Source organism: Capra hircus, chromosome 27 (assembly GCF_001704415.2).
Source record: "Capra hircus breed San Clemente chromosome 27, ASM170441v1, whole genome shotgun sequence".
Lineage (NCBI taxonomy): Eukaryota > Metazoa > Chordata > Mammalia > Artiodactyla > Bovidae > Capra > Capra hircus.
Window position 1 is genome coordinate 1,785,893 of NC_030834.1, and position 72,089 is coordinate 1,857,981.

Sequence of the window (72,089 nt, forward strand, 5' to 3'; positions counted from 1 at the left end):
TCCTCTGGATCAGAGAGATTTACATTATAACTAATAGAAGTCAGCCTCCCAGCTGGAGTGCTACAGGAAAGAAAAAATACTTCTTCAAATGGGAGAAAAAATGTGTGTTCATAAAAGTTCAAATACTTCAATCAAAGTAGTACAGCATATACTAATTTTTTTTCACAGATGAAAGACCCAAAATAAAGTAAGCTTTAAAAAATCAAAGTGCAATAAAGGTCTGTGATCCAGAACATCTTCAATCACAGCCTCTGATTCTGCCCTGCCATCTAATTTCACCGTTCTCCACTCCAGTGCCTTTGACCTTCAGAGAACAATAATGCCGATGACTTCTGCAGTGATTTGTCCCATTGTGCCATGGTAATTGAGTTCACCTAAGGACCTATTTGACATTGTATTAATAATTGTTTATGTAGGGGAATTTTAGCCACACTAATAAGTCTTTATAAAATCTAATCAACAAACTTAAAAGATGTTTTGTGTTATTGATGATGGAGCATCGTCAACTATATTGAATTTCTCATAATTGTTTGAATTTCCAAGATGCATTTATCTTTACATTTATGTTGAGAAATAAAAACACAAAAGACATTATTATTATTATTATTACACTCTTTTTGTTGGAATTAAAGGGAAAATTCTCCCCGAAAGTGTTCTCACAGGTTAATGCCAACAGGAAAGCAATTAGTGTTTTCCTTCTGATGGATGAAATATTCATCAGTAATTTTCATTTTTTATACATATTCTAAGTTCTTATCATCCCAGCATTCTCCTAAAATAAATTCAATATAGACTATGTTTTCAGCTCAAAGCAGTCTCTAACATAAGCATTTTTAAATTGCTTAAGTCTCAAGCAAAAAGTAGAAAATGATATGATCAAAAGAAATCTCTTTTCTTTGCAACAAGTGTCCAAATGTTTCTGTATGCCAGACTCTTAATCTACAAAAATATTAACACAGTGCCAAAACTCCAAATAAAAATGGTCAAAGTTTTAAAATTTGCTTCAAGGAATACTCAGCATAACAAAATCCCAATGCACAGAATATTATAGACAGCTTCATTTTTTAGTGTAATTTTACTTATATAATGAATGCTTTTTAATGCACTCATTTAAGTTGAAGAACAGACGGAAGCGCTGATGAAGGTGCCTGGGGGCAGTTCGGTCAGTTATCAGCAGCAGGGGAAAGCAGGTACAAGCCTGAAAGAAGGTGCCTGAGGGCCCCTGGACCCTGAGGAGAGCAGAGACCCAGGAGGCACAGCAGCGGGACGCGTTCCCAGTCAGCCCGGGCCTGCGCGCCCGGGAACCGGCCCTGTGTCAGGCAGCGCTGCACCGCCGCCGCCCCAGGTGATGAGTGAGTTCCAACCCTCTCTCTGCTACCTCGCCACGCGCCTCTGTCACCCTGCAAGCGCGTCTGCGGTTCGGTCATGTCCTTCCCCTCTCACTGTGCCAGACCCCCGCCACGTCAGTCACGGCTGATACCCCTCACCCGTAACACACACCGAACTCATCCATTGCTGACCGTGCCTCCCCTCCTCGATCGACGCCCATCCCAGCACCCCGCCGTGAAATGTCCTCCTCCCCTGGACGCAGCGCACCGTCCCTCCTTCCCCCTGCGGAGAGCAAGGTCACTTCTTTTACGACTCATTATCCAAAGTCAGCCCTTCTCAACTATTTTCATTCTATTCTGAAGCATCATTTTGAAGTTGATACGTGTGTGTGCTATTTTTAATTATTTCAAACTCATCGGGTCCTCATCTAACTGGACAGGGAGGTCTCCGAGGTCAGGCCCGTGTTTTGAGCTTTCTGGTGTCTGTATAGCAGAGCTGACCGACACACTGAAGGGACAGAGCTGGCACTGCACTGGTTTTCCAGGCTCACAGCCGAGCAAGACGTGGAAATCGACTCAGGAAGCCGAGGAGAGGAGCAGCCATGTTGTGCTCTCATCCCCAGGGTGCACCAGTGGGGAAATCCGTGTATTTACCAACCGGGACACTAACGAATAACACCACCACGGGCACTATGCCTATCTCTGAATTCTGGGTGAGGAAAGAGAGTTTTAGAGCAAGGAACTTGTTAAAGACATTTGGCAGGTAAGAATAATGAAGGCTTTAATCTTCAACAAGGGAGCCAGGAATGGAGAAAAGAGAGTCTCTTCAGCAAGTGGTGCTGGGAAACCTGGACAGCCTCATGTAAACCATGAAGCTGGACCGCGCACGAAAATAAACTCAACACGGATTACAGGCTTAGGCATGGCATGGCACCATAAAACTCCCAGAAGACAATGAACATCCTCCGACATAATCATCCCCCGACATAATCATTGCAACCTTTACTTAGGCCCATCTCCCAAGGTAGAAACAAGTCAAAGCCCAAACTAAACTAATGGGATCTAATCACATCACAAGTTTTGACACAGCAAGGGAAATCGTAAACAAAATGTGATGATTCCGAAAAGCTTCTATTTAGCTGAATACTGCAAAAACAGTACCAACTTTATAAGAACTTACTTCAAATAGAGACCCATCACAAAAGACCCATCCAAGCACTTTTAGATAATCAATATTTTTTCAATGGCTGAAAGACAAAGGATATGATGTCTAAAGGGCTTGAAACAAACAACTGACAATAATCAATGAGAAAACAAGACCAAACTGCCTTCAAAAGGGTAATTTCAGCCAGTGGAAAATTGACATATTTCCTTTTAAGGAAAATACTACTTTTTGCTATTTTAACAACAGACTATTAAATAAAAAGACCTGAGTATTGTCTCTGTTGTTTGGTGATTAAAAGAGAAGCTTCAGGAAACACAATATCGGGTCCTCAAGGTCTGGTTTTCTTAGCTACGTGAGCTTGCTAATATGGCCTACATATTACCATCTCGATTAACCAATTTTGTGGAAAGTCCATTTTTATGAAAAGAGCAGTATACTCTATGGCAAAAAGGTGATGCCCTTGGACATAAAGTAGAATTACACACAAAGCTAAATCAAGAGTCAGGATAATAAAGTTTCCTGCCTGACTAGAACAAGGGAAGAAGAGGATGGTCTACATGCATAGAGCGGTTAGGCTGCTCACGCCCTGTAGTCTTTTGCACCTTTAATGCTATTGTTTTTAATTTATTTATCATGGCCCACTTCATTCTACAATTAATTTGAGGCAACTAAATCTATAAGCTCTGTGATAGGTAAGAAATATGAAATAAAAAATACATATCATGCTTCTTTCTCTTTTGTAGACTCAAGTACTTTTACTAAGTAACATAATTAGATACCATCAGGTTATATATAATTACGCTCTTTGATTTGGGGAAATTCTACTGGACTAAGTTTTGTCTTTCATTAATTAAGCAAATGTGTACAACATACACGTATATATGTACCAATATTGATACACTAATGAAACGTCATTTTCAGAGAATTCATACCCACTTGGCACTCTAGCAGCCTGTATCTGAAATAAAGTAACTCTGTGAGTAGTCAAATGAGAATAAGCAAATAATAGTTGTTTCAGTTTCCTTTCCTAAAAGCATGTGCCAGTAAAGGGCACTTAAAGATTCTGCTCCACTTTCTAATTTCTAGTGAGTCATGCTCCTGTGCTATAAAATATGATCCCAGCAGAATGCAGGGACTTGTCTGCCAGCGAGTGCATTGTTTAGGGACTTACTAACTTCGGATCAGAGCACACGGCCGTGAGAACACAGGAGGCTCTGAGCACTGCAGAAGCAACCACGTCATTTGCTTCTTGACTTATTACCTCTTTGGCAGGCAGTGCTCCGAGCTTCCATGCATATATGGGCAATTGGGGCGTCTGTGATGAAGTGCTGTTGACAGAAGTATGGCCCGTGGTAACATGATTGCTATAATAAGGAACCACAGTAAGTCAGACAGCTGTATCAATGGTTATTCTCTGCTTTGATATTTCAAAATGTCAACGCACCATCAAAAACTGTCAGGGGAAAAAAATCTAAGGATGCAGAGAGAGAAAAGAACATTTCTATCTGCGGTTCTTTAATCAAGTCCTTATTTGAGATGCTTCTAATCATGGGTGTATAATACATGCAATTCTGCCGCTTCTATAAAACATGAGGATTCCCCCCAAAGCTGAATGTCAAGTTCATCTGTCTTATGTTAAAGTCATCATTTATTTCTCCTCATGAGACATTACAACTTAACCCTTCGAAGTTCATATCGGACTCTTCTCAATATGTAACACTCACATATCTGTCACAATATTTCACATAAAAAATATATTTCTAATAATAAAGATTGTATCAGAGAAGCCAGAAAAGAGTCTTAACTTTAGGCTGAATTTAGTGTTTTATTTCTCAAGACCTAAAAATCAGAAAAGAATTCGTTTAGTCCACCCATTTCACATTTTGGTTCTGTCTATTCTATCTTGAAATAAGTAACGCTTATTTATGTGATTCATTCTTTTTTCTTATCTCTTTCTCTGTGCTCCAAATTATCAAATGCTAAACTTTAAAGTGTTAATAACTTGGACAATAATAACTACAAGTATATAAATGATATATATACTATTTATAACATATATGTTGTATCTCATCAATCCTTTAATTCAGAAATTAATCCACATGATAAAAAGACAAATTCTAAAAGACACATGAAGAGCAACATGCAACCCAACAAATCATATTGCCATTGAAATTACATGTTACCTGCATGTTACCTGCATGAAGCAGGAAAGCACCTTCCTCATATATATACATATGCAAATACATTCACAGTTTAGTATACTGGGCTGTGCCCAAGATAAATGTACATATTTTTCTTAACTAGAGTCAGAGATTTCACCAACCAGATATTCTTTTTCTAGAAAGAAGGAAAGAAGGACACTACGCAAACAGTAATTGAGCTCTGGCGGTTGAGTGCGATAGCCAAAGTGAGCCTGGAAACGCCGATGCTTTTCTCACATATGGATACAGAGAGAACATTAGATGCTGTCACATTCCAAGGCAAGAACTATGGCTGTGCCGAAACTGAAATCAGGCTTCCTTGCCAGCTCAGTAACGATAATTTTCACATGTTTATACCGAAAACCCCGTGAACCATGATATTGCATTCCACAAACAGAACCAAGTCAGACACCAAGCCTATGATTTAGAAAACACAAAAGTATATTTACTATTTCTTTATGTCTTCAGCTGTTTCTTACTTAAGTAAAAGGACTTTGTTTTTAATGGAAAAAAAAATGTAAACATAGCACTCTGCTTTTTTTATAGTCTTATGCATTAACTTACCCAACAGCATTGCACTTGCTGTTAATGAAAAGAGAGCAGGCTGTACAAATCTTCTTAAGTCTCCTGTGGCAAGAAAACTATTACAGAAATGAATAGGAGGAATCTCTGGAGCTTTTCCCCTGTCTTCCTGTTTTACCAAAGGCTGTTAGGATCACACTGAGAACTGTCAAAGCTGAATAAACCACTGGCAATCGAGTTGATTCCCTTTGGGCAGGCAGGCTTTCATGGGGGTTGATTCGAGTTTGTCCAGCACCAATATATTAGAGACAACGTGAAGACTCCCAGGAACCGGAGCCTGGTTTCTAGCAGTGGACAAAGCGGCACTTTGCTGTTAGCGGTTTGCAAGGGAGGGCTTGTCAGAGAGAGTTAATTCAAGCAGCCTGAAATCGCATCAACTTCGGACATCTAAGTACTGTTAATCTGGAGCTTTGCACATTGCATTTTCAAAGCTGCTCAGCTGCAGAGTGGTAGAACAACTGGGTTTAAAAAGTCGTTTAGAAATGTGAGATTTCTCAGCTCCCATCATTGATGAGAAAATGCTCATTAAGCTTTATGGGGTGAGGTGGGGGCAATGTCGCCAAGGTACCCCGAGGAAATTATTTGAAAGTCACATTCAGATGATTATCTTATAATATCTTCTGAACACATTTATTTTCAGAGTAAATGAGTAAACTCACTGATAACTAGAATTCTAGAAATTTAGATACATATGGAAAGTACATTGAAGGGCAAAATCCTCGTCTTCATTTCACAGCTAAGTAGAGTTGATTAGTTCACAATGAGTTTGGGAAAGCTCTTCTATACAGAAAATATTAACAAGTGTATTATACATAGGAATTGTTTGAAATTCTTATTTATTTTTAACTTATACATAGGTAAACTCTTGGAAAATATACATAATCGTGTTAAGATTCTCAATTTCTGAATGCATATATTCACTGACTCTGTATACAAATGTACACATATATACAGACTAAGGTAAACAGAGAAAGAGAGAGATTTTCCTGCTAGCTAAGCACTGGCTGGGACAGAAAAATGGTATCTGACTCGATAGAGTTTATGACTATACTTCTATCCTTCAGTGTTGTCTGGACTTCAAAAGAATTTTTATAATCTGGCTGTTCTATGAATGTGGCCATTCATGCGTGTCAAAGCATGTTTGTGGTAAGATTTGTGTTTGTTTTAGGGATTCTGCATAGAAGGGTAGAAATTTAAAGTCTGGTTCTTCTATTTATTAACTGTGAACTGTCAACTCACTTAAAAGCTTAATTTCAACTTCTATAAAATAGACATCTAATCAGAAGGCTGTCAAGATTAAATTATTTTGCTTCTGTCAAAGATAGGACCTAAAGTAGGTTGCACAAATGGTGGTTTTCCTGAACGAACAGTGTTACCCGACAGCAAACACACATCTTCAAACACATATTTATGCCTGGAATAACATGTGTGTTTGCTCAACGGTCCCAGGCCTAATGGATGCACCACCTCAATCATACCCTTAACTAGAATTCTCATAGTAGCCTATGGCGTCTCTTTGCTAAGCTCGGCGAGACATCTTAGGAGAAAAGATACTCAAGTATGTATACTGATCCCATTTATGAGCAGGTACTTCATGCTTATTCCCGAATGGCTAGGAACAATGCTTCATTTCTTCTTTAAGGAACTCAAGTTACTAAGGATGAATTCCACAATCTTCATTATGCTGCAAAATTTCATAGCTCTTCAAGAATTAAGAAATCAGTTTACAGTCATATGAATTTAAGATGAACCCAGTAATCACCTCTTAATTTTACTTAACGCAGTGCACATATTCACATGGCAAATTAGCTCACTGAGCCGACCCCTGGTCAGTTTATGGATCAGTTCACCAAACATATTTATAGATTTCTCCAAAGTCATACACTGCTGCTGCTAAGTCGCTTCAGTCGTGTCCGACTCTGCACGACCCCAGAGATGGCAGCCCACCAGGCTCCCCCGTCCCTGGGATTCTCTAGGCAAGAACGCTGGAGTGGGTTGCCATTTCCTTCTCCAATGCATGAAAGCAAAAAGTGAAAGTGAAGTCACTCAGTCGTGTCCAACTCCTAGCGACCCCATGGACTGCAGCCTACCAGGCTCCTCTGTCCATGGGATTTTCCAGGCAAGAGTACTGGAGTAGGGTGCCGTTGCCTTCTCCGAAGTCATACCCTGGTGAACCACAAAAATAATATCACTTCTTCTGAGGATGTACTGGCCAGTTCCTTGATTTTCCAACTTTTCTCTTTTAAATTCACCATTTCCATTCTTTACTTAAGATGAGACAATTAGAGAAACTGAATCATGTATAGTTCATTCATTTTTTAACATATTTGTATACATAAATGTTTTTATACCTATAAATATTTTTTATCAGGTACCAAGAAAACCAATAGAGAATTCAGCCTACTCACTCACCTATTACATTCCAGGCATCTCAAAGTTGAAACTGCATTTATCTGTATCTGAAGATATCTGCTTTGAATTTTTCTGTATTTTCTCTCACATATATTTTAAATAGAATTTCCTAAAAGTTGATTTTGTTGAACTATATTGAGAATAATATTTTAACTTTGTAAAGAGTCTTCTATGAAAGTAATTTTTGAAGAGGCCATATAATATTGCAATGGGTAGATTTACTATAATTCTGTAAATAACTGTCTGTCTTGGTGTGTGATTTGAGGCCCATTTGACCCTCCTGACAAAACATGTTTGAGTATCCCTTCTCAGTATTCCCTGAGAAGTCCTTTCGTAAATCTCTATGATTCAATCCTTAGCACATTTTTTTAAATCAAATTTTGGGGTGAAACATGATGTGACTATTTCAATATGCCCTCATGAAACTTTGTAACAGCTCATATCCCACTTGTTTTAAAAGGTGCTGTATACTCAGTCGCTTCAATCATGTCCAACTCTTTCTGACTGTAGCCCACAAAGTATTTTACATATAACTTCACACAGGTCAAGTAGACAGATACAAAATAATAGGGTTATCATATTATTAAATTATTACAAAATAATAGGTTTAGCATATAGGTTAAACATATTTTCGAATTCAGTTCAGTCCAGTCACTCAGTCATGTCTGACTCTTTGCGACCCCATGGACTGCAGCACCCAAGGCCTCCCTGTCCATCACCAACATCCAGAGTTTACTCAAACTCATGTCCATCGAGTTGGTGATGCCATCCAACCATCTCATCCTCTGTTGCCCCCTTCTCCTCCTGCCTTCAATCTTTCCCAGCATCAGGGTCTTTTCAAATGAGTCAGTTCATATCAGGTGGCCAAAGTATTGGAACTTCAGCTTCAGCAACGTCCTTCCAATGAATATTCAGGACTGATTTCCTTTAGGATGAACTGGTTGGACCTCCTTACAGTCCAAGGGACTCTCAAGAGTCTTCTCCAACACCACAGTTCAAAAGCATCAGTTCTTTGATGCTCAGCTTTCTTTATAGTCCAACCCCTACATCCAAACATGACTACTGGAAAAACCATAGCTTTAACTAGATGGACCCTTGTTGGCAAAGTAATGTCTCTACTTTTTAATAAGCTGTCTAGTTTGGTCATAGCTTTTCCTCTAAGGAACAAGTGTCTTTTAATTTCATGGCTGCAGTCACCATCTGCAGTGATTTTGGAGTCCATGAAAATAAAGTCTCTCACTGTTTCCACTATTTCCCCATCTCTTCGCCATGAAGTGATGGGACCACATGCCATGATCTCAGTTTTCTGAAAGTTGAGTTTTAAGCCGGCTTTTTCATTCTCCTCTTTCACTTTCATCAAGAGGCTCTTTAGTTCTTCACTTTCTGCCATGAGGGTGGTGTCATCTGTGTATCTGAGGTTATTGATATTTCTCCCAGCAACCTTGATTCCAGTTTGTGCTTCTTCCAGCCCAGTGTTTCTCATGATGTCCTCTGCATATGAGTTAAATAAGCAGGGTGACAATATACAGCCTTGACGTACTCCTTTTCCTATTTGGAACCAGTCTGTTGTTACATGTCCAGTTCTAACTGTTGCTTCCTGACCTGCATACAGATTTCTCAGGAGGCAGGTCAGGTGGTCTACTATTCCCATTTCTTTCAGAATTTTGAATTGCTTGTTTATAAATGTTGGCAAATTTGCCTTATATTGAAAACTCTTTAATAAATTTACTTTTTTTTCCATCAGAGCTCTTTGATACATTTTTTTTAACCTGTAGAGCAGTGTTTATAATGGTGAAGAGATATATTTACACAATGTTGCAATTTAATTTTTCAAATAATATTCAAAGCAACTATAAATTGTTTCAAGTTCTTTTCAAATCACCATTTCCATGAATTTTGGGGCAGTTGTAATGACGTATCTCTGCAACCATCTACCTATTGATCTACCTACTTATCTATCATGTATCTATCTTCTGTTTCTACTACTGCTCGATTTAACCATCTTTTCCTTTGCCTCTTCAATCTTTGGCTTAAAAATGCCTTTCCAAAGCCATTAGAATCTTATTTTATCTGTTGCTTTTGAACAAGTGTTTCAGTCATGTTTCATATGAAGTGCATAGCCAATCACTATTTTTTTAATTATCAATATAATTAGGTTTTTGTTCTGATACCGTATGAAAAAAGCACTCTTTATCTACTGATTTAAAATGCTGCTGTCAAAGTTCTGCTCACTTTCCGTATGCGCTTGTGTCTGACTCTGAGCTTTCTGATGCGTCCCACTGGTTGACGTTGGACTTATGTTGTCTCGTCACACTATGATAGTCACCAGTGCTTTAAAGCCTGTGGCCAGTCAGCCCATCATGTTGCTCTTCTTTTTCCTCGTTGGGTTGACTCTTCTCACTTCTTAATTATATCCGTACATTTCACCAGGGTGGCCCTTTTCAGTATTACAATAACTGAAAGGTGTTCATCTCCAATGATGCTAAGTGACTGCCTTCTCTTCACTTCTGTAGCGCTTGCCTTAGAGATATTAAACCTGAAACCTAGGACTCGCGTTGTGGCCCAGTGGTTAAGAATCCACTGACAATGCGGGAGACACAGGTCTGAACCCTGGTCTGGGAAGCTCCTGCTTTCCGGGGAGCAGCTAAGCCCCTGACCTACAATCACCAAGCCCATGCACACGGCAGCCGAAGCCCAGGCACCTGGAGCTGGTGCCCTGGGCCAAGAGAAGCCACCACAATGAGAAGCCCGTGCGCCCCAAGCAAAGAGTAGCCCCTGCTGGTCACGGCTAGGGAAAGCCCAGGAGGGCCGTGCAGACACGGTGCCGCCAAAAAGGAAAGAAAGAAACAAAAGCTGAAGGCTACACTTCAAACCAGCTCTAACCAGCACAGGCTGCTGAAGAACCTTGAACTCTGAGGGGCCTCAGTAGGTTGGACCCTCTTTGGGCTAAACTTAAACTTTTCTTGAGCAAAGAAAGGGATTTGTGTTAACCAACCAGGTATATCATTGCTTCCTATCCCATAAAGTTGCTTTCAGTCCTCGGATAGGAAAAGAAGATAGTGGTGACTCCTCCCCTCCTAGGACTTAAAACCCAGGACTTGATCCCCTGAGCAAAGTGCTCAGTGGGTTTTCCTGTTTCCCTACTGATCTGTGTGATCCCTTACGTGGAAGCTTCCCGACCTCCAAGACCTCCTGCTCTTTGCTTTAGCCTCTAACATCGTATTTCTTTGGTCTAAGATACTGCATATTTTTAAGACACATCATGGCCTTATTGAAAGGCTTTATGGGGGGATGGCATTAAAAACATAGCATAAATATATCATAAAGCATAATCATTTATACTAACTTTAAGATACAATCTGATTTCCGAGATGTTGAAATGTGGGGGAAAATAAACTTGGCCTCAAATGGGTTGGGTTCAAGTCTCAATTCAATGACTTACTCTCCAGTGGTCTTGGGATCTCCCTGGACCTCAGTTTTATCATCCTTAAAATGGGGATGATAATAGAACCTAAATCAGAGGTGGCTGTGATGATCAAGCAAAATAAGTCAAATTAAACCTTGGGCTGAAGCACTCAATGGATGTTATGTATTGATTAATTACTGATATAATTAATACAAGTGTAAATTAATTCTTGAAGGCAGCTCAGTTCAGTTCAATCACTCATTTGTGTCCAACTTTTGAGACCCCATGGACTGCAGCACCACAGGCTTCCCTGTCCATCACCAACTCCCGGACCTTGCTCAAAGTCATGTCCATCGAGTCAGTGATGCCATCCAACCATCTCAGCCTCGTGGTCCTCTTCTCCTGCCTTCGATCTTTCCCAGCATCAGGGTCTTTTCAAATGAGTCAGTTCTTCGCATCAGGTGGCCAAAGTATTGGAGTTTCAGCTTTAGTGTCAGTCCTTCCAGTGAATATTCAGGACTGATTTCCTTTATGACTGACTGGTTTGAACACCCTGCAGTCCAAGGGACTCTCAAGAGTCTTCTCCAACACCACAGTTCAAAAGCACCAATTCTTCTGCACTCAGCTTTCCTTATGGTCCAATTCTCACATCCATACATGACCACTGGAAAAACCATAGCTTCGACTGGATGGATCTTTGTTGGCAAAGCAATGTTACTGGTTTTTAATATGCTGTCTAGGTTGGCGTGGCTTTTCTTCCAAGGAGCAAGTGTCTTTCAATTTCATGGCTGCAGTCACCATCTGCAGTGATTTTGGAGACCAGGAAAATAAAGTCTCCCTCTGTTTCCATTGCTGCCCCATCTATCTGCCATGAAGCCATAGGACCAGATGCCATGATCTTAGTTTTCTGAATGTTGAGTTTTAAGCCAACTTTTTCACTCTTCTCTTTCACTTTCCTCAAGAGGCTCTTCAGTTCTTCTTCACTTTCTGTTATAAGGATGGTGTCATCTGCATATCTGAGGTTATTGATATTTCTCCCAGAAATCTTGATTCTAGCTTGTGCTTCATCCAGGCTGGCATTTCTCATGATGTACTCTGCATATAAGTTAAATAAGGAGGGTGACAATATACAGCCCTGACGTACTGCTTTCCCAATTTGAAACCAGTCTGCTGTTCCATGGTCTGGTTTTAACTGTTGCTTCTTGACCTGCATACAGATTTCTCAGGAGGCAGGTAAGGTGGTCTGGTATTTTCATCTCTTTCAGAATTTTCCGTTTGTTGTGACCCACACAGTCAAGGAGTTTGGCATAGTCAATATGGCAGTAGATGTTTTTCTGGAACTCTCTTGCTTTTTCCATGATCCAACAGATGCTGGCAATTTGGTCTTTGGTTCTTCTGTCTTGTCTAAATCCAGCTTGAACATCTGGACGTTCTCGATTCACGTACTGTTGAAGCCTGGCTTGGAGAATTTTGAGTATTACTTTGCTAGCATGTGAGATGAGTGCAATTGTGTGTTGTTTGAATATTCTTTAGCGTTGCCTTTCTTTGGGATGGAATGAAAACTGAGATTTTCCAGTCCTGTGGCCCCTGCTGAGTTCTCCAAATTTGCTGGCATATTGAGTGCAGCACTTTCACAGCATCATCTTCCAGGATTTTAAGTAGCTCAACTGGAATTCCACCATCTCCACTAGGTTTTTTCACAGTGATACCTCCTAAGGTACACTTGACTTCACATTCCAGGATGTCTGGCTCTAGGTGAATGATCATACCGTCATGGTTATCTGAGTCATTAAGATCTTTTTTGTATAGTTCTGTGTATTCTTGCCACCTCTTCTTAATCCCTCCTGCTTCTGTTAGGTCCATACCATTTCTGTCCTTTTTTGTGCCCATCTTTGCATGAAATGTTCCCTTTGTATCTCAGGAATTAACATTTTTCAGTGTAATAGTATAATAAGATGGACCTAGTCTGTAAGCTGCTCTTTTGCCCTTTTTCTGTTTATCCATCTCCATTTCTCAGACTTCAATTATAAAAATAAGATTACTAGGTAACATTAGACCTATTTCCTGATGTATGCTCTACTGAATGTACATAATGCTTTACCTATCCTGTTGATTTCCTGCCCAGATTAAAAGGAGTAAAATGAAGAATTGAGTAGTTAATCAGTGACTAACTGTACCCCCAGCTTCTCCCTTCGCAAATTTGCAGACAGAGCATGCAGACAATAAAGCATCCAAAGAAAGACCAGGAGAGTCAGCAGGTCTCTGTGCAACGGGGGATGATGAAGGATGTGACCCACTACTTTAATGATTGACTGAGACAGCTTTCCTCTATCCCTATAAAGCCTTTCATGGCTACTCAGACTCTTTGGAGTTGGTTTTGGGACCTGCGTCCTTCTTCTCCCCAGATAGGCTGCTCCCAATTAAAGTAGCATTTCCTTTGCCAACTAACACTTGTGTCTTATGTATTGACTTTTTGAGACATAAGAAGGCAAACTTGAGTTCAGAAACAATTCTTATTATCTTCTATGATGCTTTCCAAAGAATTCTAAAAATAATCATATCCATTTATCTTGCATTTTCATAGATGAGCTTAAGTCGAGGAAAGACATTTAGATGCCAGAGGTAGGACTGCGAGGACACATGAAAAATGTAATGATTCGGGAGCTCATTTCTGAGGCCTCCAGAGACGCCCCATGGTGTGCTAGACACATCCTCTTCCTCTGCACCCACTGGACACTTTCAGCCCGCACGAAAATAAGATTACAAGCGGCCAACTTCTGTATTTTCTAACTTTATGTTCTTCACTGGCTTACAAACTACCACAATTAGCAAACCTGAGTGCCCTGCAATGTTATCTCTGCCGCTGTCTGAATTTCCCTCAAGTGTCTCCTTCCCCCCATCTCGGTCTAATGAAATGTAATAAAAGTCTGTAAAGGTCATGTGGGAAACGCACATTTCAAGCAGCAGCAGTTACCAACGAGAGGCTCAGAATTCGCATCATTTTCCTCTCAAAAGTCCCGTGAAGCTCAGTGGGCAACTGTTTAGTCTTCCAATGGCAGTAAAGCATCTGGAAAACACTGAAACCGAGTGGCTCCTTGAGTCCTGTTCTGATTTTTCCTGACATCATGATCCTGTAACTCACCTTTCATGACTATGCTCATAATGCTATACTTGGAGCCTCCAGAATAAATATAACTTCAGCAAGATTGAATAGTTACCTCCAAGTAAAACTTTTTTTAAGCCATTTCACCAAGTGGCTAAAATGCAATCTATGAAATAGCTTTGGTTATCAGTGAATCTTTACAAACCATATAGGTTCCAAGAAAATGACAGGGACTCATATTTTTGGTTTGCCACAATGCTGTATTTTCTAAATATCCAAGGGATACAGAGAATTTTTTGCAATTTCATTTAATTTTATCAAATAATATACCCAGTCATTCATACTTCTAAATTGTGACTTAAATGAGCGTGAGGACGGAAAGAGCAATTTGTTTAGGCTTTCACAAAGATATCTCTGCAGTATTTTGCTATTACGGGCAATTAGGACATGCGATTTCTATTAAAATAGTCAGTGTGCACAGACACACACTCACAATGAAGGCACATGTAGTCTGCAGCAAAAGACCCTGCCAGAGATTTGTCTTAAAAATGAAAACTTCTGGGCTTCACTGGTGGTCCATTGGTTAAGAATCCACCCTGCAGTGCAAGGGACACCGATTCAGTCCCCCGCCTGGAAAGACCACGCTGCCACGAAGCAACTAAGCCCGTGCACCACGGCCACCGTGCAAGCGTTCTGGAGCCCGCAAGCTGCGACCACTGAACCCACACACGGCAATACCGAAGCCCGCGCACCAAGAGCCCACGCTCCACAACAAGGGAAGCCGCTGCAGTCAGAGACCCGTGCGCCAAACCGCAGAGGCCCTGCCCACCGCAGCTGGAGAAAGCCAACGCGCAGCCACAAAGGCCCGGCACAGACAGCAGTGAGTCTTTGCAGACACCGAGGCGGCTACAGCTTGCTCCACTGAGCTGTGCTTGTAATAGGCGGGCGACTCTGAGCTGGAGCTGAATGGGAGACGAGCGCGGGAGGGCACTCTTAAGGCACCTCTGATTGTGTGAGGAGGCGCCAGCGTTCTTGCTGGGAAAATCCCACGGAGAGAGGAGCCTGGCTGCCTACAGTCAGAGGGTCACACAGAGTCAGACGTGACTGAGCATGGCACACGTCAGAGCGATTGAATTCCTTAAGGAAAAGGTCAGACTAGCGCTTAGCTTCCTTAATTACAAGACAAGAGCCGCTCTCCCTCCTCATTTAGGAAATAATGAAGCCACGCCTTGTATCACGTGTGTGCCCATTCATGTCCGAGTCTTCGTGACTCCGTGGACTATAGCCAGCCAGGCTCCTCTGTCCATGGGATTTCCCGGGAAAGAATACTAGATTGGGATGCTACTTCCCCTCCAGAGGATCTTCCTCGCCCAGGGGTCGAACCTGTATCTCCTGCGTGGGCAGGCAGGTTCTTTACCACCGAGCCACCTGGGATGCCCCGGTATCATCAAAACCCAGAATTCTGAGCCACAGTGGCTCTCGGGGCTTTGCTGTGTAAATAGAATTCTCTTCTCTTCAGTTTGTCTGCTATGACAACAGTCTTGAAATTATAATGAAAATTTCAAAGACTGAATATTCTATTTTAACATGGTTTATTGGGTGATGTTTTACCTTAAAGGAGCAAAGCTTTCCACTATAAAGGTCTTTTTTGTATGCTGATCATTTTGGGTAGAAAACATTCAAGACCCAAAAGTTCAGGAAGAAGCATTGACCTCCCCTACTAACTACCTAAGAGTGTTCACAGGTCCTACTCCAGGAAGGGAGCTATTGCCATGGGGAGCTGCAGGGTCAACCACATGCGTAGGGAGGAGGAACCTACCAAAGTCTCTTTGTCAAAATTCCTGTATCCCGCTGTCTCTGCTAATCCAGCAAACATTATCTACAAACATTTGCTTTTCCATCTCATGTCAATTCCTTCCTACCCTTTGAAGTCCCAAAATACTGTCCTTGACACCTTCTTTGTCTTAAGTAGAAGACAGTATTAAAAGTGAGGGTTTCAGGGATTTGGGTAAGTTATTCAGTTTTTCTGAGTCTTCCCATGGATATAAATTATTAAATTTTTATATGATTTTTTCCAGTTAATCTGTCTTATGTCACAGTAATTGTTAGACCAGGTAGAAAAATTTAGAAAAGTAAAGGAAATATTTATTCCTCCCAGAGAGATCCATGGCACTTGGAATTTGTCTTGAAGTAAAAATGTCTTTCTTTCTTTTCTTCTTCTTCTGGTTCTTTTGTTTTTTGCTTCAAATAACCACATAGGGATCAATTTGCTCAAAATTGCAGTTTTTGATACAGTCTCATAATTTTTCAGTTATTTCACTGACTCACAAAGATCTAAAGAGCAATTAGAGTAACTCCTCCACTCAGAGGTTTCCAAACTTTTTCATTTTGTGGTAATTTTACTGTCTTATTAATTTTTACATAATATTCTCAGGTCAAAAAAATATGTGAGTCCTATATACTAAGCAGTTGGGTCCAAAGAACTTAATAAATATCTATGTCCTAACAAGTTAATCCTTTTGAACTGTGGTGCTGGAGAAGACTCTTGAGAGTCCCTTGGACTGCAAGGAGATCCAACCAGTCCATTCTGAAGGAGATCAGCCCTGGTATTTCTTTGGAAGGACTGATGCTAAAGCTGAAGCTCCAGTACTTTGGCCACCTCATGCGAAGAGTTGACTCGATGGAAAAGACTCTGATGCTGGGAGGGATTGGGGGCAGGAGGAGTAGGGGACAACAGAAGATGAGATGGTTGGATGGCATCACTGACTCGATGGATGTGAGTCTGAGTGAACTCCTGGAGATGGTGGTGGACAGGGAGGCCTGGCGTGCTGCAATTCATGGGGTCGCAAAGAGTTGGACACAACTGAGTGACTGAAATGAACTGAACTGAACTGAACAAGTTAATAGCCAAATGGCTAAATAATAGATGCTAATGAAAATGAAGCATTATTTTTACCTCATTATTCAGGTCAGTTCAGTTCAGTCACTCAATCGAGTTCAACTCTTTGCAACCCCATGGACTGCAGCATGCCAGACCTCCCTGTCCATCACCAACTCCGAGGGCTTATTCAAACTCATGTCCATCAAGTCCGTGATGCTATGCAACCATCTCATCCTCTGTCATCCCTTCTCCTCCCATCTTCAATCTTTCCCAGCATCAGGGTCTTTTCAAATGAGTCAGTTCTTTGCATTAGGTGGCCAAAGTATTGGAGTTTCAGCTTCAACATCAGTCCTTCCAGTGAATATTCAGGCCTGATTTCTTTTAAGATGGACTGGTTGGATCTCCTTGCAGTCCAAGGGACTCTCAAGAGTCTTTTCCAACACCATAGTTCAAAAGCATCAATTCTTCGGCGCTCAGCTTTCTTCACAGTCCAGCTCTCACATCCATACATGACCACTGGAAAAACCATAGCCTTGACTATATGGGTCTTTGTTTGCAAAGAAATGTCTCTGTTTTTTAACATGCTGTCTAGGCTGGACATAACTTTCCTTCCAAGGAGGAAGCGTCTTTTAATTTCATGGCTGCAGTCACTAAATGCAGTGATTTTGGAGCTCCAAAAAATAAAATCTGCCACTGTTTCCACTTTTTCCTCATCTATTTGCTATGAAGTGATGTTTCCAACAACACAAGAGAAAACTCTACACATGGACATCACCAGATGGCCAACACTGAAATCAGATTAGTTATGTTCTTTGCAGCCAAAGGAGGAGAAGCTCTATACAGTCAGCAAAAACAAGACCGGGAGCTGACTGTGGCTCAGATCATGAACTTATTGCCAAATTCAAACTTAAATTGAAGAAAGTAGGGAAAACCACTACACCCTTCAGGTATGACCTAAGTCAAATCCCTTACGACTATATAGTGGAAGTGAAAAATAGATTCAGGGACTAAATCTGATAGACAGAGTGCCAGATGAACTATGGACAGAGGTTTGTGACATTGTACAGGAGATAGGAATCAAGACCATCCAAAAGAAAAACAAATTCAAAAAATCAAAATGGCTGTCTGAGGAGGCCTTACAAATAGCTTTGAAAAGGAGAGAAGTGAAAAGCAAAGAAAAAAAGGAAAGATATACCCATTTGAATGCTGAGTTCCAAAGAATAGCAAGGAGAGATAAGAAAACCTTCCTCAGTGATCAGTGCAAAGAAAATAAAGGAAAACAATAGAATGGGAAAGACTAGAGATCTCTTCAAGAAACTTAGAGATACCAAGAGAACATTTCATGCAAAGATGGGCTCGATAAAGGACAGAAATGGTCTGGACCTAACAGAAGCAGAAGATATTAAGAAGAGGTGGCAAGAATACACAGAAGAACTATACAAAAAAGATCTTCATGACCCAGATAATCACGATGGTGTAATCACTCACCTAGACCCAAACATCCTGGAATGTGAAGTCAAGTGGGCCTTAGGAAGCATCACTATGAACAAAGCTAGTTGATGTGATGGAATTCCAGTTGAGCTATCTCAAATCCTGAAAGATGATGCTGTGAAAGTCCCGCACTCAGTATGCCAGCAAATTGGCCACAGGACTGGAAAAGGTCAGTTTTCATTCCAATTCCAAAGAAAGGCAATGCCAAAGAATGCTCAAACTACCACACAATTGCACTTATCTCACACACTAGTAAAGTAATGCTCAAAATTCTCCAAGCCAGGCTTCAACAGGACATGAACCATGAACTTCCAGATGTTCAAGCTGGTTTTAGAAGAGGCAGAGGAACCAGAGATCAAATTGCCAACATACGCTGGATCATCAAAAAAGCAAGAGAGTTCCAGAAAAACATCTATTTCTGTTTTATTGACTATGCCAAAACCTTTGACTGTGTGGATCACCACAAAATGTGGAAAATTCTGAAAGAGATGGGAATACCAGACCATCTGACCTGCCTCTTGAGAAATTTGTATACAGGTTCGGAAGGAACAATTATAACTGGACATGGAACAACAGACTGGATCCAAATCAGGAAAGGAGTACGTCAAGGCTGCATATTGTCACCCTGCTTATTTAATTTATATGCAGAGTACATCATGAGAAACGCTGGGCTGGATGAAGCACAACCTGGAATCAAGATTGCCGGGAGAGAAAACCAATAACCTCAGATATGCAGATGGCATCACCCTTATGGCAGAAAGTGAAGAAGAACTAAAGAGCTTCTTGATGAAAGCGAAAGAGGAGAGTGAAAAAGTTGGCTTAAAGCACAACATTCAGAAAACTAAGATCATGGCATCCAGTCCCGTCTCTTCACTATTAAATTCCTATAATTACTGAATAATGGGATCAAATGCCTATTTGTCTGAAACATTTTCACAAACTTTTGGAAAAAAGATCAACAGAGCATCTCCAGATCACTTCCTGTCTGTCCCTGACTTTTGCATTGTACTTACCTTTAATCACAGCAAGTACCAAAAAGCTAAATTTTGCAAAACTATAACATCAGAAAAGAGATTATGTGATCTAGGGTTGTGACTGTGGGCAGCCTCTATCAGGTGTTGCATACAGTGTCTGACAGGCTGTGTGGATTTTTAAAAAGTTAGAATATCTGGTGACAGTCGTGTGAACTTACTGAAGTGCTTTGAACCACCTGGGCATATGATTTGGGAACTATGACCTTAAAAACATTTTTATCATGAAAACTCAAGCTCTTTTATTGTCATAAATGGGGATTTTGTGTCCTGTCACCATCATGGAGCAGGGCCCTATGGGGCCCTCCCGGGACAGACACCCTCATGTCCTCTGTCCGCTTCTTATCAGATGAAAACTTTAGCCAAAGAATAAAGTTAATAAAAGAAGTAAGAACATGAAAATCTAAAGGGAAACAGTCAAAATAATAATGGTTTAGTCATTAAACAAAGTAGGGCCTTCATTTCCACCTGAGACACTATAGGTGATACCGAGTCATATCCTTAGAGCTGTTTCACAGATACTGAAACCCCCAGTAAGTGGAAGAAGTAATGACCAGACGTACGTGGCTCCATCTTATGCACTTCCGAGAACGGCCTCAAGGAAACGGAAACAAATGGAACCTGGGATTAAAGATGAACTGCACAAAAAGAACCAGGATGGCGCGGATCAGATAACCACGGCCGAGTCTGAGATGACTGTCAGAGCTGCCTGTGCCGCGCGGCACGTAGCCCCAGCCCCGCATTCGCCCTGAAGCTCCTCTAAAAGCCCCTGCCCCCAAACGGCAAGGGAGAGTTGGTTCTTTGGAGCATGAGTCCACCCTCTCCCCAGGGTCGCTGGCTTCCTCAAGAAAGCTGCCTTTCCTCCTACTCATATCTCCTACTTATATCTCAGCAGTGAATTATTGAGCTAAGAGCCAAGCCTGAGTTCCATGGCAGTATGAGCAGAGTGTCGCAGCGGAGAGCTAGGCCAAGCTTTTTACTCAAACAAAGGAAAGTGACTACGTGAAATCCTTTCTTCTCCAAATAACACACATTTGGATGGTTGACTTCTTAACCTGTCTCTGCTCTCAAAATAGCCATAGGGAAAGGGTGGTAAAGGAGGCTCTCCACCAAGAGCAGATTAACAGTTCTATTCTGCTGTGGATGCGGGACAGGACGTGAAGGGGAGAACGGGGCCAGATGGAAACTCCAAGTGTTAGAAAAAGGGAGAGGGAGACGGAGAGAGAGAGTCTCACCTCCATGCTGCTCCCGCACCCATCTTCCCAAATCTAGCCAGCATGCAGTGACTAAACAGGTGATTCCTTATGGCTCTGATGGTGTTCACTTGATCTATAATCATCTCTATCAATACTTACATCAGGGCAAGCAGGCATCACAAATTGGTGCCAACCAAATAAGTACTTAGATTCGTCTAAAATTTTCCATCTATTCAAAAATTCAGCCAGCTTCTCAGGCTCATAGTAGTGATTTCATTACGTCACATTTTACAGAATTGAATATTCTGGATCCACTCTTCCAGATTTGCTAGTTGGAGGGTTCACTTTATCATTAATAGAAATCTACTAGAAGTCAGTTCTGTGTTAGCACACACTAGGTGTCCCGGGAATTATACAGACAATTAACTCTTCCATAATTCATAGAAGAGAATATCCTCAAAGGATTTTCACAAGTAGACAAGCACCTAACTTTATTCAGCCCAAGTCTTAGCCACAAGCCAGATGCTGGTCTCCAACTCCAATGTGATCCAGAGACGAGGCATCCACGATTTGGCCTCGAGGGCTGGACACTGGCAAACTAAGAAAGCCTGGTGGAATCACTCAGTCATGCCAGAAGGAAGGTCTCCACGAAGAATAGGAAGCATACTCTCTTTCTATAAAATACAATTGAACCTGTTTGGGGTACTTATAGAGAGTGCTGTGGATTTTTTGAAATTTATTCTATAACCAATCATTTACTGAATTTATAACAGTCCTAGTAGTCCTCTGATAATCATATTATTGTTCAATGTGTGTTCCTGTTTGTAGCACTTATACTTCTTTTCTCTTTTTTCTAGTTGAATTGGCTAGAACATTCAGAATAATTTTAGATGATATTACTGATAGTAAACAAATCCAGAGGACTCCTGACTTTCAAAGGAATTCCTTCTAGCATTGTATTATTAAATATATTTCTGGGGAGAGGGAAAGATGGCGGAGGAATAGGACGGGAAGACCACTTTCTCCCTCACAAATTCCTCAAAAGAACATTTCAACGCCGAGCAAACTCCACAACACTTCTGTAGGCTGACAGAGGACATCAGGCAACCAGAAAAGCAGACCATTGTCTTCAAAAACAGGTAGGGAAAAATATAAAAGACGAAAAAGGAGACAAAGGAGGTGGGGAGGGAGCTCCGTCCCGGGAAGGGAAGCCCGTCCTGGGAAGGGAATTTTAAGAAGAGAGGTTTCCAAACACCAGGAAACACTCTCCCTGCTGAGTCTGTGGCGAGCCTTGGAAACACAGAGGGCAACATAACAGGAAGGAAAAATAGATAAATAATTAAAACCAACAGATTACAAGCCCACCAGTAACTCCCCCAGCGGAAAAGCAGCACAGACGCCTGCATCCGCCACTGGGAAGTGGGGGCAGGGCAGGGACGCGCGGGAGGCGCGGGCTGCAGAGCTTTGTAAGAATCGGGCAGGAACGCCCCACGCGCAACCAGAACGATCTAACTTGGGCTAGCAAACCAGACTGTGGGATAGCTACCACGCGAAAAACTCGAACATAAGACACCGCCAGGACCGAGCACAGAACAAAGGACGGAACGGAAAAAGCCGGCTGCAGACCATTCCCCGCCAGGGACAGGCAGCCAGAGCCGTAAGGGCTGGAAAGGGGCAATTGCAGACCCGGAGAGACTTTACGTACCTAACTGCAAGCAGGCTCCTTTGCTAAGACTTCTGGGGGTGCTGGACAGTCACTATCTGCCTCATGGGGGGCACCAGCGGTCCACCCAGAGAGCTGAGCGGCAGCGGCGGAAAAGGTGACAAGCCGCGGCAATCGCGCTCGCCAAACTCCTGAGCTACTCGGACCTGGGAAGGGCACAAAGCGCAGTCCCAGCCGAATCTGTGCCTCTGAGGGCTGCCTGAGCGCCGAACCTGAGCGGCTTGGACCGGGGAAGTGCACGCAGCCTAGGGCCAGCCCCAGACGGTTCCCGGCTGAGCATCGTAGAGCCGGAGCGGTTTGTGCGCCGCGAGAAAGAACAGGTCAAGTGGGGCTGATATGCGGTGTGCACACGACAGTGCTGTTTGTTTGCAGCATCCCCCCTCCCCACAGCGCGACTGAACTAGTGAGCCTAAAAAACCGGCAAACAGAAGAAGTTAAACAGAGGGAACTGCCTTGGAAGTGAGCCCACATGGCCCATAACATCAGAGAAGGGCTAGATATATTTTTAATATTTTTAAAATCATTCCTTTTTTTTCCTTTTTTTTTTTTTTGCTTTTGCCTTTTTTGTTTTTTCTTTTTTTTCTAGCTTTTTTTAAATTGTTAAGTCTTCTATTTCTCCTCTAATTTTTATTTCTATAACCTATTATTACTATTTTTTCTTTTTTTTAAGGCAAACACCATATATACTCTTTGGATGGTTGTTGGTGTGTTTTTTTTTTCTTTTGTTTGTTTGTTTGTTTTTTAATAATTTTTTTTCTTTCTTCCTTTTTCCTTCTGCTTTTCTTTAATATTGTATCTTTGAAAATCCAACCTCTACTCTAGATTTTTAATCTTTGCTCTTAGGTTTTTGTTGTCAATTTTGTACATTTAAAAACCCAAACTTCACTACCCAAGTTTACCTGAGAGCGAGATTACTGGCTTGACCACTCTCTCCTCCTCTGGACTCTCCTTTTTCTCCACCAGGTGGCCTCTGTCTCTTTTCTCCCCCATCTCTTCTCTATCCAACTCTGTGAATCTCTGTGTGTTCCAGACGGTAGAGAACACCTAAGGAACTGGTTACTGGCAGGATTTGTCTCTCTCCTACTCATTCCTCTCTCTTATCCTCCTGGTCACCTCTGTCTACTTCCTCCCTCTCCTCTTCCCCGTATAACTCTGTAAATACCTCTGAGTGGTCCAGACTATAGAGCGCACATAAGGAAGTGACTACTGACTAGCTTGCTCTCGCCTCTCTTGATCTCACCGCATCTCATTCCAGTTACCTCTAACTACCCCCTCCATCTTCTCTTCTCCTTGTAACTCAGTGAACCTCTCTGAGGGTCCCTCAATGTGGAGAAACTTTTCATCTTTAACCTAGATGTTTTATCATCGGTGCTGTATAGATGGAGAAGTCTAGAGGCTACTGTAAAAATAAAACTGAAAACCAGAAGCAGGAAGCTTAAATCCAAAGCCTGAAAACATTAGAGAACTCTTGAATTCAGGGAACATTAAGCAATAGGAGCTCATCAAATGCCTTCATACCTACACTGAAACCAAGCTCCACCCAAGGGCCAACAAGTTCCAAAACAAGACATACCACGCAAATTCTCCAGCAACACAGGAACACTCCCCTGAACTTCAATATACAGGCAGCTCAAAATTATCCCAAAACCTTTGATGTCTCATAACCCATTACGGGTCACTCCACTGCACTCCAGAGAGAAGAAACCCAGCTCCACCCACCGAAACTCCAACACAAGCCTCCCTAACCAGGAAACCTTGACAAGCCACTGATAGAACCCCACCCAAAGTGAGGAAGCTCCATAATAAAGAGAACTCCACAAATTACCAGAATATAAAAAGGCCACCCCAAACGCAGCAATATAACCAAGATGAAGAGACAGAGGAATACTCAGCAGGTAAAGGAACAGGAGAGTTGCCCACCAAACCAAACAAAAGAGGAAGAAGTAGGGAATCTACCGGAGAAGGAATTCCGAATATTGATAGTGAAAATGATCCAAAATCTTGAAATCAAAATGGAAACACGGATAAATAGCCTAGAGACAAGGATTGAGAAGATGCAAGAAAGATTTAACAAGGACCTAGAAGAAATAAAAAAGAGTCAAAATATAATGAATAACACAATAAATGAGATCAGAAACACTCTGGAGGCAACAAATAGTAGAATAACGGAGGCAGAAGATAGGATTAGTGAAATAGAAGATAGAATGGTAGAAATAAATGAATCAGAGAGGAAACAAGAAAAACGAATTAAAAGAAACGAGGACAATCTCAGAGACCTCCAGGACAATATGACACGCTCCAACATTCGAATTATAGGAGTCCCAGAAGAAGAAGACAGAAAGAAAGATCATGAGAAAATCCTTGAGGAGATAATAGTTGAAAACTTCCTTAAAATGGGAAAGGAAATAATCACCCAAGTCCAAGAAACACAGAGAGTTCCAAATAGGATAAACCCAAGGCGAAACACCCCAAGACACATATTAATCAAATTAACAAAGATCAAACACAAAGAACAAATATTAAAAGCAGCAAGGGAAAAACAGCAAATAACACACAAGGGGATTCCCATAAGGATAACAGCTGATCTTTCAATAGAAACTCTTCAGGCCAGGAGGGAATGGCAAGACATACTTAAAGTGATGAAAGACAATAACCTACAGCCCAGATTACTGTATCCAGCAAGGATCTCATTCAAATATGAAGGAGAAATCAAAAGCTTTACAGACAAGCAAAAGCTGAGAGAATTCAGCACCACCAAACCAGCTCTCCAACAAATTCTAAAGGATATCCTCTAGACAGGAAACATGAAAAGGGTGTATAAACCCGAACCCAAAACAATAAAATAAATGGTAACGGGATCATACTTATCAATAATTACCTTAAACGTAAATGGGTTGAACGCCCCAAGCAAAAGACAAAGACTGGCCGAATGGATACAAAAACAAGACCCCTCTATATGCTGCTTACAAGAGACCCACCTCAAAACAAGGGACACATACAGACTGAAAGTGAAGGGCTGGAAAAAGATATACCACGCAAATAGAGACCAAAAGAAAGCAGGAGTGGCAATGCTCATATCCGACAAAATAGACTTTAAAACAAAGGCTGTGAAAAGAGACAAAGAAGGCCACTACATAATGATCAAAGGAACAATCCAAGAAGAAGATATAACAATTATAAATATATATGCACCCAATATAGGAGCACCGCAATATGTAAGAGAAATGCTAACAAGTATGAAAGGGGAAATCAACAATAACACAATAATAGTGGGAGACTTTAATACCCCACTCACACCTATGGACAGATCAACTAAACAGAAAATTAACAAAGAAATGCAAACTTTAAATGATACATTAGATCAGTTAGACCTAATTGATATCTATAGGACATTTCACCCCAAAACAATGAATTTCACCTTTTTTTCAAGTGCTCATGGAACCTTCTCCAGGATAGATCACATCCTGGGCCATAAATCTAAACTTGATAAATTCAAAAAAATCGAAATCATTCCAAGCATCTTTTCTGACCATAATGCATTAAGATTAGATCTCAATTACAGGAGAAAAACTATTAAAAATTCCAACATATGGAGGTTGAACAACACACTTCTGAATAACCAACAAATCACAGAAGAAATCAAAAAAGAAATCAAAATATGCATAGAAACTAATGAAAATGAAAACACAACAACCCAAAACCTGTGGGACACTATAAAAGCAGTGCTAAGAGGAAAGTTCATAGCAATACAGGCATACCTCAAGAAACAAGAAAAAAGTCAAATAAATAACCTAACTCTACAACTAAAGCAACTAGAAAAAGAGGAGTTGGAGAACCCCAGAGTTAGTAGAAGGAAAGAAATCTTAAAAATTAGGGCAGAAATAAATGCAAAAGAAACAAAAGAGACCATAGCAAAAATCAACAAAGCCAAAAGCTGGTTCTTTGAAAGGATAAATAAAATTGACAAACCATTAGCCAGACTCATAAAGAAGCAAAGAGAGAAAAATCAAATCAATAAAATTAGAAATGAAAATGGAGAGATCACAACAGACAACACAGAAATACAAAGGATCATAAGAGACTACTATCAGCAGTTGTATGCCAATAAAATGGACAACGTGGAAGAAACGGACAAATTCTTAGAAAAGTACAATTTTCCAAAACTGAACCAGGAAGAAATAGAAAATCTTAACAGACCCATCACAAGCACGGAAATTGAAACTGTAATCAGAAACCTTCCAGCAAACAAAAGCCCAGGTCCAGACGGCTTCACAGCTGAATTCTACCAAAAATTTCGAGAAGAGCTAACACCTATCCTCCTCAAACTCTTCTAGAAAATTGCAGAGGAAAGTAAACTTCCAAACTCATTCTATGAGGCCACCATCACCCTAATACCAAAACCTGACAAAGATGTCACAAAAAAAGAAAACTACAGGCCAATATCACTGATGAACATAGATGCAAAAATCCTCAACAAAATTCCTAGCAATCAGAATCCAACAACACATTAAAAAGATCATACACCATGACCAAGTGGACTTTATCCCAGGGATGCAAGGATTCTTCAATATCTGCAAATCAATCAATGTAATTCACCACATTAACAAATTGAAAAATAAAAACCATATGATTATCTCAATAGATGCAGAGAAGGCCTTTGACAAAATTCAACATCCATTTATGATAAAAACTCTCCAGAAAGCAGGAATAGAAGGAACATACCTCAACATAATAAAAGCTATCTATGACAAACCCACAGCAAACATTATCCTCAATGGTGAAAAATTGAAAGCATTTCCGCTAAAGTCAGGAACAAGACAAGGGTGTCCACTTTCACTGCTACTATTCAACATAGTTCTGGAAGTTTTGGCCACAGCAATTAGAGCAGAAAAAGAAATAAAAGGAATCCAAATTGGAAAAGAAGAAGTAAAACTCTCACCGTTTGCAGATGACATGATCCTCTACATGGAAAACCCTAAAGACTCCACCAGAAAATTACTAGAGCTCATCAATGAATACAGTAAAGTTGCAGGATATAAAATCAACACACAGAAATCCCTTGCATTCCTATACACGAATAATGAGAAAGTAGAAAAAGAAATTAAGGAAACAATTCCATTCACCATTGCAACGAAAAGAATAAAATACTTAGGCATATATCTACCTAAAGAAACTAAAGACCTATATATAGAAAACTATAAAACACTGATGAAAGAAATCAAAGAGGACACTAATAGATGGAGAAATATACCATGTTCATGGATCGGAAGAATCAATATAGTGAAAATGAGTATACTACCCAAAGCAATATACAAATTCAATGCAATCCCTGTCAAGCTACCAGCCACATTTTTCACAGAACTAGAACAAATAATTTCAAGATTTGTATGGAAATACAAAAAACCTCGAATAGCCAAAGCAATCTTGAGAAAGAAGAATGGAACTGGAGGAATCAACTTGCCTGACTTCAGGCTCTACTACAAAGCCACAGTCATCAAGACAGTATGGTACTGGCACAAAGACAGACATATAGATCAATGGAACAAAATAGAAAGCCCAGAGATAAATCCACACACATATGGACACCTTATCTTTGACAAAGGAGGCAAGAATATACAATGGAGTAAAGATAATCTCTTTAACAAGTGGTGCTGGGAAAACTGGTCAACCACTTGTAAAAGAATGAAACTAGATCACTTTCTAACACCCCACACAAAAATAAACTCAAAATGGATTAAAGATCTAAATGTAAGACCAGAAACTATAAAACTCCTAGAGGAGAACATAGGCAAAACACTCTCAGACATAAATCACAGCAGGATCCTCTATGATCCACCTCCCAGAATTCTGGAAATAAAAGCAAAAATAAACAAATGGGATCTAATTAAAATTAAAAGCTTCTGCACAACAAAGGAAAATATAAGCAAGGTGAAAAGACAGCCTTCTGAACGGGAGAAAATAATAGCAAATGAAACAACTGACAAACAACTAATCTCAAAAATATACAAACAATTTTTGCAGCTCAATTCCAGAAAAATAAACGACCCAATCAAAAAATGGGCCAAAGAACTAAATAGACATTTCTCCAAAGAAGACATACGGATGGCTAACAAACACATGAAAAGATGCTCAACATCACTCATTATTAGAGAAATGCAAATCAAAACCACAATGAGGTACCACTTCACACCAGTCAGAATGGTCTGCGGATCCAAAAATCTGCAAGCAATAAATGCTGGAGAGGGTGTGGAGAAAAGGGAACCCTCCTACACTGTTGGTGGGAATGCAAACTAGTACAGCCACTATGGAGAACAGTGTGGAGATTCCTTAAAAAATTGCAAATAGAACTACCTTATGACCCAGCAATCCCACTTCTGGGCATACACACCAAGGAAACCAGAATTGAAAGAGACACATGTACCCCAATGTTCATCGCAGCACTGTTTATAATAGCTAGGACATGGAAACAACCTAGATGTCCATCAGCAGATGAATGGATAAGAAAGCTGTGGTACATATACACAATGGAGTATTACTCAGCCATAAAAAAGAATTCATTTGAATCAGTTCTGATGAGATGGGTGAAACTGGAGCTGATTATACAGAGTGAAGTAAGCCAGAAAGAAAAACACCAATACAGTATACTAACACATATATATGGAATTTAGGAAGATGGCAATGACGACCCTGTATGCAAGACAGGGAAAGAGACACAGATGTGTATAATGGATTTTTGGACTCAGAGGGAGAGGGAGAGGGTGGGATGATTTGGGAGAATGGCATTCTAACATGTATACTATCATGTAAGAATTGAATCGCCAGTCTATGTCTGATGCAGGATACAGCATGCTTGGAGCTGGTGCATGGGGATGACCCAGAGAGATGTTATGGGGAGGGAGGTGGGCGGGGGGTTCATGTTTGGGAACGCATGTAAGAATTAAAGATTTTAAAATTTAAAAAATAAAAAAAAAATTTAAAAAATAATAAATAAATATATTTCTGGTCACATGTGCCAATTTAAACATTATGCAGTAGATCCTGATGTATTTTATATTTTCCCTTCATGTACTGTTATATAAAGGCAGGATTTTAGTTAGCATGGCTATATCTAAAACAGGTTACTTTTTCACTAAAGCACATTCCATTCCATTTTTTAAAAGTGTGCTACAACCGGAAACAAATTTTATTAACAGTGCTTTGTTGTCTTTATTCAAACAAAGCGATAGTAATATGTGGCATTCATCAATATCCGTTGATGCATTTATTCCTTTTTGTTTTTCTAAGAGTTAGCATTGGAACTCATGGCCTAGTGCTGTCTAGTTACAGCCAAAGAGTCTAACCTGAGCCACTGAAGTGAAGCCACTCAGTCGTGCCCAACTCTTTGCGACCCCACGGATAGTAGCCTGCACCAAGCTCCTCTGTCCATGGGAGTTTCAGGGCAAGAGTGCTGGGGTGGGTTGCCATTTCCTTCTCCAGGGAATCTTCCCAACACATGGATCGAACCCAGGTCTCTCACATTGTAGACAGACGCTTTACCATCTGAGCCACCAGGGAGGTCCCGAGCCACTGAAACTTTTATGTAAATGAGCAAAAAAGTCAATAATCAGCAATGTTGTTGCTAATAAAGAGTATTAGACTATCTAACATTTTCATCTGTTGAAATCAAAGCAAGTAGCACACAGGTCAAAACTCAGACATGAGAGCTTTGATAACCTACCAGATGGCGGGTGGATTACAAAGCATCAACTCGTTTAATTTCGTTACTTGTCAGCTGCGCTGGTCACATGATGGGTGGCAGAAATTGTTTAAAGGAGATGACGAAGTGTCCCATTTATTTAAATGATATAGCCTTTATTAGGGCCAATTTGTCACAGATAAAGCAAATGGTGGGAACAGTTTAAAGTCATCATTAAATAGGTAGCAGATTGCCAGGGCTCATGAAAAATGAAGCAGCTCTGAAAAGATCAATGGGTCCAAAAGATTTAGATCTTTTAATAATCATTGCTACACATACAAAAGTTACAGCTGAGAATTAGGGCGTGTGTAAACCACAGCACAATAATCTTTCTAAAAGGTTATTAAAACACTGAAATGCACGGTGATGATCCAGCTTTACTGACTTACTAAAGGCTGATTTCCCAGATGCAGAGGAAAAGTGTGAGCTAACAGAGTATCTGTCACCTTAAAAACGTCATAAAATTACCAAGCATTCCTATCAATCTGGATTTCACGAAACCATTGTTTTTAGAGTTAAGATAAATAGTGATAGATTCAAGATAAAAGCTGATTGAATTTATTTAATTTCCTAATACTTAATGGACTAGGAGGGCGAGGGGAATTGCTTCTATATTTTTATAAAGCTGTTTGAACTTTTACCCAAGAAAAATATTGATTCTGTCTGACCCTATCATTTGGAGTTAGGTTTACAAATGTGATATTCTTGTCCACTTTTAAATTGGAATATAGTAATAAAAAGAAAATGGAAGCAACTTTGAAAATGATGAAGTTTGGGTATGGGAAAGACAGAAGGACCCTCTATAGTGATCTAACTATAAACTTTTAAAAGGGAGAAAACTAATTTATCCAAATGAAACTAAAATCTTTCCATTTTACTTAGCTTTTTAGTAATTAGGACAGAGTTTGCGGTCGAGAGAGTGAAATGGTTAAAACAACTAACATGTCAGAGGAACCTGTTCCCAGTGATGGAGGAAACTTCCACTTGTAAGAAACACGTGCAAGAGAGTTTCAGGGTTCCGCTCATCTGAGATCGTGCTATGCTAAGCTTGGTCTCTCAATGTGATCGTGAGCCCGCTTTCCAAGAGACGGATGCAGGGGCCAGTGCCAGCTCTCCAGTGAAAGCGGATCTCAAACAGAAAGCAATCTGTACTGTTTTATCCTATGATCCAGCTTAACCTTGACTTAAGACTTAGCATCTCCGGAAATTCTGTATCCTTGGCCTTGACACTCTAATTGCTTCCTGCATCAGAGTCTGCAAGTGACCTAATTCAGTGATTGCAGTTTCTACCTCTACTCTTCCCTTAAAATCCTCCTCCTACTTGATAACTTCGTTCTGGTAATGAGTCCAAGACTAGTTTCTGTTTTCCAGCGCTCCTGTTCCTGCCTCGTTACTAAGCTTCCTGAACCTTCCTACCCTCTAAACAGCAGCGTCCTTGAGGGTTCCTATAGCTCTCCTCCAGGTCTGAAGAGGAGGGCGCTCCTGGAGAAGGAAAAGCTCTCTGCTACAATCCTACTCAACAGTTGTCCAGGTAAATTGTGCTCCTTTCTGCCTCCATGATCTCACATGGCCCTGGCCTGCGCAGGTCCAGAGGAGGCGCGTAAGATACTGATGAATGCGGAGAGGCCTCAGTGCTCTCGCTGCCTGGACCAAGCCTGACCCCTGGTCAGAGAACTAGGATCCGACGTGCAGCATGGCACGAGCAAGCCAACAAGAAGCGGCTGGTGACACTGAGCTGTTTGCTAAGGGAGTCACCGCGGGCTTTGTCTCCAGCCCTCCGCCTCCGAACATCACCATCTGGCTTCCCCGTCCGTCCGTCCTGTTTCCTCCCTCGCAGATTTCCCCTCACAGCCTGGACGCTGCTAACAGAGAACGCATCTCAGTCCACCTGCTCCACGCTCGGCTTTGGCGCTCTTCCCTCCAATTCTCCATTCTGAGGCCACAGGACTGCTTCTGGCCCTCAGGACCGTCACTCGGCGGGCAAATAAAAGGCCCCGAGATAAACACGGTAGTTCCAGTCAATGTCTTAATTGAGCGCCATTTTGGGGATACAGGGGCTGCTGCTGCTGTTGCTAAGTCGCTTCAGTCGTGTCCGACTCTGTGCGACCCCAGAGAGGGCAGCCCACCAGGCTCCCCTGTCCCTGGGATTCTCCAGGCAAGAATACTGGAGTGGGTTGCCATTTCCTTCTCCAATGCATGAAAGTGAAAAGTGAAAGTGAAGTCGCTCAGTCGTGCCCAACTCTTAGCGACCCCATGGACTGCAGCCCACCAGGCTCCTCCATCCATGGGATTTTCCAGGCAAGAGTACTGGAGTGGGGTGCCATCGCCTTCTCCGATACAGGGGGCAGACTGCTTAAAAGACAGCCCTGTTTAAAGCCGCATTTACTCCCCAATCACCACTGACGCGCCCGAGCGCTGTTCCGCGAGCTTGCAACAGGCTGACTCACACACACGTGAGGGGTTAGGAGGTGAGGGGAGCACCGTAGCCGTGGGGGCAGCCTCTTAATAAAACTGTTCTAATTCACTGAAATGCCCAATGGACACGGACAAGGCTTATCTCTTCTCTCTGAAAACTCCGTGTCTCCTTGGTGGTTTTCAGATCGAACGCAACTAAGCTTTGTGGATCATGTTTCCTCTTTCCTACCTAAGAATACCAACTCAAGGAAATGACTGGTAAAATCATTTGTTAGCTGATCGCAATCAGAAGACCTGTATTTTGTGGTTGGGCAGTGACTTTGGAGGTCAGGACCATGGGCTCTGCTGTCAGACAGACCAGCACTCAGACTTCATTGCTTTCCAGCTGCAGTGGAAGTGAAAAGCGGAGTGAAACTGAGGAATCTGCCTGCTAGTCCCTCAGCGCGCCTGACTCTTTGCGACCCCGTTGACAGTACCCGCTAGGCTTCTCTGTCCATAGAATTTTCCAGGCAAGAAGACTGGAGCGGGCAGCCAGTGCCATCTCCAGGGGATCTTCCAGCCCAGGGATCAAACCTGGGTCTCTTGCGTTGTAGGTGGATTCTTTACTGTCTGAGCCACCAGAGACGCCCTTCCGGTTACAGGGACTTGAGTAAATTTCATGTCAAAATTTCAGTACCTTCATCTCTAAAATGGGAATAACAGCTTTTCTCAATAAACTTGCTCTGAGAACAAATAGGACATTATTTATACAGTGTTGCCTTGGCAGCTCTTTTTTATTGCTATTACCATTATTGTCAGTGACAAAGAGCTGTATATCTAATAAAAAATCAATTCCTCTTAGTCAATGAAAATGAACATTTTCACCTGTAATATTAATATACTCTCATGGTAGAAGCTGAGTCTGTTACCAAATAATACAAAAACAATAACCTTTATTTCTAAATTATTATAAAAGTTTCATATGTGAAATGAAAATCCAAGTAAATATTAAGCCATAAACAGAGATGGCTTGAGGTTTAACAGTTGCAAAATGCAATAAATAAATAAATAAATAACATGTATGTTTATAATACTGCTTTTCTCTCTTACTGCAACAATGTGCCAGTATTTTTTGTTTTCATTACAAATAATCCAAGAAAAGGAAACCATGGAAAGTAAATGAAACACTGAGCAATGTTTCCTATAAGGGGAAAAAAATGGAAACCAGAATGTTCTCCATTTAAAGCCTTGAGATTTCATAAAACAACATTACAAGATAGTGCCTCCTGGTATTACAGCATAAAATACAGATTCCTCGTAGTTGCTGTTTGTATTTCATTGCATAATAAAATAATTTTTAAAGAGATTTTTGCCACCAACGATTCAGTTACAAAAATGTGTTTGCTCTTACACGATCACAAATAACATATGATATCTGGGTTGGAAATTTAGTTTTAACAAAGTTAGCTTTCTGTGCCTTTCATCACTCAGAGATTTATTTAAATTTCGAATTAGAATTAAGCTTAGTGCTTCCAATGGATAGGAAAGACACGTTCCAAATAGGACGAAATGAACGGTGAGAAACAAATGAACTCTCCGAAAGCAGTTAAAGGAAGGCAGTTGCTCATCAGGATTCTTTATTTTCCTCCACCAGTCAGGCCACAATGATAAGAGAAAATAATTCATAAAGTTATAAATATCACAGTGTTTTTGATGAAAGAGTGAGAGAGTCAAAATTTAATCTTCCTTCTTCGCCTCAAGCTCAGAGCGCAGGCAATTAAGGGACTCATTTCAGTGTGATGTGTTCAGGGCCCTGGAAACAGCCATCCGAGGTTCTTGCCCTGAGCTGAGTCACGGGAGGTGAAGTCCTCAGCCCAGCAGGCTGGTGTGGGGCTCACCGCGTGTCCCGCGCGGAGGATGGAGCTGCTCACAGCGTGTCCCCCGCGGAGGATGGGGCTGCTCGCGGCGTGTCCCCTGAGGAGGATGGGTCTTACAGCGTGTCCCCCTGTGGAGGATGGGGCTGGTCACGGCGTGTCCCCCCATGGAGGATCGGGCTCACGGCGTATCCCCCAGCGGAGGATGGGGCTGGTCATGGCATGTCCCCCTGCGGAGGATGGGGCTGGCCCCAAATGGGCACTGAGAAAGGGAGCCTTGGGCCAGTGCAACAGCCGCGGACAGGGTCACCCTGGAAGGCAGCTTATCTGCCGCTTCCTTCACTCTAGGACGAAGCAGAGGCTCTGACCCAGAAGGGGGTCAGACTTACACAGGGCCTCAGCCTTGCAGAGCAGCAGCGTCCTCCGCCGTTTTCAGTTCACACTTGCCGGTCCCTAGCGGGGTCTGCCTACGCGGGAAGGGCCTTAGTGCCTAGCTATGAAGTGAATCATGAACAAAGGCTCCGTAAGGGGTTATTCCTGTCGGTAGTCTGGCCAGCTTCACATCACGTTTCCAGAATACAAAAATTAACAAAATTTAAAGTTAGCTTTTTTTTTCTCCTCTTTTCGGTTTACAACAGGTATTTTGTCAAAAATCCTTTCAAAAAAGAAGTCAGTTTAATTATAAATACTAAGCAACTGTAGAAATGGTTCAAATACAAAGAAACAAATGATGGCATTGCTGGAAAAGCTTCCTTGGAAGAAATTAAAATATAAATTAAAAGAGTTTATTTTGCATTTGAACTATAATGCCTTTTATTTGAATAGAACTATAAGATTTCTAAAGTAGGGCTGCACACACTGTATCATTACACTGTTATATTCAAATTGATGAATAATTCATTTCCTAGTATTTTGGAAGTGAGTTGATTGCAGCTTCCAGACAGTGGGTAACAAATGAAAACATGTTGCTGCTGCTGCTAAGTCGCTTCAGTCGTGTCCGACTCTGTGCGATCCCAGAGATGGCAGCCCACCAGGCTCCCTCATCCCTGGGATTCTCCAGGCAAGAACACTGGAGTGGGGTGCCCTTGCCTTCTCCAATGCATGAAAGTGAAAAGTGAAAGTGAAGTTGCTCAGTCGTGTCCGACTCTCAGCAACCCCATGGACTGCAGCCTGCCAGGCTCCTCCATCCATGGGATTTTCCAGACAAGAGTACTGGAGTGGGGTGCCATCGCCTTCTCTGAATGAAAAGACGACTTCTCCCCAAAAACGTCACTCCAAATTCAGAAGTGGCATAGGAAGTCCAAGTAAGTGAAAGCAGCAGAAAGTAAGGCCTCCTTGCACTGGACTACAGGAGAGATGCAAATGGAAACAGTGAAAGAAAGGAGAGCTTCAGGTTAGAGCTCCATCCTCTAGAAAGGTTAGATTTCTGCAGTAAAGAAAGGACAGCTTCAGGTTAGAGTTCCATCCTCTAGAAAGGGTAGACTTCTTCAGTAAAGAAAGGACAGCTTCAGGTTAGAGCTCCATCCTCTAGAAAGGTTAGATTTCTGCATAAATTGACTTGGATAAAGAGAAGTAAAGAGAGCTCACCTTTGAAATTATTGTTGAATAACAAAAGCAATAGAAAATTTACTCATTCACTTACCCACCAAACACCCATCCATCTATCCATCCATCCATTCACCCAAACTTTTGCTCCTTCATTCAGCTGCTCAGTTTTAAGCTGTGTGGATTTACTGATGAAAAACAGTATCCCTATCTTTCTTTAATTGTTAGAGAATCTTAGAGAGACAAACATTCCATAATGAATCAGCCAATTAAGTCTTAGATGAAAATTGCGACAATACTATAGCATAGAAACAGATGGCTGTGACTGCTTATTTAGCAGGGGTTTCTGAAGCGATTTGGGGGCAGCGAAGACTTTGTTGGAGACATTAGTTCTGAAGGACACATTATTTAATGGGAGAGCATCACTCACTGGAGGGGGAACAGTTTTGAAAGAGGAGGAATATTTGCAGGACCCTGAAATGAAGAGGCCCATTGTGCTTATGAGAAATTCGAAGGAGACAAATGAGACTAAAGAAGGAGAGTGAGAGTGAGGGTCTCCCCCAGAGAGATGAGCGGGGGCGCCAGGAGACCACCCTGGTCCCAGGGGCCAGGTCAGTGAAGACACGGAAGAATGAGGGTGAGAGTGAGGGTCTCCCCCAGAGAGATGAGCGGGGGCTCCGGGAGACCATCCTGGGCTCGGGGGCCAGGTCAGTGAAGACACAGAAGAATGAGGGTGAGAGTGAGGGTCTCCTCCAGAGAGATGAGCGGGGGCGCCAGGAGACCACCCTGGTCCCGGGGGCCAGGCTAGCAAAGACAGGGAAGAATGAGGGTGAGACACGGTCAACAGACTGTCTTTCAAAGATCCTTCTCCAAGAAGATGCGTGATGGAGTATTAGCCGTTAAAAAGAATGAGACAATGCCATCTGCAGCTGTGTGGATGAACCCAGAGATTATCACATTAGAAGCGAATCAGACAAAGACAAATACCATATGATATCACTTATATGTGGAATCTAAAATATGACATGAGGGAACTTGTCTGTAAAGGAGAAATAGATTCACACAGAGAGCAGACGGGTGGTTGCCAAGGGCAAGGGAGAAGCGGGGAGGGCAGAGCTGGGGGCTGGGGTCGGCGGACGCAAGCCATTCATATGGAGCGGGAGAGCAGCAAGGCCCTACCGTGGGGCACAGGGCGCCCTACTCAATGCCGTGTAATAAACCATAATGGAAAAGAACACGAAAACAGAGGCTCAGTGGAAAACAAACAAACAAAAAGAACAACCCCCAGATCCTCCTCACTGAAGGGGGAGGACAGACGATGGCAACTAAAATCAGGTACAGAATGTTCCGGAGGCTGTTGCTGGAAAGAGACGGCACGCATTTGCCTAAATCCTGGTGGCAGACAAAAAGGGACGCAGATGAACAGGGATTTCAGATGTAAGCAAGGCAGAGTCCAGAAAGAGATTAAGTTCAGATTTTAAGTAAACAGTACAGAAAATTGGGTTCCTTAGCTGTTTCTTAAGAACATAAACCTGGGAGGTACTGATTTCTTTGTGATAGAGCACAGCAACTCAGCTCCCACAGGGGATATCTGGCAGAATATTGATGCTGGCTACTGGCCGCTCCCGTTGGCCAGTGACACGTCTGGCCCTCCGTGGGAATGGGTCGTTTTTCTACACGTCTGGCCCTCTGTGGGAATGGTCGGTTTTGTACACACCTGGCCGTCCGTGGGAATGGTCGGTTTCTTGTATCTGAGGATCATTTTGTTTTTTGATGTTCTGCCTTTTTTGCTTCACATATATTCTCATTGTTTTGTGGTTTTAAAAGTGTGTTTCCTGGTGAAGAAAAATTAATATGTACTGGGGAAATATCTCATTAAACAGAGTTAAATTGATATTGATTTTGATTTTTCAAGATGCCTTAGAGTTACTGTTAGTCTAATGTGTGAGGGGATAGGATAATGACTCATTTCTTTAGTTAGTTGAAAACAAAACTTTTTTTTCCCAAGATAATCTCTTATAACTATGAATTGCATTTTAGGCAACTCTTTGTTAAAAAGTAGTCTCTTTCCCCAGAAGGTAAGTATATTTAATTCAATTGTCCCATCCTGGCTTAAAAAAACAAAATGACCACAATATTGCAAATCAACTATAGTCCAATAACTTTTTAAAATAGATAAACAACAGGGACCTACTGTATAGCACAGGAAACTATTCAATCTCTTGCAATGGAAAAGAATGTGAAAAATAGTATGTATGATACAGGTGTATATGAAACTGAATCCTTTTTGCTGTGCACCTGAAACTAATGCAACATTGTAAATTAACTCTAATATTATATTTTAGTAAAATAAAACTTTGAAAATTAGCCACAGTAGTCCTCTCCCAAGAGGTTGAGTAGGACTAATCTAGAAATTCTTTAAGCTGTTCATCTGCTTTTTGGCTTGAGCAGACTGGGTGGTAACACTCACAACTCTGTTACAGTGATTATCTGGACGGAGGTGTTTATCACCTGGCCAGTGGGTGCCCTTCACCCCTGGGATGGCATTGGTGCCAGTGGGTCCCCTTCACCCCTGTCCTGGGATGGCGTTGGCACCAGCGGGTCCCCTTCACCCCTGGGATGGTGTTGGCGCCAGCGGGTCCCCTTCCCCCCTGGGATGGTGTTGGCGCCAGCAGGTCCCTTCACCCTGGGATGGCGTTGGCCAGGGTCCCCTTCACCCCTGGGATGGCGTTGGCACCAGCGGGTCCCCTTCCCCCCTGGGATGGTGTTGGCGCCAGCAGGTCCCCTTCACCCCTGGGACGGCATTGGCGCCAGCAGGTCCCCTTCACCCCTGGGACGGTGTTGGCGCCAGCAGGTCCCCTTCACCCCTGGGATGGCGTTGGTGCAGTGTTGGCTCCAGGGGGATGAGCAGTGCTTAAGACAGCCTTTCAGACGATGGTCAGGGATCTAGCCCGTGTAGCTTATGGAAAAGTAGTTAAGGGTGCGTGTGTGTTTAGCCACTTAATCATGTCCAACTCTTTGCGACCCCATGGACTAAAGCCCACCAGGCTCTTCTGTCCATGGGATTCTCCAGGCAAGAATGCTGGAGCGGGTTGCCATTTCCTCCTCCAGAAAATCTTCCCAACCCAGGGATCGAACCTCCATCTCTTGCGTCTCCTGCACTGGCAGACGATTCTTCACCGCTGCGCCACCTGGGAAGCCCCAGTAAGGACTGGGAGGGCAGCGGGCTCTATTGATTTTTCCAGTCACTGCTTCCATCTGTATCCAAATCAATACCCTTGTTGCTTAAACATCTGAAGATAGGTTCACTTCTATAAAACTTTCTAAGTTGAATCTACATTCTGAAACACTATACCAACAAAAATTCCACTTCTAAAAACACTTTTTAATAATTTTCTGACCCTGGCGGTCAAATAATGTCTCTGTTCATCTGCCTTTGAGGAATAACACAGTGTGAATGAAAGAGATCACTCCATGCGAGTCTGCGTATTTCTCCCTTTTTGGTAATCAGAAAAGGAGCATATATCGAGGATTCCAAAGATATACACTAAAAGTGATGACATATAAGTAAGATGATAGTTCTGGCAATGATGCTAATCAAAATAAAAGGACAAATCCAGAACAGAAATGTGGCAAGCTGAGTAATTCTTGAATGGTTACTGCTATTGACGTTATATAATATCCTAGATACAATGTATCAGTTTTGTTCCATGGTCCAGTTGGCCCACACCTCAAGTTGTTATCTTGAGTAAAGAATGAATCCAGTATCATCAGCCAGGGTAAAATTACCAATATTAGCATGCTTAAACTCTTTCAAATATGAAGCACAACTTTCTATCTCTTTTTGTGTCTTTCATTCACTGCAACCTGGAGTTGGTATAAATTAGTCTGCAAAAAACTGAAAACATTTTCACAAATGGAAAAAAAAAATCCCTGGGGCTCTTCATAAACACTTTCTTCTGAGAATTCTTCTCAAGTACTTGCTCTACAGTTGGTCCTTCAAAAAAAGAACAGAAGAAAAGCCAATTTCAAAGATTCTGAAGCAACGAAATATCTTGTTTCCTGTTCCAAGGTAATTTCTTCTCTTATTACAGACTAGATTTGGAGACAAGCAATGTGAGACTGAAACAGCCTTAGAAGCTACTGAATTTAGGAAGATTCACATGTTCATGTATCAAGCAGATAAAAAGAATGTTAGCTGCTAGGTTTATTTCATTCCATTCAGCTATGGTTTCCTCTTAATAGATTTCAGTATAACAAATTCCAAAGTCGACATGAGAACTGGGAGGAATACTCTCCAAGGATGGGACAGTCTGCGCTCAGAGGGACCACAGGCAGGGGGAGTACCGAGTGGTCCCGAGTTCGGATTCAGGGCTTTCGCTGCTGTTGCCAGGGTTCAGTCCCTGCTGGGGGAACTCAGAGCCTCTAAGCCAGCCATGCAGTGTGACAAAAAGAAACGAACAAAAACAGCAGCAACAACACACGCCCGTAGAAATGTTCAGAAGAAAGAGCAAGCGTGTGGACAATGTGCAGAGGTCTTTGACCTAAAGAGAGGTCACTTCCCACCACAGTGCTGCAAGCTAACAGCCTGTGCAACGCGGGTGATTACTCGTCTCTGATCCGGTTTCCTTATCTGAGAAATGGGTTAAAAGATAATAAGATTGAAAAGTTGTGGCAAGGATTCAAAGTGAAGTAATGTGCCTAAGCTCATGTCACCCGTGAGCACGTGGTTCAAACACATGTGGCTCACGGTGAAGAAGCGCAGGGAACAAGACTGATGCCTTTTCCAGACGTGTTCTACCAGGGCACGCGGAGCAACCGAGGCTCACGGCAGAAACGCAAACTCAGGATGTGCCTCAGAGCGACTGGCCTGTACTTTTCACAAATGTCAAGGAAAGAAAGGTAAATGAAGGTCGCAGAGCTGCTGTACAATAAGAGTGAAGAATGGACTTCACGCAAATGCAGTAAGAGCGTAAAGAATGCACTTCACGCAAATGCAGCCACGGTCCTAGATTTGACCCTGGCTAGGGAGAGCACCGCTGGATCCACCGACAGGTTGGAACATGAACCATGGCTTCTGTAATACTGACTATTATAACAACATTCCCTATTTTTATAACTGTTCTGTCATAAGAGAATATAACTGCTCTTAGGAAAGACACACTGAAGTATTTAGGAGTAAAATATTGAATATTATAACAATAGTCCTGATTTTTCCAATTGTTCTGTTGTAAAAGAGTATCATTTCTCTTAGGAAAGATATACTGAAGTGTTCAGAGGTAAAGGAGCAAAAGTTTCCAGCAACCCTCCAAAGGCTGGAAAACACGGAGGGAAGAAAGGGAGGAGGCAAGAAGGAGGAACAACAATAAAGCAAACAGGCGAAACGCCAGTAATTCATGAATCTGGGTCAAGTCTATCTGCGAGGCCCTTGTACTGTTCTTGCCAATTTTCTGTAAGTTTCAGATTACACAAAAACAAATGGTACTTTGATGCAGGGAAGGTGGAAAGTTTATCAAGTATTCATCCTTTTTTCCTTCTTTTAGAATCTGTCTTTCCAGAGTAGATTTTGCCAGTCTTACTTAGAATTTCAGCAGTGAGGAACAGAGACTCACACTTTCCTATTTGCTCCTTACTGAGTAGTACAGTTCAACCTCGGTGGATTTGATGGAATCAATAATTTATAGTACAGGACTTTAGGTAGAATTGTATTACTGACTTGAATGAATTGAAGAGCATCCCTGAACACTTGGCACAGCTTCTAAAGCTGGAGTTTTATTTGGAAAACAAACTCGATGAGCAGCACATCTCAAAAGCATATTGACGTTTCAAAGTTAAGGAACTGACCTCACTTCATCTCCCATAACAAGGCAGAAAAGTGAACTTGACGTTAGTTTAGATGCACCTGTGGCTTCCAGCTCAGTTCTCCCAGCATTTCACCGACTGGGTCAGGGCTACGGCAAACGCTGCATTATTGGAGCTCCTCGTTATATCTATGACTCTAACTCAGAGTGTCACACATAAACCCACTGGTGTCAACGAGCAGGTTTCCCTCCCATGTTTTAGAGTAAGCATGCATACACATACCTATGAGTGTACGAGTTTGCCTGTGTGTTTTAGAGCAGACAACTCTGGATGCACGCCTTAAAAGTGCGTATAAACAGGTAAAAGTATTTACAGAATGGGAAAAAATAAGGTCAAATGCTATGGAAAGTACTGTCCATCATATGCTCTGCAAAGAAAATGTGTGTCTTTGACTTGTGAAGAATGAGTCCTTGTGAAAATCAAGCTCTGAAACTGCTGTAATGGTCTCTCGCTTCAGGCTTTCATCCCAGCACTGCTGGCCTCTTTTGATCTATTTCAGTGTTGGGCAAGGAATCACATCTGATTTATTTTACTCAAATTTCTGAAAAGTCCATAATGTAAAGACAAATCGCTTCTCCCTAATTTACTGACTTAAATGTTGGCAACAGCTTTACCTTATTATCATGTGAATATTTATTCTAAATTGTAGGAAAAATAAAAATTCAAGCCTAGAATTTCCACTTCCTGCTATGTTGGGTTATTTTCTAGGAGACCAATAATCCTGCTAAAGATAAAAAATAGGTAAAATTTTGGACACTGGATTTGAAACAAGATGAGAACTGCTGAAGTAGCCAGTTTTGAAAGGCCAGCTCTCAGGAAGAAGGAAATCTTATTAAGGTAAACTAAACTTTCTGTACGTTGGCTTTCTCCTCGGGACACTCTTGGCATATGCCAAAGATGAGACTCTTGGCACTTGTAAATAGTGGTGCAGTGAGCTCTGTGGCGCATATGTCTCTCTGAATCGTGGTTTCTCAGCGCACACGCCCACCAGCGGGATTGCCCTGTCGCACGATAGCTTTATTCCCAGTTTGTTAAGGACTCTCCCCACTGCTCTGCATAATGGCTGTCTCTTTACCCGCTCACCAACGGCGCAGTCAGAAGGCTTCCCTTTTCTCTACATCCTCTCCAGAATCTACTGCTTGTAGTTGTTTTTATTTTCAATGAGAGACCGTCCCGATCAGTCTCAGGTGACACCTCACTGTAGTTCCGGTTTGCGTTTCTGTACCGATTTCTCTAACGACGTTGAGCATCTTTTCATGTTTGCTGATCATGTGTGCTCCGTCTTTGGAGGAATGTCTGTTCAGGTCTGCTGCCTGTGTTTTGACTAGCCTTGCGTATCCCTGAAGCGATAGCCCAATGGACACTGCTGATGACCAGGCAAACTGTCCGCCAGCTCTCCCTTCTTTAGCAGTTAGACAAGAGTCTAAAATGCCAGGTATTAACAATGTCGCCGCTATAGAATTTATAAACAGATAACGAATAGAAGTATCTCCAGTCTTCCTTCCCAGATGAAGACTTCAATGATTTGTTTTCCTCTATGTTTTCGGCCTTGCTTGTGTTTTTTTATCATTTCCAGAAGCAAGATGTCTGAAGTGCATTTAGAGCCTCTTTCACTGCTTTATACTCTTCTGATTAGGTTCTCTTGATTCTAGATATGAATATCCTGAGAGCAGGCTCCCTTTCTTCATTATGAGTCATCATTCCCTAATCAAGTACCCGTCACAGAGTAAGTACTAGAAAAAGAAAGAAAGATCTGTGTTTCCTGTTCCTAGCAGGGTTTAAACTGGGGCTAATCTTCTAGTGGTTTGTATATGGTGCACACTTTGCCTTTGCTTTTTTTTCCTGGAGAGAGAGAGGAAAATAACCCAGGAACTACGCCATCATTTGGCAAAGGCACCGTGTGATGTGTTTGTCCTGGTGTGACTGAAACTCATGCTAAATTTTTTACGGGATTAGAGGGTTTGTCTGTGACCTGACACAGATGTTTACAATCAGGTTTTGCCTTTGTCTCTGGTCCAGGCTGGATATTAGGTAAAACTTTCCGTATACCGTTTCATCCGATAACTCTTCTGTGAGTACAAGGCATTTCCACTAATTATGCCTTAGATAGTTCCCTGTGAAGGTAATCAGTAAGAAAATCACAAATTGGCAAGCTAATGCTTTAAAAAGTCTTCCTGGAGAGTAAGGCGAGATACCACGTGGCAGCTCTCGCAAGGTGCTCAGTACTCCCACAAAAGCATCCTACACAACTGATCTCTACTCCACAAGCACAGCCTAGGAGAACATGAACTCTATGAAGAAACAGCACTTCCACTTCACGTTAGTATCAAAATCAAAGTTTTAGGTTTAAAAGCTTATTTCCTCTGGACCCAGCTTCCAAGAATCCAGATAGACCAGCTCCAGGAACCGTCCACGGGCACAATGACGCAGAGAACAACAGACAAGAGCTCCCACAGCCTCTAGCGTGCACGCTTCTCTCCCAGGGGTCACCTTGACCAAATGGTATGCAGTCGACAATTCATTTGCCAGAAGAATTTTTCCGAACGAGGGTCAAAAATTATAAACATGGAATGAGAGTTACTGGGAAGTTGCTATACATCACAGGAGCTCGAGCTGGTGCCTGTGACAACCTAGGAGGGAGGGCTAAGGTGGGTGGGGGGAGGTTCCAGCGGGAGGGGCCTCGTGCACACTTCTGAAGGATGCACGGTGCAGGGCAGCAGAAACCTGAAAGGTGCTGTAAGGCAACTGTCCAGACGTTTCCAACTCTTTGTGACCCCACGGGCTGCAGCACTCCAGGCTCCTCTGTATTCCACTTCCTGAGCTTGCTCAAACTTATGTCCATTGAGTTGGTGATGCCATCCAACCATCTCATCCTCTGTCGTCCCCTTCTCCTCCTGCCTTCAATCTTTCCCAGCATCAGGGGCTTTTCCAATAAGTCAGCTCTTCATACCAGGTGGCCAAAGTATTGGAGCTTCAGTATCAGTCCTTCCAATGAATAGTCGGGGTTGATTTCCTTTAGGATTGACTGGTTCGATCTCCTTGAAGTCCAACAGACTTTCAAGAGCCTTCTCCAGTACCATAATTCAAAAGCATCAGTTCTTCAGTACTTAACCTTCTTTATGGTCCAACTCTCACATCACGTCGCGTAGTAGTAGTACATGACTACTGGAAAAACCATAGCTTTGACTGTACGGATCTTTGTTGCAAAGCTATGTCTTTTCCATTTAATATGCTGTCTGGGTTTGTCATAGCTTCCTTCCAAAGAGCAATTATCCTCCAATTAAAAATAAATTTAAAAATTATAAAAATGGGATAAAAAGTTATTTTATCAGTGCTCTGTACAACTGCTCCAAACAGAAGGATATAAACATTAGCCCCTCTTACATATACATGATGGAGAAGGAAATGGCAATCCACTCCAGTACTATTGCCTGGAAAATCCCATGGACAGAGGAGCCTGGTAGGCTACAGTCCATGGGGTCGCAAAGAGCCAGACACGACTGAGCGACTTAACTTTCACTTCACTTTCATATATACATGAGCCCACTAAATACATGAGCTTCCAGTGGTGCCAGTGGTAAAGAACAGGCCTGCCAATGCAGGAGACTTGAGATTCCTGGGTTGGAGAGATCCTCTGGAGGAGGGCTTGGCAATCCACTCCAGTATTCTTGCTTAGAGAATCCCTTGGACAGCAGAGCCTGGCAGGCTACAGCTCCCAGGGTCACAAAGAGTCAGACACGACTGAAGTGACTCAGCACACACGCACACACCCTGTATACTTTCAGTTTCACAGATCACTATTAGTCATGACCATACAATATTTCACAGTTGAATAACAGCTTAGGGCAACTCTACCGTAGCATTAAGGAATCCTTAATGCTATGCTTGAGGTCTAGAGACTGAGCTCTTACCCAACACTTGACAATTAATTAGTAACTAAGCTGAACAACTTAGTTAATTCTGGTCAACAATAAGGAGGTTTTCCTGTAACTGACTGTTGGCACATCCCTTTTCAAAAAGTGTGATTTTGAGGTTTGAAATAGAGGAGGAATAACACTCTTGTTCCACTCCAGTAAAATATGTACTTTCTAACCCAGAAGGTTCAATAAAAGCTCTCTCTCTTGGGCCCTTGAAACAACTACTACTTCGCAGCAGCTCCACCTCCACAGAAGAGCTTACAAGAGAAAGAAAGAAGAGTGGAGTCTTTGCAGGAAGGCTCCAGACGAAGAGGAGATACGTAATCAGAGATAAAGACTAGGGTGGAAAATGCAGGTCACGCCTCAGGACAAAGGAAATTGGAAAGAGCGTTGAGTGTCGATCATATATGTTTGCCTGGAGAATAACCTGTGCCGTGGTGGTGGTTTAAAAATCTGTCCACAAATTCTTTGAATAACCTGTGCTGTGGTGGTGGTTTAAATATCTGTCCACAAATTCTTTGAATAACCTGTGCTGTGGTGGTGGTTTAAATATCTGTCCACAAATTCTTTGAATAACCTGTGCTGTGGTGGTGGTTTAAAAATCTGTCCACAAATTCTTTGATATTTCTCCCTTTGAAAGGCAGAACCTAATTCTCCCCGACTTGATTTTTGGCTGGACTTAGCGATTCACTTCTCATGAATAAAATATGGCAGAAACGATGGTGCCTGAATCCCCAGGCTGGGTCACAAGAAGCACTGCGACTTCCTTCCTTTCCCTCGGCTGTACTGCTCTGGGCAACCCAGCTGCTGCGCGGCCGGGTCACCACTCCTAGAGCCGCCTTGTAGAAAGGCGAAGAGCTGAGACCTCCTGATGAAAGCCAACACTAACGCGTCCGGCATGTGAGCAGGCCATCCTGGGAATGGACCTACCAGCATCAGCCAAGCCTTCAGATAACTGTAACCATGGCCAGCATCTTGACAGTAACCTCACAGGACATCTTGAAGTAGAAGTACTCAATAAAGCCACTTTTGTATTCCTGCCTCATAGAAACTGGGACGTAACAAACATATCTGGTTTTGAATGATTACCTTTCAGGATAATCTATTGCACAGCAGGAGATAACTCATAATGTCATGTTGAAGAAAAGAGTGGTGTCATAAAACACAGCCACTATTGGAGTAAACCATGTGAAACAGCTCTTTCTGGAGGTCACAAGTCAGCCATTCCATATGGTTCAGCCAACTATACAGGAGCTCTACCAACTCATCTCACTTCTGACTTAGATGAGGCTTAGGGCTCCCAGGATGCATCTGTTCAACGTGCTTGCCATTTTCCAGACGACAATCACATGGCGATACAGTCGTGGTTTTCTGACGACAATCGCATGGCGATACAGTCGTGGTTTTCTGACATAATGCTCTGAGGCAATGGTTGGAAACCAGTTACTCGTGGATTACCTTTTGGTTTACACATGCAAAAGATAAATATTAGCAAATGATGATCATTCTGTCTTTCCAAAGATATTTTGGATTTGGAACTAATATTTGAGTAAATGATATATATGCTTCAGTTTTATTGTTACAGAATCCTACATGCAGAAAGCTAGTTTCTTCAGTTCCTTAGAAGCACTGGGTGAATGTTCTTAGGAGAGCATACTTTCTTTGCATTAAACACATCCACGTCCATACACATACACACAGACAAACCATCCAGTGTGTAAGTATGCAACTAATTACCTTTGAATGAGCTTCTCATTTTAATCTCATTAAATGCTTTAACTAGTTCAGATAACCCAAATCAGCCTCCTGATAACTTAGGATCTCTTTTGGCACAGCCTTTGCCTTTTTTGCATTTCTGCTGACGGTATATGTCAGGTTATTGAGAAGGAATTTATTTCTTCTTCTGGCCTCCCTGGAGCTTTCATGTGTGTGCTTGATTTAGAGCAAAGCTTTCTGTATACATTCCCAGGACCGCATCACAACAATTTCTCACTCAGTTTCTTCATTTTCAGCTTTAATCAAAGTCAAATCTTATATGGGAAGGTACAAAGTTTGGTACATTTTATCCTGGCTCCAAATGCAACGTTCTGATATTACTTTAAAGAATTTTCATCCAAAATCTTCCTTACGAATTTGCAAGGATGTGTCACCTTTGAATAACTGTTACAGGGTGCTTAATTTCTTTTAAAAAAGAATCTCTGAAGCTAAAATTCCTGATTTTCTATTTAAATTACTCTGTCATCTTAGGGAACCTACTGCCAGTGAAACAAGTGTGGCATTTACTTCTTCTCATAATTATATCCAACCAAGGTTTTGTCAGCACCATTGGTTAATTGGAAGCTGAAAGGATTTCTTCACAACGTTGACATTGGACACCACGCTCCATTCGGTACATTACTAGAGCGTGAACTTACCTAATTTCGAACAAGAGCTCATAATGTTAACTGTATTTTTTTCTTGGTAGTGAGATTAGAATTTATCTTTAATTTTTGATTATTTCTATTCCTTAACATTAATTTTGGGAGCCAATATATATTTCTATTCTATTTATTAATGTATAATTATTGATATTTTTGTGTAAACATAGGGTTTCTCTGGTAGCTCTGCCTGCAATGAAGGAAGGCTTGATCCCTGGGTCAGGAAGATCCACTGGAGAATAAAATGGCAACCCACTCCAGCATTCTTGCCTGGAGAATCCCATGGACAGAGGAGCCTGGCGGGTTATAGTCCATGGGGTCGCAGAGTCAGATATGACTTAGTTAACTATCTGGGACTATACTATACTAGGGGTAATATACCAATTTACCAATTGATTCAAATGTAGGTCCATGGATCTTTCTTCATTTCCTTTATTTACTGAAGTGTTTTGGGCCATGTGGGGCTTTCTCTGCTGCGGGGGTTTTCTCTAGGTGTGGGAGCAGGGACTGCCCTTTGAGGCTGTGCTGAGCTGCTCACCGCAGTGAGCTCTCTTGTTGCAGAGCACGAGGTTCAGGGGGTGCACAGGGTTCATGGGGTGCACGAGGTTCAGTGGGAGCACGGGGTTCAGGGGGCACATGGGGTTCAGTGGGTGACGGGGTTCAGGGGGCGCACGGGGTTCAGTGGGAGCACAGGGTTCCGGGTGCACGGGGTTCAGGGGCTGCAGCCTGTGGGCTCAGGCCTGCAGCTCCCAGGCTGAGCTGCCCCCCACCGTGTGGAGTCTTCCCAGACCAGGGACCCAACCTGTGTCCCCTGCATTGATGGGTGGATTCTTGACTCCTGAGCCCCCAGGGAAGCCCTGTCCAAGAATCTTATTGAACACTTTCCTTCTTTTCTTTTCATGGGACTCAGTCAATCTCTATTTTCTCAATGGAAAAAAAGATTTTGGGCTGAAACACCTACTGCTACCCCTATGGGGGAATTCTGAGCTCCTTAAAACTATTGACAAATAGTTCGTACAGCTTGGACTTGCTTTGAAAGCAGAATGCTACATTAAAGGACAACAAATCCTCTGGCAATAACTCAAATGTAACAGTTTGCTGCCGCAAATCTGTCTTTCTAAACAGCCAGTGGGTGATCTGATGACAGAATCAACAGTGAACTGTACCAGGAATTTGAATGCCGCATTAAAGCTGCTAATTTGCAGTGGCATTTATGGAGGTATAATTTTCCATTTAAAATGTAAAATTTCCTGTACAAAAACATTTGGATAATTATGAAAATGTAAGTAAGCCTTTGCAAAAAGTAATTATGGTGAGGGAGACTTTCCTTTGCCTTCAGTATTTTATGCCTCTGCTTCTTTCCATAAGCAAAGTAATTAAAATGTTGCAAGACACACTGAAACGCTGGCATTTTAGATGGAAAGCAGTTGTACTTCTGGCAACAACTGCTTCATGCTTCTAAGGAATTTTAAAATTGTAGTTGTAATAAACTATTCAGTCGAGCAAACAGAAAACAAGAGCCAAAATCACGCGCTCAGCTTTGAGATCTGCAGCCACATGCCATCACAAAGCCGTGAATTTTCTCAGTTTGAAGTGAGACAAAAACCGCATTTGTTTTGTTAGCAAACATTCGGAGCAAGGGGAGATAAAACCACAGCATTTATACAGCAAAAATAAGAAAAATAATTTGGAAGCCATCTTATTGTTTTAGGTGGATTGTTTCCAAGCTTTAGGAATGATTGGCCACGTGGCTGTCAGATAACGTTCCCCCGAGAAACACGGACGCTCCGGCATGGCAGCTATTCCAATGAGAAACTGCATCATGGTGCCGCTTCCACACAGATATTTGACCTGAAAGCCCAGAGGGTAAAGGTCAGCTGTGGACCGATTATCAGAAATGCTGCAGGAACAGTCTGAATCGGGAACGTGCAGTGTCCACCCTCTTCACTTCGGCCAGACAGTCAGGCTTCCGGCAAGATTTACTGAGCTGTGACTTTATGCCAATGGCAGAGTGGCAGGAAGTGGAGGTTTGTTAGTAATGCGTCTGATACAGTGTCCGCCTGAATGGCGTTTACAGTTCACTTCTGTGTGTTGATGAATTATGGATTTCAGGCCCAGACCACATGGGCTTGCATCTTGACTGAGCCACTAATTATCTGTGTGATATTGGGCAAATGATCTCATCCGCCCAGTATGCGCATCTGCGGAATGACAGTATTAACAGTCCGGTCTCATGTATTTGCTATGAGAATTAAATCAGTTACTCTGTGCACAAGTGTGTAACACCCGGCACTCATTATTACACAGGTTATTGGCTACTATCTTTCACCCCACCCCAGCCCAGCAGTGCTATAAACACTCCTTAATAGATAACACAGTAGCTAGTTTTACAGAAGCCAGAGATCCAGCAAAGGGCAAAGATCAGAAACAAAATAAATAAATTTATATTTTAAAAAAAGCCTCTAGAAGTTTTCTAATAACTGCGGGCATCTGAAGCCCTTCTTGTTTGCCCTGCACACAAAATGCAAGAACACTAGGGCTATCACCCAAACAAGTTCATACTAAATACGATAGAAGACATGGAAATAACAGCCAACCGCAGCAGAAGATAGTGTCATCGTCTCTATGAGACGGAAGAAAAAGATCACCATTATCATCCATCACGTCATTTATTCAGCCCGTGTTATGGGGTCAGGCACTAAACTCTTTAAATGCCATTCTGATCAACCTTCACAGCAGCTGGATGGAGTGAGCACTATTATTTTACCTGTTTTGTAGATGAAGAGGCTCCAGCTCAGATAACGTAAGCCACTTTTCCCAAGCTATATGGATAGTTAGCAAAGATATGCCAAGAACTTGGGTCCGTCTGAGGCTAAAGGTCATGCTATTACAGTCTATTGAAGTCTTCTGGTATTATGAGCGCCTTGCCTCTATCATTAATTGTTCTTCACAAACGTGTTTTCTAATGACTGCAAAGTGTCCAAGCGCATGGGTGTGCCATAAGGAATTTATTTACCTTTTTCTGTCTTGACAGATATTTAGATTGTTCCTAGTCTCTTAGCTGCTATAATTGACTTGTGATAAAAATCTTCATGTATAAGCCTTTGTATGTAGGGTTGATTGGTTTCTTCTATAAGCTCCAAGAAGTGGAGTCACCAAGCCAAAGTATCTGAATGTTTCGAAAGCCCGTGATGCAAACTGTCGAGTCACCAACCAGGAATGTTGCAGTAATGTGTTCTCTCTCCTGCGATTTTTGAGCTTGCTTATTTCACTGCATCCTTGCCGTTCCTGTTACTAATGTGTCTTCTTGAAGTTTCTTATCAATGTGCCAGGTTTTTCGAACGTCTCTTACTGATTTGTTTTTCAATTTACACTGGGGTGCTTTGGGAGAAAAGCGTTGCTTATTGAAAACAAAACATGTGGGCGATACTTTCTCATTCTTAACTACCTCTATCCCTCAGTCTTCTCCCTGCAGTTAACCATTGCTTTTCCTTTAATAGAATTCAACAAAACTCCAAGTCCCAATTTAATTATTACAATATTTGAGAAGTTTTTCCCAACTTGTCTAGACAACATTTGTTTGGGCATGTGACATTATATCATCATCTATTCCACCAGAGTGGAATTATTATTTACCTTTCTTGTCTCTTTAGATTATGAGCTCCTAGAGAATACATGCTCTTATGCTCTGTTGGACCTTCAGAATCCCCAAAATAGTGAGAAGTCTCATCAGTGAAGTTAATCAGCACTTCCCATGAAAACATGGTGACTGGATTTCAGTCAGTTTTTCAGTGTTTGACTAAATTGCAGATTTATTCATCATTAATCAATAATGCTCTTGATGATGTGCTATGGAATACTTTAAAAACTGAATCAAGACCAGTAGTGGTATTACCTTGCTCTAAAAGAAGTGTAGTGAGAGAAAATAAAACAGCTTTGCCGGTAATCAGAATGTGAAGTTCTATGGAAACAGAAACAGTTGCTTCCAATGGGGCATTAATAGGACTGCATACAGAACGGTTCCCTGTTTCTCCCAAGGTTGATCACTGCTGCAGGATGACACCTCTCTCGGAGCATTTTCTGCTTCTCACCAATGCCTGAGGCAGCCCTGTCCCATCTTGTCTCCTCCCTGAAGTCAGTCTGGAGTCGGGCGCTGTTCCCAGGTCCTGCTAAGAGCCATGCCCCAGAACCCAGGCCTGCGAAAGCCCCTCCACCTACACTCCTACCGGGACTTCCCAGGCGCTGGCCCGGAGCACGGCTTCCCACGTTAGGTAAACCTTGCTTTGACTGGACGTGGCTCCAGCTCATCCCTGGCTGGCGACCCTTGGCTTTGTTAGGTCATTACCTACATCTAGATCGACACCCTGTGTGTGTTCCGTCAACCACATTCACCAACTGATCACACGCTCGGTTAGTAGACGGCGACCACTCCCAGCTTGCAGGCCTGAAGACCCTGTCCTCCTGCTCATCCTCGTACTGTAACTGAGGAGGCAAGAGAGCTGCCTTAGAGGGAAAAGCAGTGCAGCGTCACACTTGGTGTCCGTGCTGTGAAGACTCTCATCCCTCTCTGCATGGGTAGCTGGAAAGGAGAAGTCTAGCTCCTGAAAGAGAATTAGGTTGGAGTCAAGGATAATAATAAGTGATAAGAGCAATGGCAGGCCTTTATCTCGCACTCCCTGTGTACACTTACACTATGCCAGGATCTTTACGTAACACTGAACACACACACACAGACACACACACATATATATTATGTATACACACGTGTATATAATTTCACTGACTTTTTAAAGTCATGTCATATAGCTGCTGTAATTTTCATTTTATAAACAGAAACACTGTGTAAGAGATATTAGTTAGGCTCAAGGTTAAGAGTAATGGCAGAATCGGATTTGAATATTAGTCGGGTTGGCTCCATAGGCTGTGCGTCTGCCTTCCAATAATACAATGAAGTTAAAGACATTGATGGGGATATTGATAGAAGACAAGAGGTCCAAGGATGTTGATGAAAGTTAAGCTGTTTCTCCTCATGTGAAGAACTGTACTCACAAACTATTGAAATCAACCAGCAACATAACTGCTCTAATCTCCTGGGCTTAGACAGTATTAAAAGCTGTCCACCCTAAGGACTTCCCAGGTGGTGCTAGTGGCGATGAACCCGCTCGTCGATGCAGAAGATATATATAGAGAGATGAGAGTTTGATTGCCGGGGTTGAGAAGATCTGCTGGAGGAGAGCATGGCAACCCACTCCAGTGTTCTTGCCTGGAGACTCCCATGGACAGAGGAGCCTGGAGGCCTACAGTCCATGGGGTCGCAGAGTCGGACAGGACTGAAGCAGCTTAGCAGGCACGTGTTCAGGCCAGACACGGCAGGAAGAAGAAAACACAGCTTTGTTTTGCTTTAGGTGTCTTCTCAGGTGGAAGCAGCAGTAGTGAAGACACCAAGCTAATTTCAGAGAAATTGTCTGTCAGTAAAACTCTTAGAAAATATTTTTTTTCTATGTGGTATTTTAATGCAGTGCAATGCCCTTGGCTTTTTATAGATAAAAACATCAACAAGACTGCAAAAGGAATTCTGCCTCTCAGGGAGCCTGACTAATGTATATGGGCTGCGATGCCAAAACAAAACTCAACACGAGAATGTTTGTCAATAGCGGGACTTAGGGAGTCTGGAAAGCCCTTTTCAAAACCTAAACTCAGGGAACCTAGGAGATAAAGTCTGTATTATTCTCTCTCAAGGAGCACGCACTGCAAAAGACAATTTCCACTTTACTGTAATGGTATAAATTAATATAAGGACTCTTCAGCGTGTGTGTGTGTGTATGAGCACACGCAATAGGCCCCTTTGGCATTGCTAATAATGCTGCTTTTAAAAAGACCTAAATTCAAATACCAAAATTCAAATAATTACAAAGCAAATGAATCTAAAAATTCCATTATCAAAATATTTTAAAGTGTGAGAGGACCATATATGTTATTTTTCAACACATTAAATATTAATAACATATGTCTTAGAAGGTCTAATAAGGATCATTATTTCAAGGTGGTGATACATATAAAACTACACCAAGATATCTGCAGCAATGGATTCTATCATGTCTATTGGCAAAGTCACAGGAGTCACATGTGCTACGCCTTGTCATCTGCACTCACAATTGAAAGAAATGCTGTACTTCCCTTAGAGGCACTAAAAATAAAGACGCAATTAAAAAAAATTCTGTTACACAGACATCCACACCCACATAGACACCAAACAACAGCAAAAACATCAACAAAAAACTACTGGAGTCTCCCCAAAGAGCCCAAATTAAGAATTCCTATCACCATGTTTCTACTTTAAGATACAATTTGCCCATTTCCTTAAAAGGTAAAGCAAATTAAGCTATCCTACTGGGATATCAAAAAAGCTCTAATCCCTTGAAAGAGAGAAAAGCTGAGAGAAAAACTAAGAAATGCAAATACATCATCACAAGGAAAAAAACTTTTTTTTTTGGCTTCCTTAGTGTCTCAAATGGTAAAGAATCTGCCCTGCAATGCAGGAGACCAACATTCAATCCCTGGGTTGGAAAGATCCCCTGGAGAAGGGAATGTCTACACTCCAGTATTCTGGCCTGGAAAATCCCAAGGACAGAGGAGCCTGGTGGGCTGCAGTCCATGGGGCTGCAAAGAGGTGGACATGACTGAGCGACTAACACTCAGCTTTTCAAGATGACAGGTATTCACTCAACTTATTGTGGTCATCACCGCACAGTCTACATAAATCAAGTCATTATGCTACACAGCTTGAACACAGTGCTGTGTGTCAAGTGTGTCCCAAGGAAACTGGAGGAAATAATTAAAACACACGAAACATGCTTGTAATATGGGAACTGAACACCGGGCTTGGGAATGAAGCAGTTAAGATAGTTCGTAGATCATTCCTCATTGATCTCTGGGTCTAGTAACAGTGCAAAAGGCTGCTGGTGCAAAAGGCTGCTGGTGCAAAAGGCTGGTGTTTGTTCGTATGATGTTTTAGATTTTAAAACATTGCTGTCAAAAACTTAAAAACAGTATTTTATTTTCCTTTTTCCATTTTTTCCTTTTTTCTGCCAGAGTCACATTCTCTCTTATCCCTTTTCTTTTCCTATTGTCTCTTCTGCAGGGATAGTTACTCATAGTTTATATGTTATATATATTTATATTAATGCGACGAAAATACATTTGGGAAGTAAGTGTGTGTTAGTGACTGTCCACTCATTAAACTAATTGCTTAAGCTTTGAAAACAGTGCATTATTTGCATAAAATGTGAGTTTCAGCACTTGCAGTTCAACATCCCTCCCCACACCCCCGCTTAAGGACTAGTTCTCGGTAAAGCCCTCTGAAAATCTAACACAAAGAAGGATCCATTAGGCAACTTTTAGAACACTAAATGTGAAATATCAAAGCGCTACTATTTTACCAAAAACATCCAAGCCTTTGTTCCAAGAAACATCTGTAGAAATGGGAATGAGCCTTAGAGTATGTAAAAGCAGGAACGGAAATATACAAAAGACTGTTATTGTGGGGTCTATCTCTACCTCTAATAACTGACTATTCACAGATATTTAAAGTTTTCAAAGCTTTCTTTCCCTCTTGAATGTGCCTTTTTGAGCTCTGACTGTAAATGTAAAGGAAAAGAATAGCACTTTTATGTATTAATATAGCCCAAGAGACACACCTTCTGGTTCTAATTCCAGGATGGTCTGCACTTGGATCATGCTTAAATCTTTAGAAACATTTTTTTAAAATTCATCTATTTTTTAATTGAAGGATAATTGCTTTACAGAATTTTGCTGGTTTCTGTCAAACCTCAACATGAGTCAGTCATAAGTACACACGTCCCCTCCCTCCTGAGCCTCCCTCCCATCTCCCTCCCCACCCCACCCTTCTAGATTGTCCCAGAGCCCCTGTCTGAGTTCTCTGAGATGCACAGAAAATTCCCATTGGCTATCTATTTTACCTATGGTAACATAAGTTTCCATGTTACTCTCTCCATACCTCTCAGCCTCTCCTCCCCTCTCCCCGTGTCCATAGGTCTGTTCTCTATGTTTATCCATTGCTGCCCTGCAAATAAACTCTTCAGTACCATCTTTCTAGATTCTGTATATGCATGTTGGTATATGATATTTATCTTTCTCTTTCTGATACTTCACTCTGTATAATAGGCCCTATGTTCCTCCACCTTATTAGAGCTGACTCAAATGTGTTTGTTCTTGCGGCTGAGCAATATTTCACTGTGTGTATGTACCGAGCTTCTTTATCCATCCTTCTGTTGATGGACATCTAGGCTGCTTCCATGTTCTAGCTTTTGTAAATAGTGCTGCAGTGAAAATTGGGGTACATGTGTCTTTTTAAATTTTTGCTTCCTCAGGGTGTATGCCTAGGAGTGGGATTGCTGGGCCATATGGTGGTTTTATTCCTAGTTTTTAAAGCACTCTCCATATCATTTTTCCTGGTGGCTCTATCAGTTTACATTCCCACCCACAGTGCGAGCGGGTTCCCTTTTCTCCACACCCTCTCCAGTATTTATTGTTTGCAGACGTTTCTGATGATGGCCATTCTGACTGGTGTGCGGTGATAATGAGATACATGTTTTTAAGCAGAGGAGATTTAACACAATTTGGTAACACTTATCTATAGCTTAACTTCTGAGAGGAGGGAGGAGAGGAATTAAGCCGTGCTTCTGTGACGGAACAGCATCCTTATTGAAGATCTGTTTCAGAGAAGCCCATTTCAAACGGTTTGGGTATTCTGTAGTCTCAAGGAAATCAAGGTTGTGTCTCTATACTTTTTACTTAATGAAAAGCTTATGACACCCTACTTCATATTTACAACTTCTAGGAATATACAGATATTTTCGGAGATTATTTTTACATGATCTTTCATGATTATATAAAATTGACTGGATAATTATACTTATTTCACTATAGCAAATATGAATAGGGCTAAACACGAGAGGAAGGATGTTAAATTTCAGATGGAAAATGAGAAATAAAACATTCAGCCATGTCTGACTCTGCACCACCCCCATGGACGTTAGCCCACCAAGCTCCTCCATCCATGGAATTCTCCAGACAAGAGTACTGGGGTGGGTTGCGATTTCCTTCTTCAGGGGATCTTCCCGACCCAGGGATCCAACTTGGGTCTCCTGCATTGCAGGCAGATTCTTTACCAACTAAGCCACCAGGGAAATGCATCAATAAGATTAAAAAGATATTAACATAATGAAGAGAAAAGTGGGACAGAGGGAAGAAGAAGAGGATAACAGGAGCGTCAAGAAAGAAGGCCTTTTACTTTTGGCACCACAGCAAACTTGGTTTGCTTAAAAAATTATCTTTTGCAAAAACATAAAAATATTGGATAAAATTCAATAAACATCCTTTTAATTATGTAAATGTAAGTTGTTGTTGCTCACTCACTACGTAAGTTAAAATACCAGAAATAACAAGAAGACCAAGGGGGAAACACAGAGCAGTTAGAAACTGTCGCAGCGCTCGCACGGCGGTGGCAGGAACGGGGGCTTGCAAACCTCCATTTCTTTATTTTGACTGCACTGCCGAGGCACGCAGGATCTTCACTGAGGCCTCTGAACCCTGAGCTGCCTCATGTAGGGTTCAGCTCCCGGGCCGGAGAATGAACCCTGGCCCACAGCACTGGACACGCGGAGCCTAGTCGCTTCACCACCAGGGAAGGCCCAGTGGGTTGGGTTCAAACAAAATCCACAAGAAAGACATCTAGACCTGGGCTCAGGTGATGTGTGAAGTTGCTTTTGAAAATTAGACACAGATTTAGACTCAATTTTAGACCCAGTTTTAACTAGAGTAATTAGCCTCCAATTAAAGTAAATAAATTCATCTTTAAAAAGTGAAATCATATAATAAAAAAAAATCCTCATTTGCTAACAATGGTGTGAAAGGACCAATGCAGTATACTAACGCATATATATGGAATTTAGAAAGATGGTAACAATAACCCTGTATGTGAGACAGCAAAAGAGACACAGATGTATAGAACAGTCTTTTGGACTCTATGGGAGAGGGCGAGGGTGGGATGATTTTGGAGAATGGCATTGAAACAGGTATAATATATATGAAACGAATCGCCAGTCCAGGTTCGACGCATGATACTGGATGCGTGGGGCTGGTGCGCTGGGACGACCCAGAGGGATGGTACGTGGAGGGAGGAGGGAGGGGGGTTCAGGATGGGGAACACATGTATACCCGTGGCGGATTCATGTTGATGTATGGCAAAACCAATACAATATTGTAAAGTAATTAACCTCCATTAAAATAAATTTATATTAAAAAAAAAAAGAGCACGGTGTCAAAGGTACCCCAGCGTGCGCTCCTCACCCACACGCCTTCTGCCCTGCCTCCACCCGCTCCTACTGACAACCGTTAGTCCTCACTTTCGTTTATCTTGACCATGCTTCTTATGCAAATACCACATCTTGATTTTTCTCACTAACCAATATATTCTAGCAATCATTCCATAAGTGTTCATAGAGACCAACTTCAATTTTAAACATCTGAGAAATAAGCCTTTTGTGTAGGTCTGCCACAGTCGATTCAGATCAGGCTTTTGTAGATGTTTATTTGGGCTGTTTTCAGAATCATGCTCTTACAATGACACTGTGTGAATCACCTTGCACGCAAGGTGTCTGGGTTATGCAGAGGCTTCTCATCTGAGTATACAGCCGTAAATGGCACCCACTGCAAGTTCAATGGGAAATGTTTATGTAGTTTTGATAAATGCTACAAATACTTCCCCAGAGGCGTTGTGTATGCCTACCACAATGTATGAGAGCAGAAATTCTCCATAGTTTCATCAATGGTACGCACTCAGGTTTTGAATTCTTGCCAGTCTGAAAGGTGAGAAACGATAGCTCAGTGTAGTTTTAGTCTACATTTTCAATTTACTAGTAAAGTTTAATAATCATCGTTTGTCTTTGTAAGACTCGTATGTATTTGTTTAATCTGAACCACCCAGATATTTTATCTACTCTTCTATTGGGTTTTCAGTAATCTTCTGGTTTTTAAGAATTTACATGTTGGGGCTATTCACACTTTATCAGATAAAAATACCACATATAAGCTGCAATGAGATATACATGCATATCTATAACAGACACATGGCACTTTCTCCCACTTTGTCACTTATGCTGTTCTTAGTTTATAGAGTTTTCTTTTTATTTATACAAAATGTTTCTTTTTATAATTGTCATAGGGTTAAATTTACCAATCTTTTATCACATCTGAATTTTGAGTCTTAGGTAGGCTTTCCTGCATCCAGATTATAAAGAAACAGAACCATCTTTTCTTCTGGTCTTCTTTGTATAGTTTTTCTCTTTACTGTTGAATCTTTGATGGATTTGGAGTTCATTCTGGTGTTTGGTGAGAAGTAGGGTTCCATTTTGCATTTTCCCATTTTGCATATTCAGTTGGCATATCATCATTTATTTTTCAAAAACTAGCTTTACTAAGAAAGGCATTGGAACTGAGACTCCTCCTAAAATTCAGGTCTTCAGAACACTATGCTTTCAATATAAGGTAGAATCACTTCCAGACAGATTTTGCTTTTCTAACCACAATGCAGTCAAGCCGGGAAGCACATGTTTGGTTCCATGCAACGAAAACTGCAACAAAGACAACTGAAAGGTGTGTGGAGATTTTTGCACACACTTTCAGTGACAAGAATGAAAATCAGGAACTGCTTAAAACTGAATAATTATAACACTACTTCAAATCAAGACAAGCAATGATGAGCTACATCAGTGTGCATGATAAAAATCATAAATTTAAATTCTTATGTTATAAAAGTGAAGTGAAGACTTTCGATCCTTCTGGTGACTCCACACTACCAACCTATCCTAAAAAACGCAAGATTGAGCAAGTAGACAAAGAGGATGAAGTTATTGAAAAGAAGGCCAAAAAGGCCAAGGTTAAAATTGAAGTTGAAGAAGAAGAAGTAGAAGATGTAGAAGAACAGGAAACATCTGTGAAGAAGAAGAGAAAGGACAAAAAGAAACACGTTAAGGAAGAACCACTTGCTGAAGAAGAGCCATGCACCAGCACAGCAGTCGCTAGTGCAGAGAAAAAGAAGAAAAAGAAAAAAAAGAAAGTTAATGAGGACTCATGGAAGGAACCATTCTTTCAAAGAGTTCATAATTGAATCACCTGGATACATCATGCTTATGATTCAGTCAGAAATGTACCCGAAATACTCCGTAAAATAATTGATGGGAGGTTGGATGAGAAAGAAAGATTAATCATTAATAGCATTTCATACCTATTTGTGTCTTGACATACTTTAACCATGTTAATTTTATCATGTCATCATTTCTTAGGATATTTGTTATACAAATAAAAATATTTTGTTTGTAAAATAAATAAATAAATAAATTCTTATGTTAGAACTCTGAAAATTGAGAGGGATGCCTAACATAGAAGAACAGAATTAAAGCCACAATGCATTTTAAAAGGTTAGAAGGAAGAAAATAATAAACAACAGAAAAGACAGAAATCAAAATGTTACAAAGTTGTACAAATATTAACATTAGGAAAAATGTGAAGGAATCAAATCCTCATACACTGAGAAGAGGGAACTTGGTTAAACTGGTTTGGAGTATACTATGGAATATCTAGTTAAGGACTCGTGTAACACAGGGAACTCTGCTCAATATTCTGTAATAATCTATATGGGAAAAGAATGGAAAAAGAATAGATATATGTTTATGTATAACTGAATCACTTTGTTGTACACCAGAAACTAATATAACATTGTAAATCAGCTAAAAGCATAAAATAAAAACTAAAAACCCAGTTACCCTAAGCCAAACAGTCCCCAGAATTCTTATTATGAGGTGTACAGTGTGTTAAAATGTATGTGAAAGTGTTTATTCCAAAAATGCATGGAATAGGAAAAATTATAAATATCCATATCTACCAACCAGAAAATGAAAAATAAATTGTAGTTTATCCACACAATAGAAAATACAATAAAAATGATTATTTAAAAAAATAATTCCAAAGAGAAATTAATTTGCAGAAAGTGAAAGTGAAAGTCTCTCAGTCTGACTGTCTGTGACCCCATGAACTATACAGTCCGTGGGATTCTCCAGGCCAGAATACTGGAGTGGGTAGCTGTTCCCTTCTCCAGGGGATCTTCCCAACCAGGGATGGAACCCAGTCTCCCATACTGCAGGCAGACTCTTTACCAGCTGAGCCACAAGGGAAGCCCAAGTTGCAGAAGGTTATGGCAAATATACAATTTGCAAAAAGTTTAAATATAAAATGAAATAGTGAAATACGGGATTTTTAAACGCCAAAATCTAGATAGTGGCTGCTTCTGGCTAAAGAAGAGAAAGGAATTTTAAGGTGGTGCTGAGGGGCCGTCCACTGTGGTGTCACTGTTCCCCTTCTATAATCAGAGTGCAGCTGATTCACGAGACCGTTAGTTTCGGCGGACAGCACAGTGAGTCGGGTACACAGATGCTCCTTTCTGGATTCTTTTCCAAGATATTGAACACAGTTCCCTGTGCTGTACAGCAGGCCCCTCTCGGTCATCGCTCTCACGTGTAGCAGTGTGTGTCTGCTCATCCCAGACTTCTGGTTTACCCCTCCCCCTGCCCTTTCACCTTTCGTAACCCTAAGCTTGTTTTCTATGTCTGTAAGTCTGTTTCTCTTCTGTAAAAACAGAACAGAATTTTTATCATTTAAAAATTTTATCATTTTTTAGTTTCCACCATAAAGTGAAACCATATGTATCTGTCTTTCTCCGTCTGCTCCCTTCGCTTAGGATGATGACCCTCCCATGTTGCTGCAGATGGTTGCTTTGTTACATTTTATCTCTTAAGTTTGGTAATGGGTATATAGATTTGGGGGGCTTCACTGGTGGCTCAGACAGTAAAGAATCTGCCTGCAGTGCAGGAGACCTAGGTTCGATCCCTGGGTGGGGAAGATCCCCGGGAGGAGGGCATGGCAACCCACTCCAGTATTCTGGCCTGGAGAATCCCATGGACAGCGGAGCCTGGTGGGCTACAGTCCATGGGGTCACAAAGAGTCAGACACAACTGAGCGACTAAGCACAGCACACATGTAGATTTTTAGTCCTTTGAATCTATAGCTTTGAAAATAGTATAATATCAAAAATTACAAAACAAGAAAAAATTAAAAAAAATTATAAGGGAACAGGGCATAAATAGAAGCAACGGTAGGGATAGAAACAGTAGAATGGAGATAAAAAGAATCGAGGAGAAGGAGGAGGATGGAGGAGCAAAGTCCCTTCGACCTGGCATCAAACCCTTACAACCAGTCTCATCATCTTCCTGATTGCATTTGCCCTTAGTAGCCTATTGCATGAAGACAAATAAGCAAAAGAGAAGAAGCAAAAAACCTCTAAGAGACATCAAGTTTAAAAGATGGCAGTGAATAAAATGTGAAGAAAATCTACTCATTTTAAAAAGTAGTCTGTATGGTAAAGTAGGGTGCCCATGGAAGGCAGAATAATAAAAGGTAGGGAAGAAAGCCCCAGAGACATTTTGGCTGTTCTTGCCATTTGCACATAACCCCTCTATGTCACAAAACAAAGAGTATTTACAAAATTAACTTTGGGGCAGAGCAAAACCCACAAGAGTTGCATACACATAATTTGCCAACATAATTCTCTCTGCCTTGGTGAGGAAAGAAACGCCAGTGAGGAAGAAACAAATGCCAGAAGCTCGTGTTTGTCAAGGGGAGTGAGATTGAAGCTTTGTTCTCACCCATGCACACCAAGGACAAAGCTAGAGGCAGAAGCTGAACTCTGGAAGTAAGGGGATAAGATGCCTGACTACTGACAACTTCCCTCTCTGCACAGGCTCAAGAGGGCTCCTTGGGAGTCAAAAAGGGAAGGGCGCCGCCCCATAATATGTGTGGACATACCCCCCAGGCCTCTGCAGCAGACTCCATCTCCGCAAAAAGTTGTGCATGCCTATTGGGGAGTATCCTAGAACAGGTCAGATGCGAGGAACCAAACAAGATAATTCGTCAAGGGTAAAAATGACCCTTTTCCAGTAGTCATGTAAGGACGCGAGAGTTGGACCATAAAGAAGGCTGAGCGCTGAAGAATTGATGCTTTCAAACTGTGGGGCTGGAGAAGACTCTTAACAGTTCCTCAGACAGGTAAGAAGATTAAACCAGTCAATCCTAAAGGAAATCAGCCCTGAATATTCAACTGATGAAGTTGAAGCCACCTGATGTGAGGAGGGGACTTACTGGGAAAGACCCTGATGCTGGGAAAGACTGAAGGCAAAAGGAGAAGGCGTTGGCAGAGGATGAGATGATTGGATAGCATCAGCGGCTCAGTGGGCGTGAAGCTGAGAAAACCTGGGGAGAGCGGAGGACAGAAGAACCTGGCATGCCGCAGTCCGAGGTCACAGAGGCTCGGACACGACTGGAAAACAACCGCCAGAAATATCCAGCAGAGCTGTCCGAATGCGCGCCTTCAGTCACCTCATTCCTGCGCTGCCCTGCGTTAGAGAGGATGCCTGCACCCTTCCCTCTGAATGTGTATTTCTGCCTCACTTCTGTCTTAAAAACCTAAACTGTCTCTCTCTGTGCTCTCCCCCTTATTGTGCTGTGTCTCTAACAATAAACTCTGGACCCATCTCTGCAGTTTCTGCCTGCTTGAAACAAGAGCCGGGGGACTTTTCTTCTAACCTGGGCCCTGGTGCTCTAACAGCTAGAATGCCTGGTTTTAACCCCGGCCACCCAGGTTCCACTCCTGGGCGGTGAACTAGGAACTCTTCAGGGCCACGCGCTGCTGTCTCTCTGAGGTCATTCGTGTAGGGTCGGACCCCGGGGGCCATGATGGGCCGCCCCTCCTCTCCCTCCCGCAGGCAAGAAAGTCCTTAACAGAGGATCCTCCCAGATGCCAGGGACCAATGACAGCACACTCCGCCAGCTAAAGCCGCCCTGCCCCAGCCGCATAGAGAAGCCTATCAGCTCGCGTCGCCACTAACCAGCAGCCTATCCAAACCCCCATCTGCTAGCCCAGCCATCCCTTGCAACGTGCATATATAAACAAATTTCCACCGCTGGCGGGGGGCGCGCGGATTTCCTCGACCTGCCCCGTTCGGTCCGGGAACCCCGTTCGGTCGGGAACCCCGTTCGGTCGGGAACCCCGTTCGGTCGGGAACCCCGCCCGGGAGTGCTTCACCATTAAAGCCCGTTAAACATTTCTTGGTGTACCTGGTCGTCTTTTACCTAACAATTCGCACCAGGTGTGACTGTTTACTCCCAACGTCAGTCCACTTCTGAACCAGCCCTTGAGCTTCTTGGGGGAAAGAAAGGAGATCTGTTGCGTTTCCTCTGCTGAGACTCGGATCAGCACCCCTGCCTGTCTAGAGGCTGGGAGTGCAATATGAGGTCGTTGTGATAAACACATTTCAAGCCTAGAAGTCCACAGTCTAAGTCTCTCCAATGGGGTCTAGATGGACACGAGGCTCCCACTGGCCAAATACCACAAAAAGATCTTGCGGCCAGACCGGATTCTATGAATTCATCTCATTGCACAAGCAGAAGAAAACCAGCTGGACTTTTTTCCCACGTGCATCATGCTCTCCTCATAAGAACAATGTCTGTGCTTCTCTAAGAATAATTATTTGCACAAACATTGTTTATCTTTGCAATAGGCAAAATAATGAAACAGCTATTTCGATAAATCTTGTCTGATTTTTTCCCCACTCCTTCCTTTCTCCTGTATCCACAGCCCACTCAGTGAAAACAGTATCTACTTAGAACTAAATGTACATGGCAGAATCCTAGAAGAGAATATTCCACCAGATTATAACTGAAAACGTTTCACTACTGATATAACTCATTGAAGACATGAGACATGGCTTCCTACAAGTTTTGTTAATGAATCTTCCCTAAATTGGTCCCAGAAGCATAATAAATAATTACTTAGAGCTTGATTTCTTTTTGCACATAACTGCAATAATTTATGAGTAAATTCCACCATTCACTGTTTCCAAAATATTTAAGTACATGTAAACAAAAAAAAATCCCTAGTAAGAAAGCTTTTCATGGAAATAAATACAAAGTATGACAATCGCTATTTTAAAGCACCGGAAACACTGAAGAACAACAGTATACTTATTTTTACAAAATAACACACATGTCTATACTTCATCAGACTTTAATTGGCTCTTCCCAAATATGTCTATCATTAAAATAGAAGCAAACTGCCCAAGAATGGACCCAATACTGGACTATTACCCACCTGACTGCCTGTCTTCACACTGACGAGTTCAAGACAAGAAGACTACATCTCTGTCATCAGATTTCATTCACAAAATACTATAACTTGATATTTCTTAGAAACTTTAAAATTCTGATGCATAAAATAAAGTCCTGAATGAAATCTAAATATAGTAAGTTGGGAAAGTAAATAAATATGGTTGTAAACATCAATTGATACAAAAATCAAATCTAGAAAACTGTCATTTAATGCAGACAATAATGTCTTGTAGAAGGTAGGAAATGATCAGGATTCCATTTGAAGGAGGGAGCTATTGAGACACACGGGGATGCAGCAATTGTACCTAAGATCACATCTTAGTTGTAGAGATGAAAGTCAGGTCTTCAAGACTCTGATTATGCTACACAAAAAATCCTTGTATCTTACATCACAGATAAATAAATCATTTTACAAAGGACCCCAGCAGGTAGCAGCTTTCTTTCTCCTCCGTCTCTTCCTAGCTTCTATTTCTTTTAGGAACTGATAGTTCAAGATACATGAAGCAACCAGTACACATGCGTGATAGTGTCGAACTTTCTACAACAGGAATTCCTATCTTGGAATCCAGAGACCCCACCCTCTTTCTGAAATGATTGACACCACTTGGCTTGCATTTTTCTGGGGAGAAGAAGCTATGTTTTTCAACACCATGTTCTTAAAAGGGTACACGGTCCACCTCCTCCCTGCCATCTTAACGAGTTACTGTCCCGAACTCTTACCATTCATAGGCTGAGACTGACATGCACAGCACTTTCTAAACTTTATCCAAAGAACTGGTTCCATTAACGATGATCAGCGGTTTGGCTACTCCTGAGTTACACTATATTCTACAAACGTGCTTTACCACTAAGAGCTTATTTGCCTTCGCAGCTGTCACAGTTCGCTCATCTGACCTCTTTCTCTCTCTGTCCCCTCTGCCTCTCTCACTCCCTCTCTGCTTCTCTCACATTCTCTCTCACTCTCTCCTCCAGTAAGTGCACGTGCTGCAGAAAATGTCCTAAGGTTGGGAGTTATAAAGGCCAATAAATTATGACCCCTAGATTGCAATCTAATAAGGAGAACAGTCTCATATCAAAGCAGGATCGAACATAACTATCATGAGACAGGAATATTATATGACACGGCAGCTTGGGGGACAGCTTCCAGAGCGGGCATTGCTTTCACGCTCACTTAGCAAGGAATTAAATGGCTTATTCTGGTCTTCTGAAGCATGACTCCACCAGCGGTGTCCACCAACCACGTTAGAGCACAGACTTCAGAACATTTGCCGGGTCAGCTTCTGCCTACTTTTAAATACTGGCAGTAGATTATATTTATTAAAAATGCATACAGAAAATTGAGACTTTCTCAACCAAAAACGATTGCAGGCTCCTAGTCAGAGACTGTCGACTTGACAGTATCATTTAATTTTTTCTATCTCCCCAAATCTCATTAGAATAACAGGGAAAAAATGGTAAATTAAACATAAATCAACATTAGCCCTGAAAAGTAGAGGAGGAAAGAACACAAGTTTGAGGAATTTAGTGGAAGATTTTAAGTAGATAAGCTCAAACCTAAGGTAAAACCCAAAAGAGCTAAGAAACGTACAATCAGTCCAGGTTAAAAATAGGATCAGTGCATAAGATCTACAAATATGCTTGACTATTGACAAAATATATAGGCCTCAAAACACACAAAGTACAAACTCAAAAACACACTTGCTTAAATGTCTTTGAACTTAAAGCTTTAACAGCTGCCTTAATTTTTACACACAGCATATACGAAAGTTCTGCTACATTTGTTAATGAGTTTAGATAGTCTTCCTTGCAAGAATTTCCAAGTGTGACGATTACTGAGAAACCAGAGCAAATGGCATTCAGGCAGCTGCACGCCCGTGTGCCAAGTCAGCTCAGTCATGTCCAGCTCTTTGCGACCCCGTGGACTGCAGCCTGCAAGGCTCCCCCGTCCACGGGATTCTGCAGGCAAGAATACTGGAGTGGGTTGCCATTTCCTTCTCCAGGGGATCTTCTCTCACTCAGGGATCAAACCCGCCTTTCTTGTGTCTCTTGCTTTGGCAATGGATTCTTTACCACTTATCCACCTGCGAAGCCTGTTAAGTACATCTTGCTAAATAAAGCGAGCAGTTCCTTAGGAAACACACAGTGGATGAACAGCCTGGAGGATGAAGCTGGGTCAGACTCCAAGGAGCATTTGGACCCTAGGCTAGCAGAAGAGACCCCCTTCTTAGAACGCAGGTGAGCCACAGTCACATACGACATAAGACAACTGGCCTCAGGTTTCCAGCAGCATCCAACAGGTAACCACAGGGGTCTTCAAGAGCACTGAGTGAAGCCCCTCCATTGGAAGCTTTGGTCAGTCGCCACTTATCTGCATACCTAAGCAAACTGTCCAAAGCAACAAACGCTTGCAGAAAACCGTTGGCAGAGAAGATGAAAACAAGGAGTAACTCTGACAAACGGGGCTAAATCAGGAGTGAGGAGAGATCTTAGAGAAAAATAAGTGTATGATTTGTATCTTCAAAGGGTTGCAAGACGCTGTTACAGCACCCAGATAGACCTGTTCTTTAAAAGACAAATCCCAAACCAAACCCTGGCTTACTTTCCCAGAAACTAAAAGCATGGCTGCTGAAATCTAAAACGGGCTAGGGGGAGGGTAAATGGGAAAGAGAAAGAAAGAAGAAAACTCAACAGAAGTATAGAGTTACCACTGGCAACAGATTAAACCAGTGTTCTGGAAGTTCAAAGGGCTTCCCTGGTGACCCAGTTGGTAAAGAGTCACCGGCAGGAGATGCAGGTTCCATCCCTGAGTCAGAAAGACCCCCTTGAAAAGAAAATGGCAACCCACTCCAGTGTTCTTGCCCACAGAATTCCATGAACAAAGGAGCCTGGTGGGCTGCAGTCCATGGGGCCACAAAGAGTTAGACACGACTGAGTGACTAACATGTTCACTTTCAGAAGCTTAAAGCAAGAAAAGACATTCAAACGCAGAATAGAGAGGTACCAGTACATTCCCACACCCCCACTCTTGAACAGTGTGATCGCCAAGGATAAAAAAAGGACTCCTACAAGCTGCCAGTGAGAAGGCAGAAAGAGGCAACCTAGCAATAATATAAACCAAACTCATTTGTAACAAGAAATACTAATAAAACAAAACCAAAACAAAAGATAAATTATCTGTGATTACATACAGTGGTGAGAACTGGACCGTAAAGAAGGCAGAATGCCAAAGAATTGATGCTTTCAAACTGTGGTGCTAGAGAAGACTCCTGAAAGTCCCTTGGACAGCAAGGAGATCAAACCAGTCAATCTTAAGGGAGATCAATCCTGAATATTCCCTGGAAGGAGCGATACTGAAGCTAATGCTCCAGTATTTTGGTCATCTGATGGGAACAGATGACTCATTGGAAAAGTCCCTAATGCTGGGAAAGATTGAGGGCAGAAGGAGAAGAGGTCATCAGAGGATGAGATGGCTGGACGGCATCACCAACGCAATGAACATGAACTTGGGCAAACTTTAGGAGATGGTGAGGGACAGGGAGGCCTGGCACGCTGTAGTCCACGGGGCTGCAAAGAGTGAGACACCAGTGGGCAACTGAACAACAAAGAACACATATCCACTCTCCAAAACATTCAAGATAGAGAAACAGAAATAAAATATAAACATAAATATGTTTCTCTATCTTGCATATTTTGGAGAGTGGGTGTATGTTCAAAACTATCACAATATTGTAAAGTAATTATCCTCCAATTAAAAGTAATTAATTTTTTAAAGTTCCAGGGATCGTAATTTTCTGAATATGTGTATATATATGTGTGTGTATATATATTTATGTATATATGTATATATATTTATGTATATATATATACACACATGTGTATATACACACACATATATATATACATGTATTCAGAAAATTACAATTCCTGGAACTTTTAAAAATTAATTGCTTTTAATTGGACGATAATTACTTTACAACATTGTAATGGTTCTGCTTATATTAACATCAGCCACAGGCCTACATTTGCCCTCCCCATCCTGATTCCCTCCCCCCTCCCTCCCCATCGTATCCCTCTGGTTGTCCCAGAGCACTGGCTTGGGGGCCCTATTCCATGCACGAAACTCACACAGCTCATCTGTTTTACACACGGTCATGTGCATGCTTCAGTGCTGGTTTCTCAAGCCTCCTGCCCTCGCCCTGTCCCACTGAGTCCAAACGCCTGTTCTTTAGGTCTGTGTCTCCTTTGCTGGCCTGAACGCAGGGTCTTGTGCTATCTTTCTAAATTCTGTATATATGTGTGTTAACACACAGCGTGTGTCTTTCTCTTTCTGACTTACTTCAGTCTGTATAATAGGCTACAGGTTCACTCACCTAATTAGAACTGACTCACACTTGCTCCTTTTTACAGCTGAGTAATACTCCATTGTGTATACAAGCCGCTACTTCCTTATCCATTCATCTGCTGATGGACATCCAGGTTGCTTCCTTGTCCTAGCTGCTGCAAACAGTGCTGTAGTGGACACTGGGGTACACGTGTCTCTTTCAATTCTGGTTTCCTCAGGGTGTATGCCCAGCAGTGGGATTGCTCGGTCGTATGGAAGCTCTACTCCCAGTTTTTTAAGGAATCTCCACACTGTTCTCCATAGTGGCTTACCAGTTTGCTGGTATGTATCCATATGCATTCAAATGGAAAAATGAATTGAAGGGAAAAATGAAGACAGATGTACAAGAAATAATAAGGAGCAGGCAAAGCTGCTGAGAATAGTGATTAACTTAATATATTTGTTAATAATGGGATTTTTATGCAAATATTCAAAACAGATGCAGAATGCAATAAAAATAGAAATTAATAAATGGTTTACAAAAGTAACTCTTTGGAAACAAACTTTACACAAATTAAAAAAAATAAGTAAAGGCTACAAAATAATCTGAAAAGTGTTTACAGCTTAAGGTGGTTCTTACAAAGGCTTGGGAACTGAATTAGTAGCAGAAGAAGAGAGAACTCTCATTTTGTATACGTCTTTATTGCTTGAATTATTTATAATCAGCATATATTATTCTTTTTTGTAAACATTAAACAGCTGTCCGCATAGGATGGATCTATTTGCTATTTATCTAAGAAAATAATTTATAGAGAAAAATGCTAAAGACTGACTTGCTCGCTAATTATAGGGCTTAATTTGAAGCAAACGGGTTTAGTGTCAAGCTTCACACGCAATGCCAGTGGGTCCACTTTATGGGAATGTTTCTTCAATTTATTAGACCACGGATTAGCATATAAATGCTGATGATAACGGAACAGATTGCAAGCATGTCACACGGCACTGTATTTTCCTGTTCCACAATGGAAGAAAGAGGCGAACTCTTTCGTATCATCGGCGTCTAAGGCAACTTGACAGAAAATACCCAGGCTTGTCACAACTTCTGCCTGATTGTCTGAGTCTCTCTCTGTAGCAGCCCCGCGGAAACCCTTGTCCCCACCCTCCCTAGACAGCCGCACTCCTCCCTGGAGTTCCTTTCCAGCCCTTCGGTTTTTATCAATGTGTTTGTTTTGTGGTGACTCAGTACCTTTCCTGCCCATTCATCCAGTCAGGGACCTGTGTACGTGCACCTCTTCGCCCAGGACTGAATACAAACATCAATACTTCTTGTCTGTTTCTGCGTTCAGGTGCTTCATTGCAGAGACCATCTGGCTCCTGGTTCTCGGTATTTTTCTCGTTTTCACCATCCTCATATATTCTTTCAGCATGACCTCCAATAACTGATCACCATCTCCTGGCTTCCCATGATTACCTCTTGAATTCAGTCTTGTGCTTTTTTAGCTTCGTTTATTTTTAACTGGAGGATAACTGCTTTGCAATATTGTGTTGCTGTCTGCCGTACATCACCATGAATCAGCCATCGGTATACAAATTACTCCTCCTTCTTGAACCCCACCCCTAACTCCCACCCCAGCCAATGTGGAGAACAGTATGAAGATTCCTTTAAGAACTAGGAACAAAGACCACCATACGACCCAGCAATCCCAATACTGCGCATATACCTTAAAGAAGCCACAACTGAAAAAGACAGCCATACCCCAACAGGTGTTCATTGCAGCACTATTTACAAAAGCTAGGACAAAGAAGCAACCTAGATGCCCACTGACAGATGAATGGATAAAGAAGTTGTGGGACATACCAAGTCTTGTGCTTCTGACATTTGTACCCTTAGGCCAGGGTTCTAGGAAACATCATTTCTGGCTGGCACCTTGATTGCCCACATACCTGTCAAAAAAAGATCTTTCCCACTGACACGGTAAACAATGGCCAAACTATAAGAGTCTGGGATTGTCATCCTTTGGGGATCAAATAAAAGAGATAAGGAAGATTTTTCTCATATTGTTGAGAAGGACTATAAATGAATCAACATACATTTGGAGACAAATTTACTTATATTTTCATCACTTGCTACTTCTTCTTATGAAATCTGATAGATTTACCACCTATTCTATAAAATAGTTCCTTGATCTCTTTTAGAACAGTGTTTC